Source organism: Vicia villosa, unplaced genomic scaffold (assembly GCF_029867415.1).
Source record: "Vicia villosa cultivar HV-30 ecotype Madison, WI unplaced genomic scaffold, Vvil1.0 ctg.000106F_1_1, whole genome shotgun sequence".
Lineage (NCBI taxonomy): Eukaryota > Viridiplantae > Streptophyta > Magnoliopsida > Fabales > Fabaceae > Vicia > Vicia villosa.
This window is the reverse complement of record NW_026705017.1, coordinates 331,161-403,249: the sequence shown is the minus strand read 5'-3', so window position 1 is coordinate 403,249 and position 72,089 is coordinate 331,161. Positions and strand designations below refer to the sequence as shown.

General features: G+C 35.2%; 3 protein-coding genes and 1 pseudogene across 3 annotated transcripts; 2 read left to right on the top strand and 2 right to left on the bottom strand.

The window, feature by feature from the left end:
• The first annotated feature begins 18,492 nt into the window (after positions 1–18,492).
• On the top strand, positions 18,493–21,373 carry LOC131624132 (putative pumilio homolog 7, chloroplastic). The gene is made up of 5 exons (XM_058895111.1): positions 18,493–19,706; positions 19,792–19,954; positions 20,284–20,447; positions 20,734–20,989; positions 21,099–21,373. Exons 1-5 carry the CDS (start codon positions 18,493–18,495, stop codon positions 21,201–21,203), a joined length of 1,902 nt encoding a protein of 633 aa, XP_058751094.1. The 3' UTR covers positions 21,204–21,373.
• A 7,458-nt stretch (positions 21,374–28,831) lies between these two features.
• LOC131624131 (uncharacterized) lies at positions 28,832–30,086 on the bottom strand. Its single transcript, XM_058895110.1, has 2 exons — positions 30,081–30,086; positions 28,832–29,359 (listed from the first exon to the last, which is right to left on the bottom strand). Exons 1-2 carry the CDS (start codon positions 30,084–30,086, stop codon positions 28,832–28,834), a joined length of 534 nt encoding a protein of 177 aa, XP_058751093.1.
• Positions 29,851–32,176, bottom strand: LOC131624113 (annexin Gh1-like). Its single transcript, XM_058895099.1, has 5 exons — positions 32,022–32,176; positions 31,548–31,693; positions 30,819–31,037; positions 30,476–30,688; positions 29,851–30,388 (listed from the first exon to the last, which is right to left on the bottom strand). Exons 1-5 carry the CDS (start codon positions 32,095–32,097, stop codon positions 30,092–30,094), a joined length of 951 nt encoding a protein of 316 aa, XP_058751082.1. The 5' UTR covers positions 32,098–32,176; the 3' UTR covers positions 29,851–30,091.
• A 1,536-nt stretch (positions 32,177–33,712) lies between these two features.
• Positions 33,713–36,348, top strand: LOC131624130 (AP-5 complex subunit mu-like; annotated as a pseudogene).
• The last annotated feature ends 35,741 nt before the right edge of the window (positions 36,349–72,089 follow it).

Below are 72,089 nucleotides of genomic sequence, written 5' to 3'. Positions count from 1 at the left end.
AGATTGGTGCTGATGGTGGAGTTGAAGATCCGAATCGATGATGAGAAGAGGAACTTTGTTGAAGTTTCGTTGCAGTTTGTTGGAGTTGTGATGATGATGATATTGATGTGGAATCACGTCTGAACGCTGATAACGTTGCGATGTTGAACAAGGATAGAGTCGTGACGGTGATTTTGTGATGTTGATGAAGTCATAGTGAAGATTAAGGCTGAGTTCTGAGATGGAGATGTGAAGGCTGAATCGGTATAGAAAGCAAGGTTGGTGAAGATGATCGAGAGGTTCGAAGAGTTTGTTCTTGTGCGATGAAGATGAAGAAGGTTCTTTGATTCTGAGTTTTTCGTATGTCTTCAAGATTGAAGAAGATGAAGGAGAATTGAAGGTTTATGGAGGTTTTCTGTTATGGCTGAAAGGTTTGTTACAGGTGAGAGTCTTGAATTCGGTTACAGGTTTCTCCCCTTGCGTTTTCCTCTCTTCATTTCTGTTCTAAGAACTTTTCTGAGTTTTTCTTGTAGTTTTCTGTTGAAGAATTCTGAGATTCAAGGTGGATGATGAGAGAAGTATCAAGATTATTCTGTTATGGTGATTTCGATGGAAAAGAGAAAGAGGATTGGGGAAGAAGATTGAGAGAGAGGTTCAAAGTTTGTTACAGGTATTTTCTTCTTTTTCCTGTTATGAACCCCCTTATTTTGTTAGGCCGTTTTCTGATATGTATATCTTTCTTCTGAAAATTCTGTTGTGTATCTTTCCCTTGCCCTGCCGTTGGTTAATTTTCGAACCGGTTTCGGTTTATTTGCAGGCTGCGAAGCGCAGTTGGTTTGAACCAGTTTTCCCCTTTTGCTCAACGCTTCGGTTCTCTTCTTTGCATTTACTGATGCGGTTTTGTTTTCTCAAGTGACCATGTTCGGTTTGTTTAAAAGTGTAGCTGCGGATTACGCTTTTCTGTTGGCTTCAAGTGGGCTGCAAGGAGTTTGGTTGCAAGTGAAGATGAATAGAACAAATGTTTTCGATAGACTTTGGTGAATGTAATGAACTTTTGAACTTTTGTAATGAATGATAATATTGTTTTTTTTCTGTATTGAATGGACTTGTATAGAATTTACTTTGTAATGTAACATGGATCATATTGTGATATGGACTTGAATGTTATAATGGACATGTATCTCGTAAACCATGCTTGAATCACTTTTCTTCCCACCCGTTCAATTCGTACCAAAACTTGTACCAAAGACAAACCAATGAACAAATGTTTTATGTCACTGTTCATTATGAAAGAATACGAACATAGCCAATATTCAATTAACTTGGTGAATCATTTGATCATGAAGCATAAGATAAGAGAGTGAGACATCCTTCAAATCAACCATAATTCAATAAAATCCTAACTTCTCAAATCATGTTAAGTTGTTCGAAAAGTAACGAGCAATTGAAAGAATAGTGCCTTGATTATCACTTCAAATAGCAATGCCTTGAAGAACTTTTGAAGATGAATTTGACTTGAAGCATAAAAAACAAACCCCAACACACAATCCCTGTTGGATCTCAACAAACTCAAATGCTTAGATGAGAAACACCTTTATTATTTTTTTGTTGACTTTTGAGCGACGAAATAAACGTCCTTGATAACTTATAGCTCAGAGAAGAGGGCAAATTTCGGGGTGCAACAACGAGGAAAAAGATGACCAATACACCCCCTTAACGCAAGAACCTCTTCTTTGTTACAAAAGGGATGGTCTTCCTTTGAGGTGGTGGAGAAAGAGGACCATGGAGAATGACAAACATCCTAAGAAGAATACCAAACACCACCCTTTGCAACTCAGAACACAGGTCACAACTATGTTCATAACTCAGATCACAAGTCACAAAAGCATTTCCTACCAGAACACACATTTGAGTTAATCCTTTATCCCCCTTTTTGGCCAAAAATTGACAAAGGAGGCCATCATAGAACCAGAACCAGACACATCTCACCCATACACAAACAAAGCCCATGTTTAAAGAGACAACGAGCACTCACAGGATGATAGAGGTAAGAAGGGACCTCAATAAATAGCTGAACCAGTTCTTCGAAGATAACACTCCTTAAATGTTTCAATGTTTTTGGTCAACCAGAAACGCTCTTCTAATGGAAACTCACAACTATTCAATGTACACTCATTCAAACGCATCTTTGAATACCTTTTCTGGATCTTGACTGTTTCCGCTGAAAAGGAAATAGTCCCAATGCATGCACATGGACAGTTACCACACCTCTCTGCACACTTTTGACACGTGTGTGAACACTCAAACCAATATATCCTTCTGATAGTCTTCTAGGTAACATGTCTTACATAATGTTCTGACATTCTGTCAGACATTGTCTTCTTTTTCTGACCAACATCAACGAGTTCTCCTAGATAGCCAAGGTTGTTCATCATGCTCTTCCTTGAAACCATGTGGTACTGGAATTCCAACAAGAAATCAGTAGCTCTGGAGTTACCTATTGCATGTTCTTGAACTTGGTTCTTCTGACTGTGCATACTTCAAAGTGTCTTTGACAGGACATACTGACCCCCTAACTGTTACAAGTAACATAAATAGTCCCACTTCAAGGTTCCTTAGCTAAACCAGCTTGACTGATCAGATAGCTCCTTAAACATTTGTAAAGATTCAACTCTGACAGACTTGTGAGATATCAAGGCTTTAAACCAGGTAGAAGTCTTTTTGAATAAGATAATCAACCTTCTTTTTCTTAATGGCAGCGACACCTCAAGAAAAATTCTAGAGATATTCATTAAGTATAGTTGGAGCACTAAACACCTTTTTTGTAGAGGATGACAAACTAATTAAATTTATCACCAGCTATTTCAAGGGCATGCATCTGTTCAGGTAGTTGCAATAGACAAGGGTTACTACTATTTGAAAGACAACTTGCTTTACTTTTCTTCAGATCATGATAACACGAAAGTTTCTTCCTTTGATGATATAGTTTAGCATAATTCGAACAGATTCCTCATCATAGGGTACTACCCTTCTTGATATCTTCAACTGAATTTGAACACAAATGGACATTCACAAGAAAACTTTAACAGTTACAAGAATGTTGCTTGTTTTCTCTTTAGTTTGGTCTTTAAATTTGTATCAGTTCATGTTGAGACAAACATCCTGGACATTTCTACATGATCTTCTAGCCATTCTTCTTGGAAACATGGAACCCATATAGATCCTGAGAAATTAACTCAAGAATATTATATAACTGAATGGAATTAACTCCCTTTCAATATTGTCATTAGACTTTTTAGCTCAATTAGGGATTAACTCCTTCTGCTTTCAAGATTACTATATTTTCTTTAGCCAACTTCAACTGAAATGTTATGTCATTATGAATGATACTTTGCATAAATACAACCGCCAGTAGTTGCACAGGCATTAGCAACCCAACCATCAGTGGTTCCAATCAGAGAGGGATAACCATCAGTAGTTATCGGGTATCATTATTATTACAACCATCAGTAGTTGTAGTTATTAATATAAACATTAAAAGCTATTTTATTTATGAAAACAACACATATGTAGTGGACTTGCAGCAAGTGGATAACCATCAGTAGTTATCATTTGATTCCAAGGGTACCAAAAAGGATAATACCTTTTCAAATCGAGTTCATACTTTACAGCTTCAGAGATCCTTCAAAACAACTATATTTTGACAGGTCTTTGACTGAGCATTTACCATCACGAGTTGATGATGTCGAGACATTAGTATTGACACTACAAACTTAGCTTCTCTCTTGATGAAACTTCCTCCAGTTAGAGAAATAGAAACATGTATCTTCACAAGAGAATTCATCTTCAGATATACCAGTACCACATTGGAACCCATAACCAGAAAGATTCTTTTAATTAGATCACCACACTTAAGCTTGAGAGATAACTTATCAAAATATTCACTCCCGCGTGAAGGTTTTAACAATGATACTCTTTTGCATCATCTCTACCCTCTTATCTTATCATCAAAAATATTGAGAATGAGGGAATAAGTGTCCTGGACATATTTATCTTCAAAACCTTTTGACAATCTTCTAACCTCCATCCTGTTTGAGAGATCCACCAGTCATACATATTGAGAGAAACAAATTCTCAATAAATAGATGTTAATACATTGTAGTTGACATCTCAAGAATCTCCATTTCTGGGTTTGGAATTCTTCATCATCAACTGCTATGAACTCCTTGAGCATCAGACATTGTTCTCCTTAATAGCACCATACCATGTGATTAGTGCACACCTACACAATGCTTATTTAACTGAATTTGTTCCATGGCCATAAACAAGATTTCAAAAATCTAGGTCCTTTAATCAGAAGGGTCTCCCAGATAATAGAGAGAATGTCCTTGACATACGAACTTGCCCTTTATATTCAAAGACCTGGCTGAGATGACAAATTTCTTTTGGACATTGAAGCTCAACCTCTGCACTTCCTTCTTACTTGAATATTGGACCAAGAAGTAGACAATTTGGTTGACCATCATTTAACCAACTAATCTAATACATGTATTCTGGACAAACATCTTAGATACACAACCCAAATGCCTCCTCTTCCAAATCAGGAGTAGGTTCCAAAAATATGTGATCACCGCACATTTGTTTAACACCCAGAGCATCTGTTATGCAGCAGGAATCCACACACTTACTGACATAATGTCCCAACACCTGGTAGGACATTTGTTCCCTTCTTATGGAACACAAAAGCCGAGCTTGGTTTTGAAGCCGTACCAGCTTACCAAAAAAAACCAACCCGGGATCACCATCAGGATTCACAAAAATACAAGCTCCAGTTACACCAACAACAGCAAGATTAAGAATTACCTTCCTAATTTGGTCAAATATTAGAAATAACCTTTTAGAAACCAAAATAAATGGATCTAATAATTATTTTTCATTCTTTCAAATACAGGTCAGGCTTCTTGAACAATATATCAACCACATACTAAAATGCCTTTTTGAGTGGACTTAAGAGATAAAACTCAAGTATCGTTGGCACTTTTACACGATTGGTTGAAGAAAATCTCCCACATATCCTATAACCATAGGATACCCCTACTGAAGGGACTAAACCCAAATGCTTTTCCAAGAGAATATTTTACTTGGAACAACCACGGTTACATCAGATACTATGCAGCGGAATACACAGACGCAACCTCCTTACAGCCTTCAGCAACAACATCCACAAACACAACACTCCAGATGCAACAGGCCAACATAGGTTTGAAAACAAATCAAACCATACAACATATTATCACCAAAGCACACCCCTGAAAAATAACAGATAGGTACAATTCTCACCCTGTCATGAACAGTTCATCCTCTACTTCTAGGGACTGTTCAATTCCAATATGAACTCATTAAGTTCAAAAAATCTTTTCAATACGAGTCTTCCTTGCCAAACCAGAAAGTGTCCTCCCAGGATCTCATCTAGAGACAAAACATGATGAATGCTCTGATACTAATTGAAATTCTGGTGCAGCAGACCCAAATGTCCTATCGGATGTAGAGACATCCGGTCTGTCATTAAATACACAGGAAAGGTAAAAACAATTTCACGCAGCACTGAAAAATAAAGAACACAAGTGATTGTTAACCCAGTTCGGTGACAAACACACCTACTCTGGGGGCTACCAAGCCAGGAAGAAGATTTCACTATTAGTAGTACTATTTTATGTTAACAACCTCTGGTTTACAGATAAACAACCTTCGGGTTACCTAGTCACTACCAAATGCAACCTTTATCTTACAACTTCATCCAAGACAAGAGAACTTCCGCTCACTCCCTAGTGATACCTAACTGTTACAACCCTATAACAACTATTTAAACAACAACTGGAAGACGCACTTCCATGACAATACCTAGCCAAGACTCTTGACTACGAACAATAACTTAGAGTTACTTCAAAGCTTCCTCCAAGAACAATATACGTATTACCTATGGGCTTCGAGGTAAACATAACATCTCTTGCTTCACAACTTCGAGACATACATGGTGTCCTTCCCACAACCCGGGAGGTTCACCTTCATAGACCCTAGATTTCTACATTTTGAATTCTTATCAAACTAGGTTACAAACCCTTATATTTATATCCTATACCCAACTAGATTTGGGCTTCTAAAAACAGCTAATTTGATGTTACAAATAAGCAGTAACTTCTGCTACAATCAAGGTCTTTAATAATTTGTTTCCTAAATAACTCTTTATTTAGAAACTGTATATTTTTCAATCTTTCTGACTTAATTCTTCTGACCTTTAAACCTTCAAATCCGTGCCACTAAGACTGCACAATATTCCTTTTAATATCTTGCCTCATATTGTAACACCCCATATTTTCTAATTTTAATTTAATCGGAAATTAAATTATTATTTAGAGTTAATTGGTATTTTGTTGAATTATTTGGAGAATTATGAGATGGGCTATTGGGCCAAGTGTGGTGTTAGTAAAGAGAGGGTGCTATGTTAGTAAGCCTTTTCTAAAATTATAATCTATTTTTAGAAAATAAGAAAAAGAAGGAAATTGGAAAATAGAAGAGGAAAACCTAAGAGGAAGAAGGAGAGAGCTCATGGACAAATATCCATTTTCGTATTCATGGTGCAGCCTTCACAAAACGAGTCATAAATTTCTACTCGTAGTTCCAAATCAGGTAGTTCTTGAAGATTCGGATTCTAAACAAAATTTCCTTTGATTTGATATATTAATTCGTTTCAGGGGAGTTCTTGATGAGGGAGATAAGCGAGTTTGAAGATTGGAGATTCTTGCTGAATTTGAGGAAAAAGGGCTTACGGGTTTGATGAAGAAGAATGAGAAAAGTCCAGATTCTTGGCTAAGGTAAGGGGGACTCTTCCGATTAATCTCTTTTATCGATTCATGAGTAGAAGGATTGATTGTATTTCGTTTGATTCGATTGAGATATGTTAGGTTTTGGAGTAATCTCATAACTTTTATGTGAATTTAATGAATTTGGATGATAATGTTCATGTCTGTTGTTGATTGATGTTTGAAGCATATTAGAATGGTGTTATAACATGTAATTTGGTGTTGTTTTTTGTGTACAATCGTAATGGTTCGATTGGGTGGTGTTTGGGGAGCTTAAGTTGTGGTAAAAATTGATTTTAGGGGTTGCAGGTACGCGGTAATCGGTTACTGGCCTTTGGGTAACCGATTACCACTGTGTGGAATGGTAAATATTGTTGTCTGGGAGGCAGTAATCGGTTACTGAAAGGGGGGTAACCGATTACCCATACTAAAAACAGCATTATGAGTTTTGTGAGATACGGTAACCGGTTACTGGCCTTTGGGTAACCGATTACCGTTGCGTGTTTTTGAAAAATGATTATTTTCTAAAATTCGTAACTTTCAAATCGTGTGTCCGTTTTGAACGCCGTTTTGTGCGTTGGAAAGATAATTTGATTTTCTATACAATGTAATTGTTTGGATTATGTTGAGGTGTGAAAACATTATCCATGACTGTTGTTCGGTGTTGAAATATGATAAATATTATTCATATTATTTTGTGTTGATGATTAGCATGCGATGGGTGATGCATGCATACATAATCATATTTGTGGCTGTATCCTGGTGTTGTTGGATCAGCGGTAGCTAATTCCCATTGTGTGGAATTGGTGAGCGGAGGTAGTCGTATCCTTGATGATGGTGGATCGGTGAGATGGGTTGATCCCATGTATTGGTACCACATGCATGTAGTTGTATTGCATTAGGTTGTATGTATGATTATAACATGAATGGAGGATGTCCAATGTTATAATGTGTTGTAATTGATTTAATTGCTGTGTTTAATGTAGCACTGTTGAATACCTGAATATGTTTGATTGGGTGAATAATATGCATGATGTCTTGTTATTTATGGATTTATAACATTGATTAATTATGAATGAGACTCACCCTTACTGTTGACATTTTTCAGATTAAGGAGTAGCGGTTTGTGCTTGGTGAGGATAACTCGTAGAGTTACTTCGTTTAGTTCGGTTGTGTCGGTGTCATGCTCTGGTCTTGTAACACTGGGGGAACGCTAGTTTAAAGTTTATGATGATACTTGTGAGATATTGGATCGAACTCTAGTATTGTCGAAGGGTAGCTTCTTGGTTCGACAGTTCGACAGAGTTAAGCATGAAGTCGAAGGATTGTTCACATGCTGGTGTCGAAGTGTGCATGCTGTAGTCGAAGATGGGTCTAGCATGCAGATGTCGAAGATGCTAGGGTTGTTAGCATGGTAAATTAGGTTTTAGTGTTTAAACCCTAATTTGTTAAGTTAGCTTGTTTATTAAGTTGGCTTGTGTAATGGGCCTTGCTGAAAAAGCCCATTAGTTAGTATGTTAGGTTTTATTATAAATAGCATACTAGTCTCTCATCATTGCTAAGCTGCAAATCCTAATTTAGGGTGAGAGAGGTTATTTGTTATTCTTGTAAACTTGTAATCTTGTTTTAAGAGAAAGTGAAAGAATAGCAGTTATAACCAATTCTTGTGTTCTTATTCTCTTCCCTAATTCCCTATTATACTTTGTTATTGGTATCGTTTTTCACAACAAATTGGTGCGGTGAGCGTGGAGAAGATGCCTTCAACAAAGTATGAGATTGAAAAGTTCACCGGAGTGAATGATTTCGGTCTGTGGCGCTTGAAGATGAAAGCCCTACTGGTTCAGCAGGGTTGTTTGGAAGCGTTGAAGGGAGAGGCAGCCATGAATGCAGAATTGACGGCAGCGGAGAAGACGAATATGATCGAGAAAGCACACAGCGCAATTTTGTTGAGCCTTGGTGATAAGGTTCTCCGGCAGGTATCAAAGGAGACGACGGCATCAGGGTTATGGGTGAAACTTGAAAGTTTGTATATGACCAAATCGCTGGTAAATCGACTCTACCTGAAGCAAGCCTTGTATTCATTCAAGATGATTGAAGACAAAGTATTGGCTGAGCAGTTGGATATGTTCAACAAGCTGATTCTTGATCTTGAAAATATTGATGTGAAGATCGATGATGAAGATCAAGCGCTGTTACTATTGTGTTCTTTGCCTCGATCACATGCTCACTTCAAAGAAACTCTCTTGTATGGAAGGGAGTCCCTGACGTTTGAAGAAGTTCAATCAACCTTGTACTCTAAGGACTTGAATGAACGAAAGGAGCATAAACCTTCGACTGTTGGCGAAGGTTTGGCCGTTAAAGGAAAACTCTTACGAAAGGATGGTAAGTTCGACAAGAAGAAAGGCAAAAGCCAGTCGAAGACTTACAGTGGCGAAGCATCTGGCATTCGATGCTACCATTGTAAAAGGGAGGGTCACACAAGAAAGGTGTGCCCTGAACGCCTGAAATATCATGGAGGTAAGGATAATGGCAACGCTGCCATTGTTCAAGATGATTTCGAATCATCGGATGTTCTTGTGGTTTCAAGCAGTGACTCTAAGAAGGAGTGGATTATGGATTCAGGTTGCACTTGGCACATGACTCCAAACAAAGACTTGTTCGAGGAATTATATGATCAAGATGGTGGATCAGTATTGCTGGGAAACAACAAGGCTTGCAAGATTGCAGGTGTTGGATCTGTAAGATTCAAGCTCCATGATGAGTCAATAAGGTTGTTGACTGAAGTCAGGTATGTTCCTGATTTGAAGAGAAATCTGCTTTCTCTTGGTGAATTCGACAAGAAAGGATATGTTTTCCAAGGAGAGAAAAGTATCCTAAGAGTCATGAAGGGTTCGAAGGAAGTCTTGAGAGGCGTGAAGAAACAAGGCTTATATACCCTTGAGGCTGAAGTTGTAAGTGGATCGACAAATGTTGCATCCACGAAACCTTTGTCGAAAACAGAAATCTGGCACATGAGATTGGGCCATGTCAGTGAAAGGGGTCTGGTCGAATTAGGGAAACAAAATCTGCTTGGTGGAGACAAAATCGAAAAGCTGAAGTTTTGTGAACCCTGTGTACTTGGAAAATCTTGCAGAGTGAAGTTCAACAAAGGCAAACAAAGAACACATGGATCCCTTGATTACATCCATGCTGATCTTTGGGGGCCTGCAAGGTGTCCATCACACTCAGGAGCAAGGTATTTTCTATCCATAGTAGATGATTATTCCAGAAAATTATGGGTATTCATCCAGAAGACTAAGGATGAAACTTTTGAGAATTTCAAAAGTTGGAAGACTCTGGTTGAAAATCAGACTGGCAGAAAGGTCAAGAGGTTGAGAACCGACAATGGCCTTGAATTTTGCAATGAGGCATTCGACAGTTTTTGTGCTGCCTCTGGTATTGCAAGGCATAGAACTACTGCAGGTACTCCACAGCAAAATGGTTTGGCTGAAAGGTTTAATCGAACTATTTTGGAGAGAGTCAGATGCATGTTGACTAGTGCGGGGTTAACAAAGGTGTTCTGGGCTGAGGCTGTTTCGACAGCAACATATCTGATAAACAGATGTCCTTCGACAGCGTTAGATATGAAGACACCTGAAGAAGTTTGGTCGGGACATCCACCAGATCTCGACAAACTGAGAGTATTTGGCTGCGTAGCCTATGCTCACATTAGGCAAGACAAGGTCGAACCTAGAGCTCTGAAATGCATGTTCATGGGATACCCTGAAGGAGTCAAAGCTTATAGGCTATGGTGCCTAGAGCCAGGTCACAGGAGGTGTATCACCAGTCGAGATGTAGTTTTCAATAAAGCTGAAATGGCTTTTAAGAAAACTGATGATGTTGGTCGAAGTACAGAAACATCTGACGAAGAGCTGGAACAGGTAGAGATTCCTGTTGAGGTGGAGCATGTTGATGCTGAATTGCATATCCCAGATGAAGTCGAAGAAGAAGCAGAAGATGCTGAAGTTGAGGAAACTGACGATGACTACCTATTGTCGAGAGATAGGTCGAGAAGAGTCATCAAGCCACCTCAGAGACTTGGATATGCAGATCTTATAGCTTATGCCTTAATCTCTGCAAGTGAGGTTCTAGACGAAGAACCTAGAGACTATAAGGAAGTTATGAGGAGTCGAAATAAGACTGAATGGCTGAAGGCCATGGATGATGAGATGAAATTTCTTCATGATAATCATACTTGGGAACTGATCAAGAAACCTGTTGGGGCAAGGTTAGTCAGCTGTAAATGGATTTTCAAAGTTAAGGAAGGAATTGAAGGAGTGACGTCGAAAAGATACAAGGCAAGGTTAGTTGCAAGGGGTTTCACTCAGAAAGAAGGTGTCGACTTCAATGATGTGTTTTCTCCTGTTGTGAAGCATAGGTCCATTCGAATGTTGCTTGCCATGGTGGCACAGTTCGATCTTGAACTGGAACAGATGGATGTGAAGACTGCGTTCTTGTATGGTGATCTAGATGAAACGATCCTGATGAGGCAACCTGAAGGGTATGTCGAAAAAGGGAAGGAAGATTATGTGTGCAAGTTAAAGAGATCTTTGTATGGGCTGAAACAATCTCCTCGACAGTGGAATAGGAGATTCGACAAGTTCATGGCACGCATAAGTTTCATTAGAAGTCAGTTCGACCACTGCGTTTACTTCAGATTTCGACCTGGTAATTCATTTGTTATTTTGTTGCTTTATGTGGATGATATTCTCATAGCAAGCAACAATGTTGAAGATGTGATGAGGGTGAAGGCTGAACTCAATAAGGAGTTCGATATGAAGGATCTGGGAGCAGCTTCCAGGATTCTTGGAATTGACATTCGAAGAGATAGAAAGAAGTCGAAGTTATGTCTATCTCAAGAGGCATATCTACGGAAGATTCTTGAAAAGTTTGGTATGTCGAATTCGAAGCCAGTTGTGACTCCAACAAACCCTCAATTCAAGCTGAGTATTGATCAGTGTCCCAGTACTGATGTCGAAAGAGCCTATATGAATAGCATTCCGTATGCTAATATAGTTGGTTCTTTGATGTATGCTATGGTTTGTACTAGACCCGACATAGCATACGCAGTAAGTCTTGTAAGCAGGTACATGGCGAATCCTGGAAAGGCTCACTGGCAAGCATTGAAGTGGATTTTAAGGTACATAAATGGGTCTCTGAATAGAGTCCTAATTTATGGTGGAGCCTTGGGTGAAGATAGTAAAGCAGTAATAGAAGGATATGTCGACTCTGATTATGCAGGTTGTATGGATTCCAGAAAATCTATTTCTGGATATGTTTTCACTATGTTTGGCACTGCAATTAGTTGGAAAGCAACACTTCAGAAGGTTGTTGCTCTATCAACCACTGAAGCGGAGTATATTGCCCTAACTGAAGCTGTAAAAGAAGCATTGTGGCTTGAAGGTTTTGCAAAGGAGCTGAAACTTCAAGGTCGAGGTATCACTGTTAAATGTGATAGTCAAAGTGCAATACACCTGTCGAAGAATTCAGCCTATCATGAGCGAACTAAGCACATTGATGTGAGGCTGCATTTCGTCAGAGGAGTAATCGAGCGTGGAGAAGTCCAAGTGCTGAAGGTTTCGACTGAAGACAATGCTGCTGATATGATCACCAAGACATTGCCGAGTTGCAAGTTTTTCCACTGTATGCAGTTGATAAAGCTGCATGAAGAAAGCTAGTCTATTCCTTGACGTTGTAGAGTTAGGTCCAAGGTGGAGATTTGTGAGATATTGGATCGAACTCTAGTATTGTCGAAGGGTAGCTTCTTGGTTCGACAGTTCGACAGAGTTAAGCATGAAGTCGAAGGATTGTTCACATGCTGGTGTCGAAGTGTGCATGCTGTAGTCGAAGATGGGTCTAGCATGCAGATGTCGAAGATGCTAGGGTTGTTAGCATGTTAAATTAGGTTTTAGTGTTTAAACCCTAATTTGTTAAGTTAGCTTGTTTATTAAGTTGGCTTGTGTAATGGGCCTTGCTGAAAAAGCCCATTAGTTAGTATGTTAGGTTTTATTATAAATAGCATACTAGTCTCTCATCATTGCTAAGCTGCAAATCCTAATTTAGGGTGAGAGAGGTTATTTGTTATTCTTGTAAACTTGTAATCTTGTTTTAAGAGAAAGTGAAAGAATAGCAGTTATAACCAATTCTTGTGTTCTTATTCTCTTCCCTAATTCCCTATTATACTTTGTTATTGGTATCGTTTTTCACAACAATACTCTATTTTGTTGTTATCAGATTAATTTATGAGATATTGCATAGATGATGTTATGCTTATCCGTTGATGAGTGTTCCGCTGTGTAGAAACATGATTTTGTTAAATTGATGATTCGTTCCTAAGTGAAGCATGACAAATGACTTATGATAAATTGGTTTAAATTGAATTGTGGCATCCTTGTTTTTATGTTTTACTCTGAATTTTTATATAAATGCCGCGGGGTTTAGAAGGGTGTTACACTTATCCCTGATTATTCTGTAACTGTTAAATCATAACAGATTTAGCTGATTCACTTTAGCTTAGGTACGATGTCGTGACATCTCATACGAAATGTTATTTCCGCATGTTGAAATAGTTCAACATAACATGTTTTAACATTCTGATAGGACTTCTTGTTGAACCTGTTCTTCTTAGCGAGTTTCTATATCATATTCTGTATTACATTATTGCTGCTATTATTTATTTTACAAAAATTAAGCCAATCCTAAAAATAGAGAACTTACACACGTTCTCACACCCAATTCAACATCACACGCAATCATGATTAAGCATACAACTCATAATAGAATGTGACTCAACTGTGAAACTCGATGCATATGCGTGTGGTACCAACTCAACAAATGTATCCTCGTTTGAACTAGGTCCCGCACCGAGCTCCAAGCCCTAATGCCGAGCCTGGATAAGTCACAAAATCCCGAAACAAACATGTGAACTCATCTCTTTCACAACAACAATGACATATGATGCATGTCATACAAGTCAATGCAACTTAATAACAACTACAACGTTTAAGGTCCATACCGACCGTAAACAACATGCATTAACAATAACACAATAATCACACACTGAATTATTATTCAACAACCACCAAACAATCAATAACAACAACATAGTTATACTCATACAGCGGCATGTATCCAACCGTACACGTAACAACTCACTGTAACGTCATTGATACATTCACACATATTCATCATTCGACACTTAATTTATTAAATAAATCAAAATTATTTTTAATCATTAATTCACATTAAAACAGAATTTAACACTATCTAAAAGTAGCCAACAATCAATAAAAATTGAAATAATCGAAAAACTACAACTTAATACAAGCAAACAATCAATTTATGCAACTTATAGGCGCATAACGGGTTACCCGTCACAGGCATGGCGTTCGCCACCAACATCAAAACTCTAAAACTCCACAACTGTTTTAGAGATTCAATTTATCAAGACCACCACGTTGAGATTCAATTAGTTTTTTAACATTTCTTTTTTTCTTCAATTTTTCATAACTAGATTCATACTTTCTATTTGACATTTTCTTTTGTAAATAATCAAAATAAAAAAATAAACTTTATATTAAAGAAATAAAAATAAACTAAACTCTAAAACAAATATAGAAAAGGATAATCGATGAACAGAACGATAGAACTTGGAATTGGAAACAACAAAGATGATTGAAAGGCTCTGTACGTGGGACGTCGGGATATACATGGTTTATAGGCGTTCAGAATCCAGACGATGTCAAATTCAGAGAGGTTGGGCCGCAAAGACAATGATCAATAGACATTAGGTTTAAAGGGAAGGAGAGGAAGAATTTATTTTTTTTTATGAATAAAAGATGACCAGATGAAAAAAACGTGAAGAATGGAGTCTGGAGAGTGAGAGACGTTAGTTAGGAAATTGGGATGAGTTAATAGGGATTTACTTTTTTTGGGATAAATAAAACACTTTAAATGACATTAATTATGATATTGATTAATTTTTTAAAAAAAATGATATTGATTGACTAATAGCCAGTTCAAAACTTTGCTTTGGTTCGAGATAAGTCTGTATGAAATCTCAGTTTAGAATGGTGACTAACCGCTCAAAACTTTGTTTATGTTTGGAAGAAAGACTAGCAGCTTCAGTTGTTTGATGTTTGGTTGTAAGTTAACTTCAAACTTTAATTTACTTGTATAAGGGAGGTTCGTAAGCTGAACATTCTAAAATCTTATAAGTATTACTAGATACTTTCAAGATCAAATCTTGGAGAGATGATTAGACCACTTCATTTAGACCGAACCACCATAAATTCTGGTGTCACCTCTTTTCTATTATCCTTTTATTTTTAGCATATTTTCTTTCCATTGATTTTCCGCTGCTATAATTAAACGTTTTCTTAAAAATGTTTTTAAGCTCTGAAATTGAAAACAATTTAGTTTTAAACTATTATTTTTCAAACCCCCACAATTCAACCCCCTCTTATGTGTGGAGTCACATGTCCAATATATTCGAAGAATCTTCATCATCTTCAAAAAGACTACTTGAAGAAGTTATTGAAAGATCAATACAAGATATTTCATTTATAAAAACTATTACAATGAATGAATTACGCTCTAAAGAATAAACCTCCGAAAGATTTTTTGAGGAAGTAACATATAGAAGAATCTTTAAAGAATTAACGTCTAAAAGAATTTTTGAGGGATCAAAATTCGAAAGAATCTTTGAAAAGGAACCAATGGGAGAGTGTAACGCCCCAGACTGCTTTCGGGGTGATCGACTGACCCCACAAACCAACACGGGTCTTTTCAGCATGTTTTGACCTCACTCACACGCTTTCCGGGAAACTTCCCAGAAGGTCACCCATCCCAATACTACTCCAAGTCAAGCACGCTTAATTGTGGAGTTCTTATGGAACGGACTCCCGAAAAGAAGATGCATCTTGTTGGTATAGGTAGTACCTATCAATCCTTATATGCTTCCCTTCAACCATGAAGTCCCATACCTGCACGGCTTTAGGATCCCTCTCATTCTGATGTGGCGACCACCCTAACCCTAATTGGCCCCAGGTGTTCCATGCGGTGCAACCACCCCTCGCCTTCTTGGGCCTCGGGTGTTACATGCCCACCAGCTTCCGCATGGTTCGTCCTCGAACCACATCGTACTGAGAGAGGTCTGGCTCTGATACCATTTGTAACGCCCCAGACTGCTTTCGGGATGATCGACTGACCCCACAAACCAACACGGGTCTTTTCAGCATGTTTTGACCTCACTCGCATGCTTTCCGGGAAACTTCCCAGAAGGTCACCCATCCTAATACTACTCCAAGTCAAGCACGCTTAACTGTGGAGTTCTTATGGAACGGACTCCCGAAAAGAAGATGCATCTTGTTGGTATAGGTAGTACCTATCAATCCTTATATGCTTTCCTTCAACCATGAAGTCCCATACCTGCACGGCTTTAGGATCCCTCTCATTCCGATGTGGCGACCACCCTAGCCCCAATTGGCCCCAGGTGTTCCATGCGGTGCAACCACCCCTCGCCTTCTTGGGCCTCGGGTGTTACAGAGAGACCTTAGGAAATTTATGCAAAGATGTATTCAAAGATATATTTGATAGCTCATATGAAATTCTCACAAAGTATCCTCTAGAAGAACGAAAAGGAAATATGATGAAGTAGAACACATTTGCTTCAAAGCCTTAAATGAAGAAGATAATGATAAGGTAGCATCTCTAACTTATAAGGAAATTTTTAATTTAAGTGTCAAGCTTAGTAAAGAGAACGAAAAATTTGAAAGAAAAAACATAAAGCTTAAAGGTTATGTTGAATTTCTTAATCCAACAAGGTCACAAAAACTTGGGGAGAATAAGTTGATGTTAGAAGTCAATCGTTAGAATCCAACAAATGTGAAACATGTATTTCATTAAAAAACGAAGTTAGTAATTTGCACAAAACCTCAAGTAAATTTACTAAGGGTAAAGAAAATTTGAATTTAATCTTGTCTAGTCAAAGAGCTTCATATAATAAAGTTGAATAAAGGTATCAACCTAATAACCCGTTCATTAGTATTTTCTATGATAAAAAGAAATCTAATTATTATGTGTTTAAGTGCAAGTATTTAATAATCTTGGGCATTTAGAAACTTTTTTTGTTTCTCTAAAATGAAACATTTAAGATGGTCTAAAGAGGATAGTTAAAAGACATTTTAAATCTCATAACTCAAAAGAACGCAAAAGCATTTGGTTACCAAAAACATTTTTTTTTGTTTTGTAGGTAAAGCTTTGCAACTTTGATGACTTCATTGTAAATTAAAAAAAAATATGTGCAAGGCATGAGTTTGAAAGTTCCACCATAAAATGGTTTTGACGATCTTGATGGTTGATGAACTCTTTAAAATTTTTTTACGGTCTCAATTTATCTCTCTTGAAGAGATATGAGCGAACTCCATTGTCAAGTAATTCAGAGATGACAAATTTTTATGTTATTTTCGCTCTCTTCAATGGTAAAGAATCAAAGTTTCTTAAAAATTTAAGGTAAAACACTGAATGGAGAATAACATTCGAAAAATTTCAATTAATCCTCTAATAAATGATTATTTATGTGATTGGTGAATTTAGTTTATTTTTACTAACATTTTTTATTTGAGAAAATAAATTTTTTAGCAAGCGGAGCAAAACTGATAAAAATGGATGAGATACAAGTTCTTAACTATGATTTAATCGATTAAAAAATTAATTTTAACAAATTTTGTAAATCATTCTTTTTTAAAACAAATCTCATTGACTGTCAATGATTTTTCACCCCGAAAATAGTATAATTTATTGTATTATAATTTTTTAAATTTATAAATAATAATTAACTATTTGAAATTATATTAGAATAGAAAGACTTAATCAAATGATGTTATTAGTGGCATCTTATTTTTAGGAGACCAAACTGAGTATACATATAGGAGACAAATAAATGAAATTATATAAGAAAAAGTAAAAAAGAAGTTAGAAGTGGTGTTCACTGTTCCGAGAATTGCATTCCTAATAACCGAATTGACTGCTCGGATTTGTTGGCTATTGATCCGCGCACCCACAAAAATGGTAGTCCGCGGCTCTTGATTCTATACTCCTGCTATTTTCTCGGATGAAAACCTGACAATTTCGTACTCACCACACACCATAACCAAAAACCCTCACTCACTCAGACATTCATATTCACTCACTCACACTTTCTTTTTTTCATCTCCTCTCTCTCTCTCTCACTCTCACTCTCCAAATAAAACAAATTTTCATCATCACAACACTCAAATACTGCGCTCACTACCCTCTTCTAACCGACCACTACCACTGTCTCACTTTCTATTCTCTCTCTTGTTTCTTACCTTTTTTTTTTCTTTTTGAATCATCAACACAATATTATTATAATATGAACAATACTACTGATCACTTGTTCAGGATGAATAACAACAACTCTGATCCTCCTGTTACTACTGTTCCATTGCTCCAACAACATCAATCTTCTCGAATGTTGAATGTTTTGCAGCATTCTTCTTCTTCTCCTTCAAATGGGTTTGTTTCATGGGGTACTACTGAGACCATGATCAACAATAATAACAACAACAACAGCTGGAATATGAATATGAATATGAATGATCGTCGTGATCATGAATATGATCATGATTATCATCGATTGTCTGTTGATCTTTCTGCTATGACCCTTTCAGATGAAGATCATCACCGTCAACATCAACCTAACAACATCAGCAACAGCAATGTTCCAAGAATCCGAGGTCGTAATGTTGTTGATTCAAACTCAAACAACAACATCAACAACATGCCTGATTTTTATGAAACTCATGCATACAACAACAATAACAACACTGTTGAAGATGAAACAGTGACAGCAACTTACCCACGTTATCAAAACAACATGGGTAGTCCAAAATCACTTTTTGGGGTTTCATCACTCTCTGATATTAAGTGGGGTATGCAAAAAGGTAACACCTTTGCTGGAGTTTCTCAAATGGGTTCTTCTCTTGATCTTGGAAACGGAAACACTGTTTCTTATGGTCATTATTATGGACATGGTAGAGGAAGGGTTGTTCCGGTTCAGCTTCAAAACTCATCTTATAATAACCCTTATGAACAACAACAACAGCAGCAGCGTATTGTGTATCCTTCACCACCAACAAGATCTTCTTTTGCTGCTATGGAAAACGATTTTCCTTCCAATCCTATTAATCCTATTATGTATGCTAGTCCAAATGTTAACAATGCTCCTTCATCAGCACTTTATTATCCTTCTAATAGCCATTTTCAGCTTCCTCAATCTCCTTATCCTACTAGACCTATTGAGGAACCCTTGGCTTTTAAATGTGATAATAGTTTCATTCTTCAAGAGAGGGACTGGAATTCATTCTTGGGTGGGGCTGGTGCTGGTGCTGCCTCAAAGTATTCATACTCACAGGGGGGAGTGATTCCTCAAACTTCTCATCATTTTCCTGTTAGAACTGAAAACACTCGGGCTACTATCGTAGCCGACGATGATAATGATGTACAACAGCCTTTGATGAACTTTGGTTATTTGCCTGCTCTACAAAGTTACATGATTCAGACTGCAAAGGATCAGAATGGTGGTCGTCAGCTGCAGAAATTGGTAGAGGAAGGGAGTGTCGATGATAAGGAAATGGTGTTTACTGGTGTTATTGAGAACATTGTTGAGCTTATGATGGATCCTTTTGGGAACTATCTTGTGCAGAAGTTGCTGGAGTTTTGTAGGGAAGATCAGAGGTTGCAGATTGTTCATATGTTGACTAAGGAGCCTGGTCAGCTAGTCAGGACATCCTTAAACACACATGGGTAATTTAGCAATGTTCTTTTTACCTAATATTTTTGAAATTCTATGATTTTGATACAGTGAACTAATGATGTTATAAATTTTCAGTACAAGAGTGGTCCAGGTGCTGATTTCTACCATCAAATCAAGGAGGCAAATTGCATTAGTGAGGGCTGCAATTCAACCTGCTTTTCTTGAGCTTGTCAAGGATCTCAATGGAAACCATGTCATACAACGTTGTTTGACCTGCTTTAGTGTTCAAGATAACGAGGTATACCACTTTTTCTTTTTTTGTTTATTTTCTAAAACATGTGTTACTTTTGGACCATAATTGGTAATTCATTATTGTCTTTGGTATCTAATAGGCTCATATTTCAACTGTTTTCATTCACCCTGCACTACTTTATCAGAGTACCTAATAGTGTTATATTTCACTCTTTCATTCTATCAAATATGATCCATTCTGCTTTTGGAATTTGCATATGTATTTTAAAGCATATGTCGTGTGGCATTCACTTGATAGATTGAAGAACACATGTATCTGATTGAAATTAATTTGAAAGTTTGTTGATTTTCATTTTTCGGTATGATATATGGCAGTTTATCTTTGATGCTGCAACAAAATTCTGTCTTGATGTTGCTACACATCAACATGGCTGCTGTGTGCTTCAAAGGTGCATTGATTATTCAAAGGGAAAGAGTCAAGAAAGGCTTGTCAAAGAAATCTGCAAACATGGCTTTCATCTTGCTCAAGATCCATATGGGTAAACTCTTCATTACAAACTAATCTTAATGTATTTCAAACAAAAATTGTAAGATGTTTTCAAAAGTAATATTAGAGAGTTAGTTGAAGAGAGATCATATAAATGTCTTAGCTTTCTCTAACAATTTTACAATAATTGTGTCCATAGATAAGTTCAAATAAGCTATAAGCCAAACATAACTTAATAGTGATTTATTGTATATCTCAAATTGATACTTATGCTTATTCATTACTCTGAATTTGTATGCTAGCTCATCAAGATAACACATTCAATCATTGTCTTGCAGAAACTATGTTGTTCAGTACATCATCCAGATGCAGATTCCAAGTGCTATAGCCAAGTTTACTGCTCAGTTCAGGGGAAACTATGTCACCCTCTCCACTCAAAAGTTCAGCAGCCATGTGGTTGAGAAGTGCCTCAAATATATTCCTGAGACTAGAGCCAGAATTGTCCAAGAATTGTTGTCTATTCCCCGCTTCGAGTGTCTTCTCCAAGACCCGTTTGGAAACTATGTCCTTCAATGCGCCCTTGACAATACCAAGGTATAAATTTTACGCGATCGCACATGCACAATTAGTCATTTGTTTTAGTCATTTGTAATTTGTTTTAGTTATTTTTAAATTATCGTGTTTGTTTTGAATCTTGATGCAGGGGTCGTTGCTTACATCTTTGGTTGACGCGGTCAGAGCGCACAAGAACTTGCGCACGAGCCCATATTGCAAGAGGACCTTCTCAAAAATCCAGCTGAAGAAGTGATGTCAGTTCTCAAGACATGTTTGTTGTTGTTGTTCCTTATCCGTCCGTATCTCCTAGTTGTTGCATCCAATTAGTTTTCTATGTGTATCTTAGCTAGTAAGTCTAGCATGAAAAAAAAACTTAACTATTAGCCTACTACTAGTATTTGTTGTTGTGTATGTGTCCTCAAAATCCGAGCTTCCATTACAAAAAAACGGAGAAATTGCAGCGATCATACTGGAGAACATTGTGATGTTCATCAGTTGAATCCAAGTTTGCGATTTTTCCGTTGAAGCCAGAGTCTGAAAAAATGTGTTTAGTTTTTTTTAGTACTTATGGAGTTGTTACCTTATGGATGTGTTATGTGTGATGCATCCATGATGGTGTTGTTATGAAACTTTGTAGAATGTGTACATTTTCCTGGATGTTGTGTTAGGGAAAACATTTTGTTCCAGAACTGGGATAATGTACTATTTGAATTCAGTTAATAAAATTAGGAGATTTTATGACTTTTTTGTGCAGTATAATGATGCTTGTTGATTTATTTTAAAGTGATTACTCTAAATTCATAGAATTGATAGTAGAAGTTGTGAAGAATAAAATAATGGAATTGAAACATGAGTTAAAAAGTAGCATGACAAATGGATATGTACCAAGAAGCCTTTGTTTGATGGTTAGAGAAAAATGTATATAAAGTTAGCAAGAATGATAAATCAATAAAGTAGGAGAAGAGAGCATTTTGTAGGTATGTTAGTGAATGAAACTCCTTCCGTCTTATGATAAGAGACTTAATTGATTAATTAGTGACTCAATTGATCATTGATTATTGGGTTAAATAAGTTTTTGGTCCCTATAAATATCTCAATTTTGGTTTTTAGTCCCTATATAAAAAAAGTTGACTTTTAGTCCTTAGAAAATTGTTTTTGCACTCACTTTTAGTCCCTGTAAAAGGACTAAAAATGAGTTCAAAAATAATTAAGTCGATTTTTTTTATAGGGACTAAAAGTAATTTTTTGTAATTTTATAGGGACTAAAAACATATTTAACCCTTGATTATTTAACGCATAAAAAAATATAAATAATATTTGAGAGAGAATTAGTAAAGTATTATTGATTAAGTATTAATAATGATAAAAGTGGTATTTATTAGAGAATAGAAATGAAAAACTAATTAATATTGCATTGAAAACTGAAAATAGTCATTCATTTTAGAACAATTTATTTTACAAATGAGTCAATTATTGTATAATGAAGTATATAAGAATACTCACTTACATAAGAATTACACTCTGAACCATTTCTAATAGATGTGACACCGTGACACCCGGTTCGTTATTTGAATTGGACTTGAGTGTTGGATCAATCTTATTGAATCATTTAACAACTTAAAATAAAAGAGCATTACTTTTCCCACCTTTAGTGGTACTCACACACCCTTGTGAAAAACCAAAAACGCTTGTAAATTTTGGAAATGCACTTTTGGACGCACCATATTCCACACCTATCCATCCCTAAGTGACTCGTACCCTCATTTTTGACAAAATAATATGGAAATGCATCTCGGTAACAACTTACAAAAATATGCCTCTGAGTAGGGTTTTATCAAATACGCGTCAAACCTTCCATCTTTCTCATTTCCACCAAAAACATTCTAAATCACTTCTCAAGCTTCTTTATTCAAGTGCATTATCCACTTCATTCAATTCAAGTGATTTTTCTACTCCATTCAATTGAAGTGTTATCAACATTCATTCAATCCAAACCATTTAACTTCAACTACACATTTGGTAAGTTTTTCTATTCAAGTTCTTTTTTTTTCTTTTTAATTTTCTCTTCATGCATTAAGAAATAGGAGCGTTAGGCTGTCTAATCCACATTACTATATAGTTAGTTAGACTCTATTAGGTGAGAATATGGACATAAAGAGAGGTCTAGAAGGGCGGGGGGAGTTGAATAAACACTTCCCTTTTTGACAATTTGTAAAATATTTTAGGTGCCATAAATGAAATCAGTGATTTAAGAAGTGCGGAAACAAAAAAAAAACAGAAGAGCTTGGAAGCATCTCGATGAATAAAACCAAATGAGATTATACACGAAGTTACTAAGTACTTGATTGCTTCTAATGCAACTCAATCACTAGACGACCAACGTCATTTTAAACGAAGTGATCTCAAAACTCTTTACATAGATATTCTATCATTACATAATTGGATTTATGATATTTCAATAAGATTGATACACCACAAAACTTAGCTTATACAATAAATCTCTATAAGTACGGTCTAACCAATATGACATACAATCAATACAATAATGCACTAATGCAATAGCACCATTAATAAATAATAGAAATTAAAAAGGAGATAAAGGAAGAAGAAAGGATACGCAGAGATATATAGTGGTTCATCGTTCGAGATATATAGTGGTTAATCATTCGTCCTCACTTTGCCTACTCCACACTTTAATGGTGTTAAAAATCATTGAGAAATAATCACGATCTTCCACTATTTTGATAAGTTTGATACAAGCATTTTGGTTACAACGAATTATTAAACGATAATCCCTTATATTGATGCAGACACTTAACTGCTAACAAAAACAAGATCTCTAAACGATATTAATCTAATAAACTTTTTATACAAAATAACCCGCTCCAAGTATTCATATGTGGAAATCCACCTAATCCCATCGATTTCTTGTCTGAGCGATTGCCATTAGCTAAACATTGATTGGATAACTCCCAACTTTGTCTGTGAGCAATCTTTCTCCAACTCCACCAAGATGATACTTGATCTCTCCAAAGTCTTCCTTCGAGTATATTGAAACTCTCTTCTTGATGGATAACAACAAATACCAAATTGAATTCAATAAATTATCTCTGCACCTTGAACAAACAACAAACATGACACACAAATATTAGATAACCTAATGTACCACTAGTCTCCCTCAACATTCAATCTTTAGAGATGAAGATCCTCAACAATGAAAAAAGACTAAGGATGAAGATGATGAACAATGCCAAAATATTTCACAAACACTCTAAATGCATAAGATGTTAGTCAAGAGATTAGATGAATGTGAATGAAGAACACACACACACACACACACACACAAGGTTCTCTCAAATTTATGGGTAAATGGGTCTTGGTTCTTGGTTGTTATCATGAGCTTGATTAATCATGAACAACACAACAAGATTAATCAACTCACTATCTCTAATTCACTCAAAACAAAAAAAATTGCACAAGAACAAGATACAACAAAGAGAGGTGAATCAAACATTGATTACACTCAATAGGTTGTTCTAGAAAAGAAGAGAAAGATTCATGGTGATGGGTAAAGACACAATAAGAAGAGAAGAAAAATTGACTCTTTGTCTCTATGAGTTTCACCCTTAAGTTTCACACAATTGTTGCTTTCACCAAAGAAATAAATATTTAAATCAAGGATGGAAAATGGATCTTGTGAAGCTTTGATTCGGATCAAGAAGAAACTATAATTCAAATTAATTTAAGCAAAGCCCAAATATGGATTGATAGAGACAGTTGGTTCGGATCACATGAGATTATGATTCAAATCAAACGGTCTAGAGGTAATTCCCAATTTTCACAAGGCTTCTGATTCAAATCATGTTTTATACTTGATTCGAATCAAATAATTCAGCATCCATATTTAAGAGTTCTAACTTGTGATTCAAGCTACGCTTGATGAAACGACAAAGTGGAAACTTTCTAGGCTAAAAAAGAAACAATATCATGGATCAAACACTCTTATTTCATTGAGCAAAAAGGGTTCTTAGTGGTACAAAAATACAATAGCCGAAGTGATTACAATATAATTGAAATACGAATAAAGCACAAGCACACAAATATTAAATGAGAAGCAAATTACAAATATGCAAATATACTAAAACATCTACATTCAAATTGACAAAAAGATCAAAAAAAATAAATGATACCATATAATACCATGACTGCACTTTCAGACTCATTGTTAGGTAGTTTACATTCACGAGTACAACTGAGGGCCACTTGTTTGGTTTACCTATACTCGAAGTTAGCTTAAGGTTGTCTTTAGAAGACCAAATGGAAAATAGCTAGTTGCCTGTTGTTTATGATAATATATTTGCATTATTGCTATGATTGTACCATTTTCATAACACTTCTGCCATGCCATTACTAATGATTCATCTGTACCATTTTAAGACATAGATCATCTAGCATTTTTCACGCATCTCCGACTGATCATACGTTGATGACTACATTGAGGATTAGCTAAGTGCTTGTGTATTCTTCCCGCTCAAATGGAATCCGGAGACCGAGTCCTTCATTGTGTTTCTTGACCGCATTGCAGTAGATGATATATGTTATACACCGTTTGACGATCACCGTCAAACACGTCTCTTGGATGACATAACCTTCTACTCTAGATGGTTGACTTGTGGGTCACATTTGATGTATCCACGTCTTCTAGAGTGAGTCATGTGCTAGTTCAGGTATCTTCAGATTGTTCCAAGAGAATCCTTCGTGTCTGCTCTCCCACCATGGTCCGCAGATATGTAGATGCAATGTATGAGGATTTCTATAATCATATGTTACAAGATGAATCACGAAGTCTATTAGTTCTTCGTGAATGGAGTAGTGCATTTGGCTACATGCAATGGTATTTTAGAGTGTCACATCCTTACATGACACCAAATATTCACGGAGATCCGCCTAGGTCAGCTCATAAGAGATATTAAAGGAGAAACAAGCTAGGGCAGATCATGTCGTTAATTTGTTACATGTAGACACATACATCATTACAATATTAAAGGAGGAACAAGCTAGGGCCACTATAGATGTCATTCTATCTGAGACACGGACGTCAATACAATATAGGAGGTAGAGAAGGAACATGTGGGTCTTATCCTAATAGTAATAGTATTGTGGATTATGGATACTATTATAGTTTTGTAATTTGTCATTTTGATAGTATTATGGTTGGATTGATTTAATATATGGGATTTTAATCTTATTACATCAGTGTCTGGTTTAATTGATAATAAATTTATTACGATAGTATATTTATTAGGGTTAAGTATGTTTTTGGTCCCTATAAATATCTCAAATTCTATTTTTAGTCCCTATTAAAAAAATTATATATTTTGGTCCCTACAAAATTATTATGCATGTAGTTTTAGTCCTTACTGTTAAGCTGATGTGTATTTTTGAATGATTATTTTACAAACATGTTTCGAACGTTATAAAAAGTTCCTCGAAAAAAAAAGGAACTCAAAATTTGATTTCTAAGTCGAGATTTGCATTGCTTTTATCATTATTGTTTAAAATTTTAAAAATTCATATTTAATTCTTCTCATTTAAAAAATTATATAATTTGGTAAAGAAATATTTTATAATATTCTAAATACGTATGAAAAATTATTCAAAAATTTAAAATTTTAAGGGTAATTAAACAGTTTTTTAAAATTTTAAAAACTAACAGGGACTAAAATTGCATGCATAAAAATTTATAAGGGCTAAAATATGTCAATTTTTTAAAAGGGACTAAAAATGAAATTTGAGATATTTATAGGGACTAAAAACATACTTAACCCTATTTATTATACATGATCTATTATATCAGTGTATTTTTTAAAAATATCAAATTTTACTGTCCAAAGGATGATTACGAAAGTATACTTTGGTAACCTTTACGTAGATGCATCTCCAGACTAAATCTTGGCAAAAAAATGATGTGACTAAGTTACGAAGGGATGTGCATATGGAGTTATTATGGAGAAATATCTCCGAACTCATTTCTGATAAAATTAGGGTGTAACTCACTTACGAATAAATTTGATGTATGAGTACGTCTAGAAATATACTTTCGAATTAATGAAGGATAATTTTGAGTTTATATAGAGGGTCTGTTTGGTAAAAATAGTGGTTGACTGATAAGCTAGCTGATAGCTTATAGTTTATAGCTTATAGCTAATGACTGATGACTGATAGCTTATAGCTTATGACTGATAACTGATAAGCTAATTGAGATGTTTGATAAAATTAGCGGTTCAAGTAACTTATAAATGTAAAATGACATAAAAAATATTTAATACATAATTATTTAATTTGAAATTAAAATAAATTATAAAAGATAAAAATGAGTTTATGCTAAAATAATAAGGATAAAAAAGGAAGAAAAAATGATAAGCTATAAATTATAAGCTAAAATGCTATTTGAAATAATGTCTGGAAAATAAGCTATAAGTTAGTAAAATAAACTATAAGCTAGTGATGAAAAGACTTTTATCAAACAGGTCAAAATTATCATATGAGCTTATAAACTATAAACTATAAGACGTAAGCTCAAAATTATGCCTTACCATACAAAGCCAGAGTGTTTTTACACTTCTAAGCATGAGAAAAGTAATGTCCAAATAAAATCAGTTATATATTGAGATACAAGTACAAAATAAATATCATATAAATATAAATTGGTCAAAGTAATCTTTTTGGTTATGTTCAATTTAATTTTAACCAAAATAAATTTGTTGAGTTTAATTCATATGTACCGTGTAACATAATTTTACATTATAATCGAATAAATAACTAATTTTTACATTATAATCCAATAACTAATTAACTAACTAGCTGTTTTACAATTATTAAAATTTATGTCTGATTTAGCAGAAAATACATCGGTAATTAATTGACATTTTATTAAAATCAAATTCCGTCACATTTAATAAATTATAATGATTATTTATTATCAAATCATATGTCAAAGTTTTAAATTGGTTTCTAAATAAATGTTGTTTTAACAAATAAAATTTGTTTTAAAATAAATATCATTTTTTTTACAAAATATCACTTTTATTTTTAAATATAATAATGATTATAATTTTTTCAATTATATTCTTTAATTATTACTTTTTAATTGTTAAATTTATTTGTTAAAACTATACTCATCTTGGGAACGAATTTCTCCATCCGTCCCCGCCTTTGGAACCCACAACTTTTTCATTAAAATCTAACATTACACGTTTTGAATATTCATATTTCATTTTTTCCATATCATCAAGAACTAATAGTTAAATAAAATTGCAGCATTAATAAAATATTAATCATAAATGTGTAATATTAAAAATAAGTATCTTCCTTCCTCTTCATTTTGGAATTTGAAACTTCTATAATAACCAAAGTTGTAAAGACAGTAAAGTGAAATAAGCTATTAAATATACTAATACTAATAATATTTATTTCTAAAATGTTACTCCCTCCGTTTTTTATTATAAGTCGTTTTAGACTTTTCACACAGTTTAAGAAAAATAATAATTGTTGTATGAAAATGAGAAATTATGAAGGTTTTTACAAAATTATCCTTCATTAATGACATATGAAACATAAATTTATATAATTGAAAGGAGAGAGAATAATAAATATTTAAGGATATAATAGGAAAAGTAGCATTAATTATTCATTGGAATTGTAAAGCGACTTATATTTAAATACAATTTTTTTATCCAAAACGACTTATAATAAAAAACGGAGGGAGTAATTAACTACTCCTTTTTTTTTTGACGATAATTAACTACTCCTTTAATAAGTATCTTATTTGTATTTTTTCTATGTCTCAAAATAAATGTTTTTTTTTTGACGGTAACAAATTCAACTGCTTTCATTAATCAAATGGAAAGTAATACAAGGAGGAATTACATCAAACAAACAGCGTCGAGACCAAAAATTGGCCGCCTTGGCTAAATTATGGGCAACCATATTCGCTTGACGCTTTATGAACTTAACCTCAAAGTTGGGAAAATCTAGAAGTAACGACTTAATAGAATTAATAATAGTGATAAACTCCGAACTACCCTTCGAATTGGAACCAAGAGCTTTAACCACCTGTTGGGAATCACTCTCAAAAATCATTGGAGCATTGTGAAACGTAGAACTAGCTTGGATTGCTTCCTTAAGAGCTAAGGCCTCCGCCTCTAGCACCGAGAAATTACACATATCCCACGCAGTACCTGCGGCAATAAAGTTACCATGATCGTTGCGAATACACCAACCACGATCCGTAGATCCGACACGCTGATTAAACGCGGCATCGACATTACATTTAAAACAACCAGAAGAATGCGGATTCCACTGAACCAAATCTCTTTTAAATATCAATATAACATAGGTTTTTCTAACCTATATGCAATATTGCATAAGATAAGAGATAATTAATACACCACTTTTTTAAATATAAATTACCATATTAGTTATTATTTATGTTGATCCACTAATTAGGTGGGAGAGAGAAAATAAAAAAGAAATAATTTTCAAAAGAATAATAGTTAATATGATAATTTATATTGAAGAAAATAGTGCATTAATTGTCCTTATCCTATGCAATATTGCATAGGTTAGAAAAACACTTAAAACATTTATTATTTTTTTCTATACTCTATTTATTAACTTTCACGCTTTTTAACTACTCCACTATCTATATAATAAATAATAATACTTTAATAAATGATATTAATTTTATTATTAAAACCAACACATATAATATTTTTTTTAACAATCACACGAGCACACTTATTGTTAGACGGTGGAAGTAATAGTCGGGAATCAAATCCTTCTTTCAAAACCAAAACCCATTCACAACCTTAATGTCAGGTAACATATAACAGAAACAATTGCACACACAACACAACCATTTATTGTCTATCTATAAATATATTAAACTTGGAAAAAGTAACCATAAGGTCACTATAGTGAATTACAAAAGATACATTATTGCATGACAATTCAAATTATACTTCCAAAATCACAAAAACACAAAGGAAAAACAACCATGCTGAAGACACAGCTTATAAAACCACATAGTACCTCTCTCAAAAGGAAAAAAACACAGACACACACATACCAACATGTATCTCAAGCATCATCATGTCCTAAGAGTGCCAAAAGCATTTTCTCATAGTCACCAGTGGTGTCCTTAACAATGGCACGATCAAGAGGGACACTGTCCCTCCTTTGATACTCATCAGCCACAATTTTCAAGTCAATTTCAGCTCTTGTTGCCACAACTCTTGTAAGAGCCCCTTCATCCGTTCCTCGCTTATTGATCGACAGACGAACTATCTTCGCAAAGTACTTCTCAGGACGAGTCAAGCACTTGACAGTTGATCTCAGCAATGACAGAAACTCGTCTTTTGGATCTTCTTTCAGGTCCTACCAAATTGTCTCGAAGATTAATACAGTTATTCTTAATCAGTGTTTAAAAAACAAGAAAAGTGTGAGAACTAGTACTCTACTAACCTTGTTTATGTCTTTTCCAAATGCATCCTTGTAGTGATTCAAAGTAGCATTAACTTGTGCTTTGCTCCTTGTGGCCAGAATCCTAATGAGATCGTCGTCGTTATAAGCCTTTTTCGAAATCTTTTCGTGAAGTATCTTTGCCTCGGATTTTGCTATAGTCAAGTTGACTTCATCTCCTTCATAGCGGTGAGCACTAACCAGAGGTAATAGAAGCTATACCAACAAAAATAAATCTTAAATCACACATATAAAATAAAGTTTTAGTTCAAGAACGGACACACGCGATAGTAGTCATCAATGTTTGTTTCAGCTCATCAAGTTTATGATCGAGAATCAGTAGTACCTTACGGTAGTCTCCGGTTGTGTGATGAGCAACATCTTCCTCAAGAGACTTCTTATAAAGAACATGATAAGCCTTCTTTGCAGAAAACAACTGATCAGAAGATCTGGTGCAAGCTATTTCCACCAGAACTTGATTGCTTGATGTCCATTTTTTCGTTGCTTCGTTCGCCAAAAAAGCATCACGTTCCGCAGATTCAAGCGCCCAAAGATGGACCAGCCTCTGCAAGGAGAAAATTCAATGGGCATATTATTCTCATTATAAAACAGTTTTCTTATAAGCTTTCATTACCGAACACGTTGACATCATGCTTCCCCCTTAATTACAGTGACATCTTCCTTGTCCTATAGCCAGGTTTCAACTAAATAATCAATGTGTTTCACAATCGCTTATATGAGCTCATCTAACTATATATATAGATCAAATGAGATAGTAATATCTTAATCTATGAAGCACAGACACAAACGCTAACACCGGACACAGACACTTACATGTCAACACTAGTAGTAATTTGATAAATAAATAAATTGAACGTAATCACACAGTGTCAGTGTTGGTGTCTGACAGACACCGACCAAAGATCTTGATCGATCATAAAGTCTAAATCAATCCATTTAAATTTAAAAATTTCTTATCTAACCTTTTCCTATCAATCTTGAGACTAACAACCCATGAGAGAAAAAAATATTGGAGGATCAAAGACCAAAACAAAATCTCTATCCCTTAACTAACCTCAAAGTCACTAGTAAGTTCTTTGTCCAAGGCCTTAAGGAGATCTTCTCCAAAAGTCTGAGCATAAGTTTCTCTGATAACCTTCCTCTGACTAGCATTCCTATGTCCCAAGATCGATATAATCAAATCTTCATTAGTCCCCCAACCTATAAATAAAAAAAAAATCAAAATCCATCCATTAGAAATTCAATTCACATCAAACCAGAAAAACATAATAACACCCGATCCTCAAACACAAATGAAAAAACAGTACACCAACCAAACCACTTTGTCGCACTGCACGAAATCCAATTCCGTGCAGTGCAACAAATTCACCGATCTAGACGATCGGATAAAAATAAACGATCAAGACAGTAAGATCTAAATCGACATAAGATGGTTAAGATTAATACAATTCTGCAGTAATAATATTAATATACATGGATCGAACCATCATGATATGAAGAAGAGGACTGTGATAAAAGGTGGAATAACCTGAAAAGGCTTTGCGGAGCTGCTCAACGTCATCGGAGACAGATGGAGGAGAATGAGGAACTTTCAGTGTCGACATTGTTAATGCTATCTATTTCAGAGACTCTTTGTTCTGTTTTATGATGTGAGAAAAATGGGACAGCGCGAAATTATCGTGGATGTAGTAAAGTCAAATTTGTGGGTCCCGTTCTTTCAATTTTTGTAATCATACATATGGCTTTATTGTTGAGTCGCCACGTAATATGTTATCCTGATTTTCCGGCTATTTAACAAAGAGAAACACACTCTAAAAAGAAAAATGTGTATTTTTAGTTGTTAGGAAAAACTTACATAAAACTTTAGTAAAATATTAAAATGATTTTATAAGACTTAATTTAAACCATTAATGCTATGCTTGTGGGATAGATGAAGGGACGTTGATGAAGAGCGTTGAATGTTGATAGTCTATTAGTGGATAAGAGTGTCGGCAAATATATTGAGTAATAAGACAAATGAGTGTATTTGATTATTATTATGGGAAATGTTATTTGTACACTACTAGTGACATTTACACCGTAGTATTATACGGTTTTACTCTCTTTCAAATATTTAATTATTAATTTTTTTTGTTCTGACACAACAATTCAATTACCTATGCTATGTTTGATACGGTGTAAATGAGTGGTGTATGTTTTTTGGTGTACATATAGCAAGGCTCTATTATTATTTTTAAAAAGTATATTATTGATTAAAAATAGTTAGAGCTAATTTATTGACATGACAATTTTTTTAAAAATAAACGAAAAAAATAAATATTAATATGATAAAATGTCATCCATTCAATTGTAAAGTGTAAAAAAGGGTTTAATCTCATGGTAGAAAAAAAGCGTGAAGAAGGGGCTATTCGAGAGATTGGAGTTTGGAAGCGGAAAAGTTAGAGTCTCTCATATCCAATATATAGACGATACAATCGTTGTGGAAAAGAAAAGATGGAGCAATATTTGGGCAATTAAAACAACATTACAACTATTTGAACTAGTGTCGGGGAAGTTTACTTTCACAAGAGCTCCTTAATTGGAACAAATATTAATGAAGATTGGTTGGAGGAGGCGGCCTCTGTTTTACACTGCAGAGTTGGGGGAACTCCATTCAAAATTTTAATGAACTTGAAGATGAATGTGTGCCAACTCACGTGGCCACGCGTATGACCAAATGCCACGTTAGATTCTGATGCAATTGGGGATAAATGAAATTGCATTATCGCAGTAAACTAATCTCATCTTAGATTCTGATGTAGTTGGAAAATTCTGTTGAAAAATATATTAATTAAACAACATCCGCTGATTTTGTAACTTCAATTCAAATGCCGAATTGATCGGTGCATCGAATGAACAAGTGAATTTAATTGTTTTCTGAATTTAGAAAAATGGTAGTTCCAAAGAAATCACCACAAACAAGAGTCTAAGTATTGAAAGTGAAGCTGAGAAGATGGGGGAGAGCCAGATCTCCGTTAAATGCGGTGGTGAACAATGCCACTATCAGTAACATAGAGGAAACGAAATCTAACACAATTGAATTCACAGAAGAGGAAGAAAAAGGGGATTACTCCCCTTGATTGTAAGGTTTTGTTCATCTTAATTTTCTAATCATATAAAATTGTTTTTTTATGGACCTTCAATATACAAATATGTTTTTAAGCCTGATTCTCAATTACTATGGCTATGGTTTCAGTAGTGATTTGTAAACTACAAGAGAAAGATCAACAAGTGCTCAAAATAAGGTATATTGTTTGCTTTAGTGTCTCTTTTTCGTGCTAGATTTCTTCCTTTTTGAATACACCAAATAAATTTAAAGGATAATAAAAAACCATTTAAAATATAAAAACTAATTTTGTTTTTTTTACCGTTCCCAACTTTCTTTTGTTATTGTCAGCAAGCTGGCGGTGTGGTATTATCATGGTTGCTGATGCTACATCAGTGTTACACAACAGAAGCATTGCTCCGACATATGGGATTGCTACGACTATTTTGAACTTTATTTTCATTGTTTACTATATCCAATTTTTACAATTTAACTCTCTATGCAGGTCTGGGAAATAGAGTTCTGTTTGGTTGATTTTAAGTTAGGGTCTCATTGAAACTATAATATTTTTGTATGTCTCAGATGTTTCCAGTTGTTGAATTGTCATATGCTACTGCAAATTGCATGACATTGAAATTGTGTACAACATGGCTGGAGCTTGCAAGTTATTGTGTACTTGTGTTCCATATTTTTGTCAATTGATGTTAAATAAATACAAGCTATTAGGAAAAATGAATCGTCTCGCCGAACTTTATGATAACATGGTTTTTCTTCTTCATTCAGGTTTGCGATATATCTGCTATTGGTGACATAATTACCAGTGATATAGTAGAACCTGAAGTAATCATAGCTGCAGCTCTCTCTGTTGGTGGACTGTTTGATTTATTAACTAGTAGTAAGGGCATATCATCCCGGGCCAAACCTGTATCCCCGCTAGTTGCTTCTTCCTCTCCTATGGGAACAGTTGGACAAGGATCTATCACAACTGATACTCCGAAAATGGGATCTAGGCCTTTAGACAAAGATGCACTCAAAACATTTATCAGTAGTTTAATGCCCTTTGCTCGGTACCTTTTATTATGGTATTCCCTATCTCATATTTTTGTTGTTGTTTTACAATTTAAGCTTGAAATTACCTGTTGCTTGCAAATTTATTCCATCGGTGTATATTTTATATACATGCATACCCTTGGACCTTAATTATTCCAATATTTTTACCATTAAGGAAAATGAATTTTCTGCTTCAGATTTGGCCCCAACAGACCACAAACAACCAGCATGGAAGCCATATCTATTCAAAGGAAAGCAAAGAATGTTGTTTACGACTCATGAGATTCTTCATGCAGCTCTGTATGACAGAGATGAGATTCTGGACAATATATCAGTTTCTAGTCAAATTAACTGGAGAGCTGATCTGGAAGGGTTGCCAGATGTATCATTTCCCTTAATAGGATTAAACACCGCAAATATTGAGGTTTCATTATACCATCCTTGTGCCCAAGTTTCAAACCAAGGTCCAGATAAGCAGGGGTGGTGTTTTCTCCGCCGTTAGGTAATTTTGTGTTGGTGTGTTATCAAGAAACTTGTGCTCTTGGACCTCTTGTAAAGGGATTCTTATCAGTTGTCAATGGTTTCTGAGGACAAATGTGCATTTCTATTCAAGTTACAACTAATGAAAGGTTACAAGTGTCCTTTGACAATGGAGTTATGTACTGTGACTATGCCATTTCCTAGGAGGAAGATTATTTCCTTAGATGACACTCCTTCCATGGGAACCGTTTCAACTTCATACCACTCTATTGAATGGAAAATCGTGACAAGTGGACGGGGTCTGAGTGGAAAAAGTATTGAACTAACATTCCCAGGAACAGTCAAGTTTGCACCATAAAAACACCAAGTGGTGCCTTCCTCTAGACCACCTTTTGGAACGATTGTTAACGAGGATAGTGATAACGAGGCAGAAAATGCTAGCAACATGGTCAATGAAGAAATTTTGATGGATAAAATGAACAAGGATCTTCATCTTGTTTATTTAGAGGAGCTATTTTGCTGGCTAGCATACAATTATGCTAAAGTACATGCCTCCCCGTTTTTATAATATATTATGAAATTTTACATTTCTTTGTTAACCGAAATCTGTTTGATTATTTTCTTTTCGTTTTTCATTAGTTTATTATGTCATTATAATCTGTTACTTTCTTGTGTTAGCTGCTTGATGCTTAGAGTATTAACTGTTATCTTTCCGCGTGTAGTAATTATATATGTTGAATGCACGTTAAAGTCCCGATTCCGTGACAAATTGGATTTCTTATATAGATTTATACTTATCATACAGGTATCATTCAAGATTGTCGGGGCATCAGTATATGGAATTTCCATTGATTCGAAATCTGCGAGTCTCTTTCACTTTTGGCTGAAACTCTTATTTTAGACAGAATTAAAATCCATATAATTTTGTTAAAGTAATCACAAATTCATAATTATAGGAGTCATCATCCTTTTGCTGTCTGTCTGATTATATGTGTGCTTTGCAGTTAAGCATCTATCCAGCTGTAAAAGAACCGGTCGAGTTTTTAACTCAAGTATTTGTTTGTTTTTTGTCTCTGTAAGATCGGTGATTCATATTTTAAGGATACCCAAAATTTTCTAATTCTTCTTGTGTCAATGATATATATTCATTGTCTTGTACTATTTCTTTGCCCATGTTACTTTTGGGGACTATATTTTATGGAATACTCTTGGTAAGCGCCCACATGTTGCTACAGTGTGAAAATTGGAATATGGTCGTGGATCTGAATCTAAATGGAGGTGGCATCATCAGATATTTATAGAAACTCTGGTGATGTTTTTTAATTATTTATGTTACTAATATTTTTAATTTGAAATTATTTTTAATTTAATATATAATATTTTTTAAGATAGTATATGAAAGAAATGAACTATATATTATTGATCATATATAAATCAAAATAAGTCCATACAATACTCTTGCAAACACACGTAACACACCAGTACCCTTGCGAACGCACGGATATCCCACTAGTTAAATTAAATAAGTCCATACAATATACTCAAAATTTAATAAATCCATTAAACATACTAAAAGTGATGATACTTAACCATCAAGTACAAATATATTCATTGTGAAATTAAATAAGTTCATACAACATATTCAAAATATTGATATTTTACATCTAATAAATATATATTTCTACTACATATTTAACATTATGATAGTTTGTCATCAATTACAAATATTACCATTTTGAAATTAAATTCATCATAAAATTAAAAATACAATCAAAATAAAATTCTAATTCATTTTCAAAGATGAAAAAAAGAGAAAAAATATGGATAGACATAAAAAGAGAGAAAAAATTAACCAATAAAATATAAAATACAAAATACAAAAATGATAACTATAAGAGAGATTATCTGAATGGTGGTGGTGAATGGAACGATGGAGGCGACTAGAATAGAGACGGTGAATGGTGAAACTTAGGGTTTATGGTTAGCAACAAATCTTATCTTAGGGTTTGTTATAATTTATTAAGGGAGGAAGTGAAGGGAATTAACACACACATGTTGTGTTGTGTTTGGCTAAATATTCATGGGCTCTAAACACGAGATGATTATAACTAGTTCAGTTTAATGAGTTTGCGGTTGTTAAAAATAAAAATCGAGAATCGAACCAAACACGTTCAATTTTTATTGGTTCATTTTAGTTTTTGAACCAAAAAGAAATATACCCGTTTGATTTTTTTGGTTTAATTTTGTTTGGATTTTTCAGTTTGATCAGTATTGTCTGATTCGCTTACACCCATAGTCCTACAACAAATCCAAGTATATCTTGTTAGAACAAGATTGAGAATCTATGTTCAGAATCTAGTTTTGATGATAACAAACGTATATTTTGTGAGTATAATTTTTATTACTAATGATTTCATTGAGTGTGCAGATACAGTGTCAAAGTCCTTTACAACATACACAACAACTCAATCAGAAAGTACATCAAAAGCTTCAAAGAAAATGAACAACAAAAATCAGCTACAAGAAGTCTTGCAACATCAGAAGTTCTGAAGTTACAACGCAGAAACTCAACAAGTGAAGACAGAAGATCAAGTCATCACACAAAATAATAAGTTATGTCAAGAGCACAAGCAACATCATCGTCTACAGCAACATCTACAAAAGACACTCATAACTCAGTAGTCAAAAGATTCAAAGCTTCAAGGACAACTAGCTTTGATCAAAAGAAGAGACAAATGCATGACATCTATTATTGGTCCATAAAGTACAAAAAGACAAGCTACCATATAGAAACAGTCTTGAAAAGAGAAAAACAAAGTCTCAGAATTTAAGGGAGAACCGTTACAAACATCATCATTAGCAAAATGGTTACAACAATAAAATGGAACAACTCCCAAGGTTGATTGAAAAAGCAAGCCACATGCAGCGCATTGGAGAAGCAACCTAAACCAAGAAAAACACGCTACCAAGTATCATCACTCTAGCGATAAGGCTCTGTAGTAAACAACACTTGTCATTCATGATTCAACTGAGACAAAGCATTCTAATCCGCTGTCGCACGCAGATCAAAAACGAGTTATTTTGAATAAAACTGTAGATAGCGACAAGTGACTCGAATATCGTCTCACAAGGATTCTTAGTTGTTACTAACCGAATGGAATTCGAATTAAGGGGGGGTTGTTTCGTGTTCAATTATAAAAATGCAGAAAATAAGTTATTATAAAAAAGTGATTATCTGAATAAGCTGAAACGAATCAACCCACTGTATCAACTTCCGACTTATCATTGATCCCTATAAAATTCCAATTCCCTAAACGGGTCTGATCCTATTCGACTACAAAAACTACTGACAAGCGCAATAGCAATTATACGAAGTCTGTCCCTGAATTCCGGATAAAGCAAACGGATTATAAGCTATTGTGAATTAAGCAAACACAATATGATCGAACGCGACAATGCAAAAGCTACACTAATCACGAAATTGATTCAAGAACAGACAACAATCAAATTAAAGAATTCTATCATATAAAAACAATTAAATTAAGCAAGCAATTGTAATTATAGATTGAATTCAAAGGAACAGATTAATGGAAAATTATAAAAGAACCTCAAAGCGGCATCTGATTACAGTGAATTGATCCTCGAGGTTTAGTTCTCCATTACCGTACAGAGCAAAAGAGTGGAAACAAAATTGTGAATAGTAAAACGTGATAAACAGTAACACGGCTGCTAGACCTATTAGGAATCAGCCAAAAAACGTTTATGACCCAACTGGGTCAAATGACAAAACCAGGCCCACTACTAAACGACCCAAAAACTGAAAATTAAATAGTGCTGCAGCTTTAAACGCAATTCTGGGAAATATAGGTTCCGATTCTGACTTTGACTCCAACATAAAAGTTGTAGCTCTTTTTCTTAGCTTTCCGGCGATTATTAGAACGCCTCAATCGGACTCCCGGAACTCCAGTTATGATTGTTTCCGTGCAGACTACTAAAGCTGAAAAATAAATACGAAAATCAAATAACAATAAAAATAATTTAAAATATAAAAACATTATAAAATACAAAAATAAGACAAGAAAACCATGGAAATGTATAAGTACAACCGTAGAGGAATGTGCATCAAAATGCACTGATCAAATTCCCCCACACTTGAACTTTTGCACTCCGAGCAAAATGAAAAACAAAACAAAGAAAGCAGAAATACATCAACAGTTACTCATCCTAGGCTACCAATCTTCTTCGGGTAAGTTTGCATCGACAGGTACTAATCTTGCACACTAAGGACATCGTAAGAACACTAACCACAGATATGCAGACATAAGCCTCCTAAATACACAAACCAATTCAATTCATATTATTATACCATAGCCTAACTTACTCATCATTTTTGCTCTTTTTCATTCAGGCGCAATCACATTAAGCCCGTTATCTCCACACACTTATAGCAGGACGACCGGTTAGTGACTCTGATCCTTTTTTGAACGGGGTTCCGGTACTTACGTGGCATAACCCTTTTCTTACTCAGATGTAGTTGCGGGGGATCGGACCGTAATCCTCCCTACCAAGTTCAGCACCAGAAACCGCTGAACCAACTAACAAAGAGTTTTGAAAACTTTATTTTTGAAGATTACACAACCGTTGGGTTAAGTGACCGGGTGAGGGTCACCAAACTTAGAAGGTGTATTACCTTTTTCTTTTCTCTCTTTTTTTTTCGGAACACTCACTTATATTCATCGGCTTCCCTGCGTAAAGTGTGTGAGAGATGGTGCCGACTGCTGAAATAAACTACTTAAGAGCTGTCAAAGAATGAGAAATTAAGGCTAAAACATAATAACAAATTCAAATCAATTTCCATATGCAGGAGACTTACGGTGTTAGAACGATACCGATCTTGTGAATTTTTCCTAAGTCTCCGCAAACCCGACTCAAATCAGTCTATAGCCTAAAACTTTCAAAATGATGCATATTTATTTATTTTTTTAAACTGAAAACAAAACAAGAAAACAAAAGAAAATAAAACAAAGAACAAAAGCAAAGAAAATAAATGATTCTCTCCCCCACACTTAAAATAAGCATTGTCCTCAATGAAAAGAACTCAAATATAAAGTAAGAGTGAGAGAAAGGAAAGAACACACCCGAGTATTCAAGGAGGATATGTGATTGCATAAACAGCCTTTGCTAGTGAAACCTCTTTTACAATCTCTCCTTCCAAAGTAGGGCTCTCGTGGAATAGCCTAATACGGTGTACATTGACCTTGAAATTTATTTTAGTGCCTTCGCCTTTTATTCCAGGATCAAAGAACAATCTCCGAAAAGTAAAAGTGTCGAATGCGCACGTGAAAGTGATGTCATTTATCACAACATCAAAGATCAATGGTTGTAAGGGCTGCCTCACTAATTTTTCTTCATCTGAAAGTGAGATCTTATGCTTATTACATGATGGAATAATATCAAGAATGTCAATCAAAGTCCATCCAATTCCATTTCTATGTTTCTTCAATGATTTCTCTTCATTCTCAAATTTAGTCTTTGATGAATAACTTAAATCTTCAGGAAGTAGTGCAGACTCTAAAGAAGGTGGTTGTTCAACGGATGGTGTGTTTTGGGCAGCCGAGATTTCAAGTTCACCTGCATAAACAACTTCATCGACAACTTCACCTGTAGGAAAAATGTCACCCTGCAAGGCATCATTAATCTCAGCACAAACAACACACACATTAGTGTCAGTACAATCAGAACATGAGTAAACATCATCAAAATCAGACAGTGATGGAAAATCAGATGAAAGCAAATCATTACGAGTATCATCAACATTTTCAGAAAGCGACTCAATTTGAAAAACAGAATGCTCTTCCAAGGGTTGTTGGTTTGATCCTTGAGCTTGCTGCATGGCATTCATCAAAGTGGCAAGCTGTCCAATCTGTGTTTGCAAAGTCTGGAGAGTAGAATCTATTTGCTGTTGATACTGAAGATTATTTGCAGCCATTTGTTTGACAATATCCTCTAGTGAAGGTTCGGAAGGTGCAGAGCACACAACCTGGAATTCCTTCAGATGCTTATGCGAATCCTCTCCTGCAAAACCACTAAAGCTAGGCAACAAATGTGTTAAACCATATTCCAATTCAAAAGGTGTATCAGTCGCAGGATAGTCAATACATAAACCATTGTAGTTCACATTAGGGACAAGCAACTGCGTCAAAGTTCTTTGTTCAGCCATGGTTCAACAAACACAGAAATATCAATTATGTCCCATATAGGCAGAAAGAAATAGAAAGAAGGAAAATGATTAAAATAAATTTAGAAAAATATAAAAACATAAAATTTAATCTAATTAAGACAAATAAGAATTTTGGGATTTTTTTTGGATTTTTTCGACTCTATGAAAACAGTAAAAAATTCATTAAAAATAGAAAAACGATGAATTTGTCGATTTTGGGTCGAATTCCCTTACTCTTCTAGAGTAAGGGAGTATTGATCGCACGATTTTTCTACTTCCAGTAGGCAAAAACGTTTTACAAACAAATACAATTTTTGCAAAAACTGACTTTTTCGACTCTAAACGCGGACTGACCTAAACCGTGAGGAAACTACGGCCTAAACGCACGAACACTAAACCTAAGACTCTAAAATCAATTAATAATAACAAGAATCCCCGGCAACGGCGCCAATTTAATCCGCTGTCGCACGCAGATCAAAAACGAGTTATTTTGAATAAAACTGTAGATAGCGACAAGTGACTCGAATATCGTCTCACAAGGATTCTTAGTTGTTGCTAACCGAATGGAATTCGAATTAAGGGGGGGTTGTTTCGTGTTCAATTATAAAAATGCAGAAAATAAGTTATTATAAAAAAAGTGATTATCTGAATAAGCTGAAACGAATCAACCCACTGTATCAACTTCCGACTTATCATTGATCCCTATAAAATTCCAATTCCCTAAACGGGTCTGATCCTATTCGACTACAAAAACTACTGACAAGCGCAATAGCAATTATACGAAGTCTGTCCCTGAATTCCGGATAAAGCAAACGGATTATAAGCTATTGTGAATTAAGCAAACACAATATGATCGAACGCGACAATGCAAAAGCTACACTAATCACGAAATTGATTCAAGAACAGACAACAATCAAATTAAAGAATTCTATCATATAAAAACAATTAAATTAAGCAAGCAATTGTAATTATAGATTGAATTCAAAGGAACAGATTAATGGAAAATTATAAAAGAACCTCAAAGCGGCATCTGATTACAGTGAATTGATCCTCGAGGTTTAGTTCTCCATTACCGTACAGAGCAAAAGAGTGGAAACAAAATTGTGAATAGTAAAACGTGATAAACAGTAACACGGCTGCTAGACCTATTAGGAATCAGCCAAAAAACGTTTATGACCCAACTGGGTCAAATGACAAAACCAGGCCCACTACTAAACGACCCAAAAACTGAAAATTAAATAGTGCTGCAGCTTTAAACGCAATTCTGGGAAATATAGGTTCCGATTCTGACTTTGACTCCAACATAAAAGTTGTAGCTCTTTTTCTTAGCTTTCCGGCGATTATTAGAACGCCTCAATCGGACTCCCGGAACTCCAGTTATGATCGTTTCCGTGCAGACTACTAAAGCTGAAAAATAAATACGAAAATCAAATAACAATAAAAATAATTTAAAATATAAAAACATTATAAAATACAAAAATAAGACAAGAAAACCATGGAAATGTATAAGTACAACCGTAGAGGAATGTGCATCAAAATGCACTGATCACATTCAAAGCAATTTTCAAACAAATCTCAACGGGTAGATTCCAACGGTAACTCATCAAACTATATATATATATATATATATATATATATATATATATATATATATATATATATAGAGAGAGAGAGAGAGAGAGAGAGAGAGAGAGAGAGAGAGAGAGAGATCAAACTTCGAATTTAAGTGTGTCCATTTGTACACCCAAAGTGCATCAAGTGTGTATCCATGGTGCAACTACAGAGTGCTGAAAAAGAAAAACCTTTAGAGAAAATCTGTAGAGAGAAGCTGAGCATGAAAGCAGAAAAGAAACTACAAGAAACCATGCTTCAGAAGTTACACAAGAGGCAACATACACTCAATATGTGATGAATCAATCCATAGTGTTGTCATACACTAATCATAAGCCTATGTGAAGAAATCATAAAAGAATTGAAGAAGAAATCTCCGCTGTTTAGCAGTATTTTCTGCTGGAGTTATCAAAAGTTCACTAATACTTGATCAATTCATCCATTGTTTACATAGAATGACTTGAGAAACTGAATACACTGAGTTGTTGCTCGAAGAAGTGTTTCATGTTTGCTTATGATCATTAAATATGTTATCAGCTGTAACAAGCTTCATGATCAGTATTCAAGAAGGAGACAAGCATTGGAAGAAGCAATTCAATATAGAGCTGGTGCTTTAAATCTGCTTAAAGAGGGAATGAAAATGGTATTACAAGAAGGAATTAATTTCAAGAGCTGAAGCTCTAATCTCCTTACTCTGATTAGAAAAGACCAAACTGAAAGAAACAATTAATACAAGAGCTGCTGCTCTTAATCTGCTTTCAGAAGAAGATGAAGATAACCTGAAGAAGCATCTCAAAATAGAGCTGTCATTCTAAATCTGCTTTCAGAAGATGAAGATCTAATCAAAATCAATCAACAATAGAGCTGTTGCTCTAAATCAGCTTAAGAAGATTTGAAGACAAAGATCAGCATGAAGAAGCACTTAACATTTGGAGCTGATGCTCATATTCTGCTTACCAACAGACATGCAAAGATCTCATCCAGAAGTTGAAGAAAAGAAGACTGCAAGATATTTAATTCTTGTATTTAACTGTAAAACACATATAGTTGTTGCTCGGAGTGTGTAATATCTTAGGAAACTTCTGAAAGATTGTTTAGGCACTAGAAGTGACTTCTAGTCAGCGTGTCTTTTTGAATAAGAAGCACATCTGTAATCTCCAGTAGAACAATTCTGAAAAGAATTGGTGATGATGCCTTAAGTGACCGAGTGAAGGTCTGATGCTTAAGAAGACAGTGGTTGTGGTCATTGTGGAAATTCTCTTGGATACCAAGTGATGGTCTGAAGTACAGGAGTCAATGAATGTTATATCTCGTGGAGATTACTGAATAGTTCATTGGAGTTAGTCACAGCAGGTAGCTGTGAAGGTTACTAGATTGATGAACGTTATATCCAGATGGGATCACTGAACGATTCAGTCATCTAGGGGTTAGTCACTCGTGGGTAGCTTGTGGAAGGTTAGTCACCGCAGTTGGCTGTGCAGGTTGTTAGTCACGATGGAGGATCGTGCAGATGTAATCAAGTTTGGTTATAGTGGATTAAGACCTCTGTTGAGAGGCAAATCACCTGAAGAAGGTGGACTAGAGGTAGTCTTATTCAGAAGGTGAACCAGGATAAAAATAAACGTGTTCTTTACTTTCTGTACAATTCATTTAACTCCATTCAAGTCGTGTAAACATATTCAGAACTGTACTGAGCAAGTCAGAAGTTCTGATAAAACATCAGAAGTTTAAATGAACATCTCATTGGTTATGCAACTCCATTCCAAGCATGCTTCCGCAACACAAAAGCATATCCAGAAGAAGAGATACAAAGAAGAGAGGAAAGAATTTAAAGAAAGGGAATTTTAATCTGATAAAGAACACAATTCAATCCCCCGTTTCTTGTGTTTTTCTCCACCTTCAATTGGTATCAGAGCTTGGCTCTGTATTGATCTCAAGATCAAACACTTAACCGTGTAGAGAGATCCAGAAGGAGAAAAACTACACTGAGCAGAAGATCAACGCCATATTCCAACACTCAGTATAATTAGAAGATGTCAAGGCCAAGATCTCAAAACTATGTGCACATCAGCTACATATCCGAAGGAGTTTTTGTGGATCAACATCAAAAGTTTCACAAGATGCTCAAGACATCAGAGAGAAGAATGTGTGCTTAATGGAAATATTTTTAAATGAAGACATTCAAGATCAAAAGCTTAGCTAATCTGTTCCAAGATTGTCAACTTCAACTCATCAGAATCTAATCAGAGAAAGAAGACAAGGTAGAACAAGATTGTAAAGCTAAGTCTCTAAAGCACGGAAAGGCATAACTTCTACTCAAGAAGATACTTTCTCATGAAATACAGAAGAAAAGTTATCTTCAATACGGTCAGATCTTTCTAAAACTCTCTCTTTTATAATTCTACTGACTTCAAAATGAGTTTATTAACTATGTACATAAATCTCTTCTGCATGTTTAGCATTAGTTATTGCCTACTCTACTACCTGTCATACTCTCCATGCATGCGTAGCATCCTTGAGTTAACTTTACTTATTGCATTAATTTTCGCATTTATTGGCTAAATCTAAACTCAGTATCTAACACTAATGTATGTCAGTATCTCTTGTCTGTTCTTGCATGCTCATAATCTCCCACCTTCCCTCGATAACATAGCTTAACCACCTTATTTACTTATCTGTCTCACCTTTAATAACTCAACTCCTTTTGTGATATTAGTACCTACATAGATAAAAGTTATCTCAGAAAATCACTCCCTCCTAAGTATGCCTCCACTAACTTATCTAGGAAACCAAAACCTTCCTGAAGTTATCTCAGAAAACCAAGTAGAAGTCTTAGTTGTTGAAACACCTTTTGCATACAGTCTCACAAGAGTTGTCAACATTCAAGGATGATCAAGATATCTCTCGATGCTGAACAAACCTATCTATGACAATCTAGTTAAAGACGTCTGGAAACATGCATCTCTCAACCCCGAAGATAACTCCATCAAATCCTTCATATTTGATATTCCAATCTCCATTAACTATTTCTCTTTTGTCTCTGCAACGGGATGTGAAAACATGGGTATAACCATTAACTCTCATAAGACTGAGTTCATAACACCTGATATGCTGCAACTCCTTCATAATGGATCAACAGAATATAAGCCAACTAATCCAAATGATCTTCTGACCATTCCTAGGACTTGGTTTAAGCTTGTTTTGACAAATTTCCTTCCCATAAGGGACAACCAAGATATTCTAACATATGGTGATCATACATTCATTTATATTCTGATGAATGACCTGCACATAAATCTACCACAAACCCTGTTCTCTCATCTCTGGAACTCCATCTCTGAATCCAGAAACTGTCTTAAGTCCTACATTCCCTACGAAAGGATTCTGTCTGAAATCTTCCTTCAGGAAGGAATCTTGGATCTCATCAAAACAAGAATTTCTGAAGATGGATTAGAGAACTGTCCTAAGAATATGATTTTAAGGTCTGAGGGGGATATGTTTAGAGGATAGATAGTGTTTTGATTCTATGTTTTCTTCATCTGTGCATTTCCTTTAGTCTAATTAAATCGTTATCTATTTAAGTTGCTTACCTACTTTTCTTAGTTCGAATAATTTGTTAAACTCTCTGACCTTTCTAATCTCTTAAGAATTAACCTTAATGGACTATGTGTAAAATCTGAATCAACTGAGCCAAGAAAACAATGGACCAGAAGTTCAAAGGAAATCTAAGATGTAACTCTGAGTTCATTCTGCAACAGAAGATCATCTAGAAAAACATGTGATTAATGAACATATGTCATAAATCTTCTGAAAAGACGCATGCCGTCAAGCTACTAAGTCTAAAAACCTAGGAGTCTGTTTCAAATCTCTTCGTATCACGCAATCTCCTCCCAACCATCAGTATCAATAAATACGGATAATGATTAAATTAATTCTAAACTTCCTTTTTCAAAATATTCCTTACAATTATTTATACCCCCTTTAAGTCGTTCTTTCCTTAACACTTCCATACATTGCTCCTCGAAACAAACTCTTTTCCTAAAACTAAATTCATGAGCCATCACAACCATATCTTTTCTCTCTAATGGATGTCCAACCATGTCTCACCATTCTCAAAGAAAAGTTCATAGGGCTGGCTGAGATAAACCAGCATCTGGCAAAGCTACTGGTTGCCCAAGGATGTTACAAATATGTCATCCTTCTCAACGGACCAATCTTCACAAATCTTGTAAAAACCTTCTGGGTAAATGCATCCATCAGTAATGACAACCTGAGTGTCACAGCCAACATTCACGAAATTTCTTTTGTCATAACATAAGAAACCATTGTTGAAACAATTGGATTTGTCCCAAACCCCTCTGCCGTTGACCTAGAAGAATTTGATCGTTGGAATACTTCCTTCAGACAGGCTCTATTCAGGTTTGACTAGAGGTAGCCTTATTCAGAAGGTGAACCAGGATAAAAATAAACGTGTTCTTTACTTTCTGTACAATTCATTTAACTCTGTTCAAGTCGTGTAAACATATTCAGAACTGTATTGAGCAAGTCAGAAGTTCTGATAAAACATAAGAAGTTTAAATGAACATCTCATTGATTATGCAACTCCATTTCAAGCATGCTTCCGCAACACAAAAGCATATCTAGAAGAAGAGATACAAAGAAGAAAGGAAAGAATTTAAGGAAAGGGAATTTTAATCTGATAAAGAACACAATTCAATCCCCCCTTCTTGTGTTGTTTTCCACCTTCATATTTCCAATGTGGCTTAACTAGTGCCAGAACTAGCTCCACCATGAAGTTTGCACTTGTTGGGACTTATGTGCCTACTTGAATTATGATACTATTCTTGAATGGGGTGGTTAATGACTTGATAATTTTTCCTCGTAGATTTGCAACATATCATGAGGTCATCAACAAAAAAATGACTAGGAATAACTGTCTTTACAAATGATATGCATGTCGACTTATCCTGATACACCAATATAGATAACTCTTTACTTAGTGCCTATTCAACTATGGATAACAACAAGTGAAACAAGTAATTTCCTTGCATCTCTCCCCTAGAACAAGAAAAAATTCAATAATTTTTTAATGACCATGATTGAAAATTTGGGTGAGGGAAGAATGGTGAAATCCAATCACAAAACTCTTGATCAAAGCCAATAAGGAAATGACTTTAATAAAGTAATTCCAAATAAGGAAATAACTATAATCTAGTAATCTCTATGCACTCACAGGCATGTATACCCTTTATATTTTCCTTGGAGAAGTACTTAGCTCATTTCTCTGACAATGGCTAATAAATACACGTGTATGGGCGTGACTGGATCAGGGCATGTTAGAATGAGAGATATCTCCAAGAAGGCATTCCATGATGCGAACACCTATTCCCATTTGTTAGCCCACTTAAACGTCTTCTTCTTCTTCTTCTTCGTCTTTAGAGTGGCGATGAAGTAGAATGCTTGACCACTTGCACAAGAAAGAAAATGTGATATGGAGGCCAAGCGCCCAGTTAGCTGCCAAACGTCATTGACACTGGAAGGACTTATCATGTCTTTGATCGACTAACACTTGTCAGGATCTGCCTTGATCTGTCTCCTTGTTAGCATTAATCCCTTAAATTTTCTCGCATGAACCTTAAATAAGCACTTGGCAGGTTCATACAAATGTTGTATATTCCGACTGGCTTCAAGATGTCTTCCAAGTATTTTCAATGGCTTACTTCTATAGGTGTTTTCACAATCATATCATCAATGTAGACCCCTAGTTTGAATTCTATTTGGTATGAGAACACCACATCCATTAGCCTTTGATAGGCGGTGCCAGAGTTTTTCAATCCAAAAGGCATGACATTGTAGTAGTAATTGCCATGGTTGGACATGAACACTGTATTGGACGCGTCCAAAAGTTCCATATTTATTTGGTTATTACCAAAGTATACATCCATGAAGCTTACAGTCATGTATTTGGAGGATCCATTGACAATTTGATCAATGCTGGGCAACAAATATAGATATGTAAAACATGTTGCATTCAAATTGTTGAAATTGACACACATCTGCCATTTATTTGATGCCATTCGAACCAGTACCATGTTATCTAGATAAGTTGGATATTTGATCTTAGTTATGAGTCATGCATTTTTAACATCTCAACCTCCTCAGCGATCACCTTTCTCTTCTCATTCCTAACTTTGCGCTTTCTTTGTACCACATGCTTCACGACAAAATCTATAGTGAGAAGGTGGCAGACCATCATGGCATCTATACCAAGCATGTTTAAAGGGGCGCACAAGATTAAATCAGTGTTCCTTCTGAATAGGGTCATCAATTCTTCCATTTAAATTTTAGTCATGGAGGTACCTAACTTGATAGTTTGGAAATATTGGGGCCCGACTTGGACCTCCTTTAGATTCGATGTGGGCACCAATTTTTCTTTCTCGAGGTCCATCATGGGATCCAAGTTCAGAGAATCCTCTTCTTGCACATCTGGCGGCAGAACATCGGTTGCCACCTTTACGCTCGGTTTTTTGAGGCGAACTGACTCCTTGCTCTTTTTATTTTATTTTATTTTTATTTTGCAAGAGTCGCCACCGACTTTTATTTTATCCAATTATATTAGGAAAGGCATAAAAGAACAGAAAAAGACCTTTTGACAGATTTTGAGTTCGGGGGGTTGATTATACAAAGGGAAGGTTTTAAGCACCCTTTGTATCCATGGTTATCCATGGGCTCTTAATTGCTTAGCTCAATTTTGTTTAAATGCTTTATTGATTTGAAAATAGAAGAAGTGAAGATGGACAATAGGTCACATAGGTCTCTGAAGAGTTTCACCGGGAATAATGCCCTTCAAATACCAGATGAAAGTTTTGAAAATAGATGAGAAGTTTTGAAAATACGTTGTTTGAAAATGAAAGGTGTTTGAGCAAGCAATTAGGAGTTACCTACTCTCAATTTATAAGATCTTTCCTGTGCGTTAGCAAAATGGACAAAGAGAAAATAGCAGAAACATAAATAATACGTCCAAATGGACAAAGAGAAAATAGCGGAAACATAAATAATATGTCCAAATGGACAAAGGGAAAATAGCGGAAACATAAATAATATGTCCGAATGGACAAAGGGAAAATAACGGAAACATAAATAATATGTCCGAATGGACAAAGAGAAAATAACATAAACATAAATAATACGTCCAAATGGACAAAGAGAAAATAACATAAACATAAATAATACGTCCAAATGGACAAAGAGAAAATAACATAAATATAAATAATACGTCCAAATGGACAAAGAGAAAATAACAGAAACATAAATAATACGTCCAAATGGACAAAGAGAAAATGACATAAACATAAATAATACGTCCAAATGGACAAAGAGAAAATGACAGAAACATAAATAATACGTCCAAATGGACAAAGAGAAAATAACAGAAACATAAATAATACGTCCAAATGGACAAAGAGAAAATAACAGAAACATAAATATGATAAATAATAAAATAAAGCATAAAGCAAGAAATATAAAGAACAATATAATAAAATGCGGAAATTAAAGTCAATTGTTAGTATGTTAGCACGCGAATCATCTTGAAGCTAGTCAAGTATATTCACGATGTTAGTGAAGATCGATGGTGAGTGAATGATGACCTCAGATTTAAAGTTAATGAAAATTTATCAGAAGCTTGATAGAATCATAGCGACTACACGATAAATTTCCAAAAGTCTTAAATCAACTGCATACAATCTCTGCCATATTTGATCTTTTATTCCGATTCGGGACAAAGAAAAGATAAGAAAATAATATCAAATAATATAAAAAAAATAAATATAAAACAAATTAAACTTAATTTATTTTTTTGTGATCTTTTGGAATTGATTTTAAGTTAATTAATAAGCTAAATAAACAAATAATTATACAAATAATAAAAATTAAAAAGAAAAATATTCTTTTTTTATGTCAAAAATTAGATTATAAAAATATAAACCTAAATCTAAAAGGAAAATATTTTTGGAGTTTTTAGATTGGTTAAAAATAATTAAAAAGCAATATTTACATAATTACTAATTAATTAAGCAAAATAAATTAATTATGAAAAAAATAAAATATTTTTATGTTATAAATTAAATAAAAATTTTATAAACTTAAAAATAAAATTAAAACATTTTTTTGGATTTTTTAAGTATTTTTAATTAATTTTAAAAAGAAAATAGATTATATAAGAAAATATAAAGAAAATTAAATAAACTGGATCCTGTGTGGTGATCCACTAAAGGACCATGGTGGTCTGCTCATGTTTGAATCGTTGGATGAAAGTGCTGGAAGATCTGATGGTTCAGATGGAGGGTGTATGATGTACACATGTAAAGAAAAAGCACCAGACTTTGAGTTAAGTGCAATCAGCATGGGCCCACGTGGGAGAGAGAAGACCTTGGAAGGTTGACTGCCCAATGGGATTGCAAGAAACTACCACACAGCTTGGTCAAAGAGTCTTGGTTACTATTCATCTTCTTCTCCAAATTACCTGCGGATTCTGTTGCAGATTTTCCTGCGGAATTACCTACGGAGTTTTCCTTCCAATTTTCAAGCTTTTGAACGACCTACAAAATGAAGATGGAAAATAACAAGGGCCACCCAGATCACCTAATTTGACCCTTCTAAACATGATAGCGGTGTTAGTTTTTCCATTTGAGTAACGTAGCTATGAGTTTCGAGTTTGGCCATGGTTATGTTCATACATGGTGTTTTAACATGGTTCTCTTGGTTTTGGCCATTAAAGCTTCATGCTAACGTTCAAAATTACTCTGAATATTCCCAGGAACATGTTAGTGTCAATAAATTTCAACAAAATATAACAATAATAAAAATATGATAAAATTTGAAATATGCATAAATATGGAGTTTTTGATTCATGAACTCCTAACACTACTACATGTTATAGGCTACATGATGCTTACTCTATGATGTCCCAAGAGTGGAATAGAGTGATTGAATTGATTGAAGGTGGCTATTTGAATGAGCCTTGATTTTTTACAAGTTTATTGAAACTTTTGGAAAATATAAAACTTATGCTATGGCTTTGGTGTTTGTTGTTGTGCTCTCCTCTTGTTCCTCCTCCTCTTGAATGAAGAAAATGAAGCTCTATTTATAGGCAAAGAGTTTGATCTTGGAGGCCAAGCAAGTTGGAATTGTCATGATTAATTTTGTGGAAAAAGAATGGAATATTCTTTTATGCTAGGCTAGAAACTTAACCATGGTTTAATCACTCAAGTATTATTCTCTTCAATCTTGCAATATTGTCTTTAAGAATCTTGAATGGTCATTGCTTGCATCACATGAAGCTTCCTTGCATTATCCTTGAATTATCTCACTTTAATTAAACTTTAAATGAATAAAATTCAATTAAAAATGAAATAAAAATATCATGAATCATGGATATGTTGTGAATACCTTTAATCATATGAGAATCAAGATTGAATCACAAAATAATTGGCCTTTTTGAAAAAGAATCAAATTTTGGTCATTACTTGTTTCATGCATTTTTCCAAAAAAGGTGAACTTCATCAAGGCATATCTCCCTCAATTTTGATCCTATGAAAGTGTTCTTTTACTTTTTGGAAAGCCCAAGATGTCCTCTACAAGCCACTTTGGAAGCTCTTTTGCATTTGGAGAAGTTATCTTAATGATATGGGCTTTGACAAAAAACAGCTTTTTGTTGACTTTCAAAATGACCTGTAATGTTTTGGCTTATATCTCTTAGGCGGAAGCATTTCTTGACCTCGGGCCCAACATCGAAGTTGTAGAGAATTTAATTTCCTTGAGAATGAGCTTTGGTTGGAATTTTTATGATAAATTATGAGTGAGTTATGGTCGGTCAAAGTTCAGTTGACTTTTAGGTAAAAAACTCTAATTTTGAAACTTGGAGTTTTGTCGATTTCTGAACTTTTCTTGATGAATTATGATCAACCATTGATCACATGATGAATCTTTTGACAAAATATGGATGTTGACAAAAAATTGCATTTTTGACTGTCTGTTGACTTTTTGGTCAAACTGGTCGTCTGTTGACTGTTTGAGCTATTGACTGTGCGTCCGAGCGAATCGAAGTTTGAAAATTTGTCTGGTGGTACTTTGAGACATATGGAGATCCATGAAATCCATGTTAGGTCTCAAAAACTCATTCTCCTGAAAAAAAAACAAAAACCCTAGTTAGGGACTGTTTGTGTAGGAGATAGTTAGGCGTACCTGATTTTTGTGCAGTGTTGAGTCTCTGTTGATCACGTGATTATCAGAAGACTTCTAGAACAAAAATCTTAGAAATTTGAAGTGCGAAAGATTGATTTGACTAATGGTACAAACACGGAGAATTGCGCTGATAGCGGGTTTGACTGGTAACTTGCTGTCCGGGTATTAACGTAACAGTTAAAGTGAAAACTTAACAGTTAAAGTTAATTTTTCTCTTTGTTTTTTGTTGTGTTAATGGTGAAAAATTATTTACATGGTTTGTTAGAAAAACAAAAACATAAAAATATATACTGTACGCGAATGAAATTATCGATAATAACATTGAAAAGGATTTAATGCATAGAAATAAAAATTTAACTAGCAATAAACACGCATAATATCATCTCAATAATTAAACGACGGTACAACAGATAATACAATATTTAATACTGACAGTACAAATATTACATAACAAAAAATATAACAAACAGTACGGCAAATATTATGAACGGTACATTATTTGAAAGCGACAGATACGACAAACTTTAAGTATGACGATTAAAGATCCATGCTATAAACAACAGTATATAGATGTACGGGAGTGTAAACATCCCAGGTCCGCATTTTTCAGGACTATGCAGACAGAAAAAGGACATGATCACCACAAAAACAGTGATGACCACAAGAAGAAACGTATCCACCCATTTTGCCATTTTTTGCCGGGGAAGAAGAGAAAATGATTAGGAGATAGTATGATAGAAATTTGGGAGATGATTGAAATTTGATGTGAGCAATTACGAAAAAAATTAGGAGTATCTATAGAGTGAAAAGAGAGAGATAGAGACGTTGGGGAATGTAGTGGTACCGAAAAAAGGGAAAATTTGAATAGTAGTAGGATTTGAAAAAAAGTATGGTAGGTTTTGAAAAGAAAGGGGTATAGAATAAAGCTTAGGATTTGATTTGAAAGAAAGAGATTTGAAAAGAAAGGAAGATATTTGAAAAGAAAGAAAGAGATTTTGAAAAAATAATATAGTATAAAAATAAAAATTAGTGGGAAATAAAACCAATAATAATTTAATTGTTACCAGTATAATCTGAAACCCGGACTCCGCGCCTGTAAATTTTAATTCTGTACCAACTGCGTCAGCATTATTTATCTGAAAATAAATCTCAAATAAACAGTGTATGAAGTGATAAACAGTATTTGGCGTTTGTGTAAGAATAAATTTAACAGCGAACCAAAATACTATATAAAAAATTCTAAAAATTGAGTATTCATAAAATCAGGATATTTATGAAATAAAAATCCAAGATTGTATAAAACTCCAAATTTTTAGACAAAAGTCTGTTGACTTCTCTTTGAAAAAAAAGACGCGGGCAAATTTTGGGGTATAACAATAATGATCATAACACTTAGAAAATGATGGGATCTTAGAGGTCAAAAATTGGGGTGCAACAGATGCCCCTATTTAAGTTTCTTCTATCTGGAGATGTGAAGATTGGAAATCTTCGTTTCGACGTGATTGAAGAGACTTAAATATATATAAAAACACAATTTTTGAACCTGAGATGCAATGTAATGCTTATGATTATGAATGCATATGATTTCCACGAGATGGAAACAGGACACCACAGGGGAGAAGTAAACAGGCTCCATTGGGGAAAAGGTATGCGTCATCCAGGAATAGAATCGGACTTCACAAAAGAAAGAAATAGTCGACAGAAGCTTTCAGGAGTAAAACGTGAAAGGAACTCTGGACAGGAAATCAACAGAGACGTTCAGAAAGAAAAATCTCTGGAACCCACATCAGAAATAATTCAAGAGTAAAACATGAATGAATTTGGAAAGGAATATAAATTGACAGAGGCATTCAAGAGTAAAACCATGATTGAACATCATCATAGGCAATCAAGACTAAAACATGATTGAATAGTATCAAAAGCAATCAAGAGTAAACTATGATTGGATAACATCATAGGCAATCAAGACTAAAACATGATTGAATATTATCAAAAGCAATCAAGAGTAAACCATGATTGGATAACATCATAGGCAATCAAGACTAAAACATGATTGAACATCATCAAAGACAATCAAGAGTAAAACATGATTGGACAATATCAAAGGTCATCAAGAGTAAAACATGATTGAACAACATCAAGGGTAAAACATGATTGAGACACCAACCGAGAGTAAAGCACGATCAAACAACATCAAGAGTAAAACATGATTGAATATAAATAAAGATCAATCAAGAGTAAAGCGTGATTGAATAATATTAAAGGCCAATGCCAAGTAAGTTGGACTTTGATCTCAAGGTAAGATGTTGATAACAACAGGACTTGGAAAAATGTAAATGAGCATGAATTTGTTTCTATGCATGATGTTAAATTTTTCTATGCATGATGAATGCTCAATGTAATGTAGTTATTTATGACAACTGGGATTGACTCTTTTGTGAGGCAAGATTGGAGCTTTGATTCCTCAACACGAAAATTCTACCAACTCTGCTTCGGAAGATGCTTGAACAAACTTCTTGTCACACTGATAACTGTATTAAACAAATGATCCTTTGAGAAGGACTGATAAACTATGCTTGGGGATTGCTGAAGAAGATTTCCCCTGATTGAATAATTGTTGCAAGTTAACTGATCATGGCTTCAGTTGAACTATGTTGGGGATGAACTGATCATGGATTCAACTCTTGAAATGAATGTTGGGAAGACTTGCCATAGTATACATCTTGAAGAGGATATTCTGATCAACAAATCTTGATTAATCATATGAACAACAGGATCTTGAAGTAACGTGCCCCTGATAGGATCACTGACCAAGTTTCTCAACTGTTTGAACTTCCTATAAGATGAGTGCTTACTTGCAAATAAAATGTTCATTCAAGAATGGTAATTTTAATGCAATGCTCAAAACATATTTTTGAAATCAAAGTCACTTTGTAAAGAAAATGGAATCACTGGTCAAAACATAAAGGTTAAGACAATCAACGGGAAAGATAAATCAAAGATATGGTATCAACATAAATGATTGGTAAATCTCTTGGGAGTCAGCTTACGCAACCTTGTTCTCGGACATTATAAAACCTGAGATAATATGTTACATATTTTTAATTAAAAATTAAAATAAAATAAAGGGTCTTTATTTTATTTTACGGGTGTTTGCGGACCAGTTTGGTTCAATTTCGAGAGAATCTGGTGTTCAAATCGATCAAAAATATATAGATTGATTTGGATTGAATTTGCACATTTGCACAACGAGTTGGTTTGAGTTAGATTGCGGATACATTAAAAAAAAAGTGCAAAATAGTTGTCAATTTCACACTGATTAAGAAAATGTCATAAATGAAAGAGAGAATAGTATTTTTTACCAAAATATTTTTATTTATTATTGGTGTATTCGAATTATCATTAATGCAGAGTGAGAGAATAATAAACCGAGAGTATTAATTAGAGGATTAAATTGGAAGATAAAAATTAGAATTGCATCGGAAACTGAAAGCGACAATTATTTTGAGATAAATAACTTTATCAGATGTGACAATTATTTTGGAACAGAGGTAGTATCTAATTTACATCAACTAATTTTCCATAATAATATAAAATTCTTAATTTTTTTCCCCATTTTTTCATATAAGTTGTGAATGTCATAAATGACATTTTATTTTTTTTCTTGAAATTGAAATCTTATACTAGTTTCCATGATAATGATCGTATAAATTATATGAATTAATATGGTTGATTCGGATAGACGGACTCACGGAAAGAATTTTAGAAATCCGTTATTAGAATCAATTCATATCAGATCCCATTGATTTGGTTCAGTCTTTGTTCAAACTAAAAAATACCCAATCCAAATATCATAATTTAGTTTGAATTCTGATTTATTTCGAATTTGTCCGAACCAATAAACACTCATAATTAATGCTCATAATTAATACGCTTTATGAATATATCTTATCTCTCTTGGTTAAAAAACCGAATTAGAAAATATATTATCTATTGTAGTGTTAACAGACTTAAAAAACAATGTTTGTTAAATTAAGGGACAAGGTATCTACTTAAGTAAAAAATAATTCTCCCAGTCTCTAATTCAAAAGATAGCTACAACCATTACATATATAACAAATCTGTTGAAATTCACATAAATTTGTTGTTGATATACAAAGCCTATAAAGCCATATTACTTATCGTATCCACCAATCATCACGATCTCTATCACTACGGATCGCACAAAAATTAAATGATAGAACTTCAGCTCCAAACTCAGTAATGACCCTTCTTGGTCCCAATGATTCTCTACAAAGAGGACAGGTATGGTTTTTGAAACCAATCCATTTGTCCAAACAGTGTTTATGATACATATGGTCACACCTCAATACTCTAATCTCATCTCCTTGTTCTATTTTGCATAGACACACTGAACATTCTACATCTTCTTCCGACTCATGAGTGTGTTCATAATAACATATATTGTTCGTCTCTCCCATTATTGGAAAGTGATCAGAATGACGGAGGTTATAGAAGGGATGGTATGTAAGGAAATCTAATATCCATTTGAGATGAGTATATACTATAGCTATGTACTTCATGATCATACTGTGAAGGTTACTTTGGAGTATAGAGAAATTGGTTTCTTTGCTATACTCAGCTTTTGCAATTTGAAGAACTGAGAACTTTTGGTACTGTTTATAAAGGAAAGAGTAGACAAGATATATAGATAAAATAATGATGAGTAAGGTCAACTAGTGGCAGCTTATTTCGAAAATGAAAGTACGTGGTTAGTTCTATATTTCTTGATATTCTTAACTAGTTTTTGAGATTTTTAATTTAATTTGTACCTTATGAGAATCTTATATAATAATGATTTAATATATTGAAAAGCTAAACCAATATTTCATTAAACAAATAATAACACCATGTGATATAAAAGGCCAATTAGAGTGTCTTTGACTCCCGAGAAACATCTTCTCGCTTTCATTTTAAAGACCACCAATATTCTAAAAATATAATAGAAGTTGTTAGAAAACAATTTTTTTTGTTGGTTTGCCAAATATAAAAATTGTGTATAGATATTACATAGTGTCTCACCTCTCGTGAGTAAGTCCTCTAAACAACCGCAAAACAATATCATATAAAATATTTCGTTGTCGTAGATAAGTTCTAACCACCATCCAGCATAATATAACTATTAAGGCCTCTGAGTACTCCTGCTTTTGCAGGGGTAACATGCACACTTGTAATTTTTGAAAAGTACAGTGGCACCTATTGTGGGGCTCCGGTAAAATTATAACTTGGGTCACACCTTTATCCTTCTAACTCCTTCCATCTTTCCTCCAAAGATGACTGGCAAAACTCTACTTTCTAACACAAACACTATAGGCAGAGGTTTCGCTGGTGGGGCTAGCTTTAGCTTCTTTGAAGGAAATACGTAAGGCAGATGCTTGCAGCAAAAGTAATATCTTATGATTTTCTGAAGGGCGTGCGAGAATTGGTGTTAACATCACATTTTTAGAGGAGGATGCAATCAAAGTCAATCTTCACGATAATGACCCCTTGGTCATAACCGGGTAACATACAAACTGAGATATCAAGCGAGTCTTAATAGACCCGAGTATCCTTATTGACGTCCTGTTCTGGGATGCCTTCCAAAAACTTTTGCTTAATCATAACGTCACCAAAATGTCCAATGGCTCATTAATAAGGTTGTCAAACAAATAGGTACGAGTAAAGGGCCATGTGACCCTGAAGACAACATGTGACGAGAGCACAAACACCAAGGCAATTGATGTTAGCTTTCTTATTGTGGACGCCTATTCGCCATATAACATCAACCTTGGGCGACCCTCCATCAACGCATTAGGAGCGGTCATTTCTACCCTATACCTAGTGATGAAGGCAAGTGGGTACAATTCGAGGAGACAAACCGATTGTTTAAGAGTGTTACCAAAGCACCCTGAAGACAGAGATGGAAGAGGTCTCCCTTGTTGATGGCCCCTTTTTGAAGTTCCAAATACTAAGCTCGAGTGATGGGATCCCAATTTGGGTGCAGAAGCTGAAAGACTCACACCCACAGAGGACTTAAAGCACATCCAAATAGGTTTTTTTGCCCATCAAGTCACCAAGACAGGCACTTCAATTTTTAAGGAGGAAGAACGCGAGCTAGTCAACCAACTCATTAAGAGTGTCGATCTATTCATGGGCTCCTCTAATATGTCCGGGATAGACACTGAAGTGGTGAGCCATTGCCCCACCATCCACCCTTCTGCCAAGTTAGTGGCATAAAGGAAGCGACAAGTTGACAAGGAGAAGAGGGCTTTCATTGATGAAGAGCTGGGGAAAATATTTGACGCGAGGTTAATCATAGAAACAAAATACCCCACATGGATAAACAACGTGCTTCTAGTACAGAAAGCTAACAACATATGGCACATGAGTGTATACTTCAGTGATATGAAGTTCGTATATCCTAAGGAGTCGTACCTAGTGCAAGACATCGATTGCCTTATCGAGGATCTTCAAGCTACCATATATTGTGTTTCATGGAAGCATAATTAGGGTATAACAAGATTTGGATGAACCCCCTGGATGCTCCAAAAATAACCTTTATGTCAAATTATGGAAACTACTACTACTACTACAATGTCATGCCTTTTGACCTTAAGAATGATGGCACCACCTACCAGCGACTCATGGACGTTGTGTTCGCCCGTCAGATAAGGAGAAACCTGGAGGTCTACATCATTTACATGATAGTAAAAACGATCAAAGGGCTTAACTTTACATAATATTTGGAGGATTTCATGCAGCCAGTCAGGAAATACGATATGCACCTGAATCTCGCAAATTGCTCTTTCGGTGTTTAGGTTGGGAAATTCCTAGGGTTCATGTTGACAAGAAGAGGCACTGAGGCTAATATGAATAAATGCCACGTAGTCCTAACCAAGAGAAGCCCCCCACCAATGTTAAGTAGGTACAACAACTTTCAAGTTACATTGTCGCCTTGTCTCACACACTCTCTCTCTGGTGCGCATGCAACAAGTGTTTTCTCTCGTGGCCTAACAAGTCTCCGAGCAATACCAAGCAAGAGAATCCCATCTAATAAAATATATGCAAAAGGTACGAAGTCTATCCCCTTGTTTTACTTCTTTTGAAATAGAACATGCTCCCCACTAATAGAACTTTAGAGAAAATCTTATGTTCTAGCTTGCCACATTGAAGGCAATGGGGGTTTTAAAGAACAATTATCTAGAAGACTCTCACCTCCCCCAGAATTGAACCGAGTGAAGTATAATCCCTTGAAGTTGTCTCCAAGTCTAGCTGAAAGTCGCCCATACTACGGTTCCTACAAATGGGCGAACTTCCAATAAACGAGGGGGAAGCAAGGAGGATTTAAAATCAGGCTTCCAAGTACACTTTCCTCTCTAGAAAAATTTATAAAATGGGGAGGGCTTGTCCCAGGTTGCGGTGCCTAGGAGAGCATGAAACCTTCCTAGCACTAGAAGAAGTACAAAAGGGAGCCTACAACAATCACATTGGTGGAAAATTTGTCACCCACAAGCTGTTAAGGGTAGGATATTATTGGCCTACGTTGATGAAGGATAACATCGCCTTTTTCAAGAAGTGGGATCAATGCCCGAAAAATATTTAACTTCTCCACTCCCCAACTGAACTTCTTTAGTCGATGACTTCGCTCTGCCCTTTTTACCAGTGAGGCACTAACATCATGGGTTGGTTCCCCCTGACGTCGGGCCAACTTAAATTTTTGATAATGGGAGTTGATTATTTCACCAAATAGATAGAGGCGAAAGCTATTACTAAAATCACAGTTGAGAGAGTTCTTCGTTTGCGTTGGCAGAAAATTATGTGCAGGTATGGACTTCCCGGAGCTATTGTCTCCAACAATGGAACTCAGGTCCCCATTGCTATGGTCATTGACTTCTGTAGAGATTTGTGAGTGAAAATAAAGATTGTATTCTTTGTACACCCGTAGGCCAATGGGCAGGCGAAATCAACAAACAAAGTAATCTTGAAGGGACTTAAGAAGAATCTTGATGATGCCAAGGGTTTGTAGGAAGAACTACTTCGTGAGATATTATGGTCATATCATACCACCCCACTCTCCACCACCAAAGAGACCTTTTTTACCATGGTTGTTAGATCCATGATTTTAGGATTGGAAGAATTTTGCTAAAACATGATGCTTGAAAGATGTTAGGCAAGATGTCATAACATCTTGATCTTCTGAGAGTATTAGCTTACATTAAAAACCATATATCCTGACAAATGTCGTGACATTCTGTACCAAAACATCAGTACAGACTGGTTTATATCTTAACTTATTTGATTTGATTTTGTGATATTTCCTTTGGATATACTACAAATATTTATGCAGGTTAAGAGGAGTTAAATCTGCAACAAGTATAACAAATCTCCAACGGAATCAAAGGTTCTAAAATTGGGGGTTACGGCAATTTAAGAAACATGAAGATTTGCTCCAAGATTTAAAAAGATATTCTAGATATTTGTTGCTACTATCAGCATGTGGATCAAGTAAAGTCTTTCGAAGCCCATGGACTACTGCAGGCTATTTGAAGAGAACCTTAGACCTAATGTAACTAAGTCTTTCACAATTGTAAAATTTATGGGAAGGTTAGAAGTCTTATTTTTTTAGAGTCTCTAGTGTTTTAAGTCCCATGTATCTTTTGATACAATGTGTTAGAGTGTTTATTACTTGACTGTTTGTTACTTGACTGTTTGTCAAGTTATTGTTCTCATTCTTAAAGCTTTTAAGCAATGAGTTAAGTATTGTTCTTGGTGTAAGCTTTTAAGAAAAACTAAGTATTTTATATTTGAAGTGTAATATTCTAAATTGCATTGTTCTTGATATAATCACTGGGATTGATACTTTTAGATATCACTGAGGTGATTTAGGAAGTGGGATGGTGATTTCTCATGTCTAGATGTCGATTTCTAGGTAGAAGTCTCACTGGGTAGTGATTAAGTGAGAAGTTGTAAACTGGGATTGTTTATCTTTGAATTGATACTATTAATAGTGGATTTCCTTCCTTTCTTGGTAGCCCCCATGTTAGGTGTTGTTGCACTGAATTGGGTTAACAATTCTCTGTGTTGTTTATCATTCTGCAATTTTACTTCACTATCAATTTCAGTCTGATGAGTCTGGTCTGTTTCCAGATGTCATAACATCTATCTTGATATCATATGTTGCTGAGACACCATGTTACCTGTAGAGACTGACATGACTTTTTGGCGATGATCCTAGTTTATTGAAAACTAGAACAAAGCCAGATTGGAATGTGTGATAGACCTGATCAACGAATTAAGAGAAGTCACCCATTTCAATATATATAAATTTACTTGAAGCACTACATCTCGGGCCATTGTCTTAACATTTAAACCTTGAAGACATTTACCTTCATATCTTCCATCACGACGATACTTGGAAATTTCTATAGAATCTGCTTATGAGAAATAGTTTGAAAAAAGTCTCTGTGATGATTTTTTTATATACCCTTTAAATATCTTCACGTATCGCTCTACCAGTTACATTCACCTTAAATAAACTAGGCCATAAAATTTAATCTCCCTGACTAGATGAACAATTAATTGAACCATAATGTCAAAAAATAATGGCAGGAAATACATCTTCAAGTGACCCAAGATAACTGTAGTATCAAGTTTCAACTCATCTAAGTTTCTTAGATCAATGATTTATTACAAATAGCATTGAAGAATTAGCACAATCTATTTATAATTTCCTTTACTTCTTTTTTGTGTGGCCAAATTCCATGAATAGTCATGGGTAGAATTTATTGCATCAAGACATGACAATCATGAGATTTTGTTAGAACAAGATTTGTTCTGATCAATATTCTTGTTTTGATGATAACAATATATATGAATTTTGCATAAGACAATGTGGTACTCTAATCCTTTACATTTTCCATTTCAGGAAATATATAAAGAGTATGCACAATTCAGCGCTCAGAAGCAATGACTCAGAAGGTTCTGGATGGCTGCATAAGAACATGCTATGGCAAGACATCAGAAGATGGTCAAGCAGAATCAGAACATGGACTATGAAGCATCAGAAGAACATGAAGTCAGAAGCAGAAGCACTGAAGTTCTGAACGGTATCAGGCTCAAGCACTTCAAAGTCAGAAGACAAGAAGATGCTTTACACCAAGCTGATTGACTCTGATATTCAAACGTTGTATTCACAAATCTGAGTTCAGAAGCAAGTACAAGATGACAAGCTATTAAGTCTAATCTCTGACTGACAAAAGGAACGTTAGAAGCTACAAAAGGTAAAGTCAATAAAAGCAGCAAAAGCATGGCTCGAGGTAGTTGACAAAAGTGTGAAACATTAAATGCAAAGCTGTACTATTCACGCAATGCATTAAATGCAACCCAACGATCATCTTCTCAAACGCCTATATATATGGAAGTTCTGATCAGAAGCAGCTAACCAACTCTTGCAAATATACTGAAACGCTGTCAAAATCAAAGATCACGAACTTCATCTTCAACCTCACAAACTCTTGTAATATTTAGTGAGTGTTAAGCTTAAAACTTAAGAGAAATATCACTGTTGTGATTATAGCTTTATAAGAAGCAATTCATACTCTTGTAAACTTTATTTTACATTGATTGTAAAAGGTTCCTAGAGTGATCAGTGTGATCAGTAGACTCTAGAAGACTTAGAGGTTATCTAAATGGTGATTTCCTAGAGTGATCAAGTTGTGATCTGCATACTCTAGAAGACTTAGAGGTTATCTAAGTGGAAAACCATTGTAATCAGTTGGATTAGTGGATTAAATCCTCAGTTGAGGTAAATCACTCTAAGGGGGTGGACTGGAGTAGTTTCGTTAACAACGAACCAGGATAAAAATAATTGTGTTCATTGTTTTTATCTTATAAGTTTTTAATGTCACACTTATTCAAACCCCCCATTTCTAAGTGTTTTTCTATCCTTCAGATTTCAATTTAATTAATTTTAGATCTTTCATTTATACAATTTTTTTTGACATTGGAAGAGTAGCCTTAAGGAACTTTGATACGTTGCAAAAACTTTTTTTCTTTTCTGCACAGAGTGTGACATGCTGGGGGGCAAATGTGTTCTTTACTTATTTCTTTGAGGACTAAAACTCTTGTCATATATCCATCTCCACCAAATCTAGACAAGCATTCTTACCATCTTTTTTCTTGCTTTAAATGTTGAGAAGTGTTCTAATCAAACTATCACACACGTTTTTCTCCATATGTATAACATCAAGACAATGTCTTACATCAAGACTAGACCAATATGGAAGATCAAAGAACACCGACTTCTTTTTTCATATATTTTTCTCCACAACCCTTTTTTCTTCTTTCGAAAGACAACATTGAAATGTTGTTTTCGTTTATAAACTTCCTACCCGATTAAGGTCTTTGGAGTGATATTAGACTTCTACTCACATTAAAGACCTTATGTAATCTATGCTATGGATGGTTGAGTCTTAGAAAATTTTTAGGCCCAACGTAAATGATCTTTTTTCCTTCTTTAGTTTGTAGAAGCATGTATCTACTTCACATATATGACACACTTTATTTCCCTTAACGTTGTACCCAGACAAATTAATGTATGTAGAAAAATCATTGATTATGCAAAACAACACGACACACATCTTAAAATTTTATCGTGCATCGTACTCTTTTCTTATGAAATAAAATCATACAAAGTCTCTAGGGTGTAAGGTGTGTTTCTTATGCTAGTCTTGGCCCTCCCTAATTGGTAGCAAGTTTTCCATCTCTAACATTCTTCCCTCCAACGTCAGAACGTCTTGAAATGAGATCTATAGGATAGAACTTCCGAGGTGGAATTCGTTTGTTGTATTTAAACGTGTTTGCTTATATGCCCTTTTCTATTTAGTGGCTCTGACCCCAAAGGTACATTTTTTCGGATTGAGCCTCATGTCGTATTGTCTAACTCTTATGAATACACTAGTGAGATGCTTCTCATATAGTTCTTCTTCGCTTGACTTGACGATAATGTCATCCATACAAGCTTCTAAAGTTTCATCTAGTTCTTACTTAAAGACTTTGGTCATCATCGTTTTATATGTTTCCCCCGTATTTTTCAGGCCGAAAGGCATCACGATGTATTGATAATTGGCTTGCTCAGTCATGAAGGTTATTTTCTCGCGATATGACTAATACATGGGTATCTGGTTATAACCAGAGTACACATACATAAACGAAAAAGAGTTTGTAACCGATTGAACTATCTACCATCTTGTTTTTGGTTGGAAGTTGATAGAATTTTTGGGGCACGTCCGGTTGAGGTGGGTGCAATCAAAATGCATTTTCCACTTTCCTGAGGCCTTTTGGACTAATCTAAAATTAGGATTTCGTCCTCTCTTACGTTTAGGTTGACCATGCCAACTACTTCACACACACTTTTTTCTCCTCTTAGCGGCGGGGGGTTTCTTCAATCTTGTTTTGTGTATAAGGCGAGCTTTACCTAAATAAACCACAACAACGACCAACTCACCCGAATTTTGTGATATTTCATCTTCAAATAGACCTTGGAGGCCACTGCTTCTAACACCGCCATAAATGATATTCTTATTCTTAAGATGATGTGATATTCCTTAGGCTGATGTATTGGTATGTGACTGGTGCAGAATAATAACTTTAGGAAGTAAAACAATTTTTTCCATCATTTAATTTTTCAACAGTGTCGGACAATGAAATTATATGCGTGTTTTGAGCTTTCATCTTTCTTATTCCTTGCCTTCAATCAGCCCATAGAAAGGTTCCAACCGTTCTTCTAACTTTTATGTCTAGTAAGTTGCTGAAAAATTATATTTAAATATAACTATGTAAATTATTTAAGGATCTATTGTTTAGATAATCATATTTTTTTAATAGGCAAGATATCTATTAAAAACTAAGCCAAAAAGGCTACTCAACCGAAGGTACAACACGACAAACCTCTACCTCCCGAAACAACGGAAAGGAAGAGTATTCCAAGTATAAATATTACAACCAGATAACAAATGATCGCACGAGGATAACCATATCCAAGATCTAAAAATAATAGCTGACATAACATCATCATAAGAGGGATTTATGTTCTTAAAGATGTAGTCATTTCTAGACATCCAAATACACCAAATTGTCTCTAACCAAACCACATCAGCTATTCTCCTCTTTATTACGGTCTTAACTTTCTCAACATGGAAGAAGAAAGAATTGAACTCTTCCAAGTCCATTTCCTCCAAAGATTCTAACCAAATCAACACTCTTCATCAAATAAGATCCGCAAAAGAACAAGATTAAAAAATATTGGTAACGGATTCTACTTGTGACATACAAAACACACAATAAGGATCATTACTCACCGAAGGTATGTTTCGCTTGATGAGTTGGTCTTTAGTAGGTATTCTATTGAGTAAAACTTTCCATCCGAAAAAGAGAAAATTAGGTGGAGCTTTAACCTTCCACATTGATACCAGCGCCTTAGCAATGTTTTCAGGACAAACAGGAGCTTCAGCATCCGCCGATGATAGGAGCGCATAGCAGGAATGAAAAGAAAAAACTCCTTCGCTCGATAATCTCCAAATATTCTTATCTTTGTCTTCACTGCCCAAAGAAAACTGAGTTAACAGTTCCATAAACTCGTCTCTAACCATCAGGAAGGAAGGATCATAGATATCCAAACAATCCTCCCAATTCCAAGAAAAATCCCTCCCGTTCCAAACTATAACATCAGCTACACTGCAGAATTTATTAAAGGCAGCAGAAAAAACTTCAGGATATGCATCCATGAGAGATTGATTTCCCAGCTAGTTTGACTGCCAAAAAGCTGTCCCTCTGCCGCTATTTACCGTAGTCGTAATCGAGCCTGTGAAGAAATTAATACGGTTATGAGCAGAATTGCCGGACAGGATCATGTCATGCCACCATATGGAATCCGTATGGTGCAAAACAACAACATCCTCAACTAGCACTTTAATCACCGGATCGCCGTATCTACTTCGAAGCAAACTACTCCAAAGCGCATCTGACTCGTTTATAATCCTCCATTTCCACTTTTGTAACAGAGCCCAATTTACAAGTTTGACATTATTTACTCCCAAACCACCTCTATCCTTTGGTTTACAAACAGATTTCCAGCTTACCCAGTGAATTAAGCGGTCATCTTCCCTCTTATGCCATAAAAAATTTCTTTGTAACTTACAGATCTCATTAATCACTTTTGAAGGAGCCCTATAAAAAGATAGAGAATAGATCGCTATTGCATTCAACACCGATTTAATCAGTATCACTCGACCCACCTTGTTCAAGTATCTACCTTTCCAAATAGCCAATCTTGATTTAAGTTGAGACAATAACTCCTTCCACATTGAGAATTTCCTCGGGCTATCACCGACTTTAACCCCAATATTTGAACGGAAACACGTCAATGTCGCAATTCAAAAAACTAGAATCCGTTTCCATAAGTCAATCACTAACATTTATTCCATAAAACTTGCTCTTTAGAAAATTTATCTTCAGCCCCGACATCAACTCAAAACCTCTAAGGATAGACTTCATCATCCAAAAATTATCACTACAACCATCCGCCACAATAATCGTATCATCCGCGAATTGCACAAGGTTGACTTGCTCAAATCCGTTAATCTTAAAACCCCCAAAAGCGTCTATCTCCACGGCCTTCCTTATTAGACCCGCCAATGCCTCCGTGACCAATACGAAAAAGAAAATGGGATATAGGGTCCCCTTGACGGAGCCCCTTTTCCACCTTGAAATCCTTTGTAGGGCTGTCAGTTATTAAGATTGAAGTGTAACTCGTAAAGATACAACTATCCATCCAACTTAACCATTTGCTACCAAACCCCATATTGTTTAACAAAAAGTGGAGAAAATCCCAATTAACACAGTCATAGGCTTTCTCAAAGTCTACCTTTAAAGCTACACAACTTCTATTCTTTCTTCTTGCCATATCCAACACCTCATTAATCAAAAGAACACCGTCAAAGATATTTCTACCGGGAACGAACGCTGATTGATTTATCGAAACAAGTTTACCTATCACAACTTTGATTCTAGCAGCCATCAATTTGGACATGATCTTATGTAAACTTCCCACAAGACATATAGGTCGGAAATCACTAAGAGATTGAGGTTGGAGATCTTAGGGATAAGCATTAAGAAAGATGAAGTAGCTGCTTTCAACAGTCTAGCATCCTTGTAAAAATCCTCTACAAATTTGTACACGCCCCATTTGACAAACTCCCAGCAACGTTTAAAAAATTCAAACGAAAACCCATCAGGCCCAAAACTTTTGTTCCTGTCGCCCTCCCAAACAGCATCTTTAATTTCAGACTCAGAGAATGGACTATCTAACCAACTGCTATCCTCCTCACTATGGCGGTTAAATCTTAATTCTAAAGGAACAGATCTGTTACCACTTTTATCACTGAAAAACTCTTCATAATGCCTTTTCACCTCACCTTTCACTTCTGTCACCCCATCAATGAGACTGTTCCGCCCTCTAATGGCCGTGATTTCATTCCTCGTCCGCCTATTCTTCAAAGAATTATGGAAATAACTAGAATTTTGTCCACTTCATTTAACCACAGTTGCGTCGATTTTTGTCTTAGCATACTTTCCTTGAATTCTAAAGATTTCCAAAATTCAGCAGTGATTTTGTATCTATCATCCACCATGGATGAAATATCCTCCCCATGATGATCAAAGATCATCCTATCTAAGGCATTCAACTTATCTACATTGTCACTAACCTGAAGGTCTATCCAACCGAAAATGTCTCGATTCCACTTCCTAAGGAATGGCCTCATTCTCTTCAACTTCTCATGTAGAATGAAATCCCCTCTCCCTTCTACAACTAGCTTTCGTCATTCTTCTTTTATGAAAGGTAGGAAGCCCTCATGACTAAACCAAGTATTGTTGAACCTAAAGGGCTTAGGTCCCCAATCTAGCTTCCCCACGTTGAGCCAAATATGACAGCGGTCTGAAATATCTCTTTCTCCCACTCTTTGATCAATTATGCTCCAATCTTCAATTGTTAGAAATTCGGTATGATAATCCTGGATATCTTCGAAGAATCGTGTTCGTTCACTTTCCGAAAAAAGTATTTCGACCCTATTCTTGTCTGGGTTCACGAAATCTTTGCGGGGATAATTCTCGAAGAGCAATCTGTTTTCTGACAATAGAGAACAGATTAGTATGTAGAAAGGAAGTATATCTCGTATACCAAAATCGAGGCCAAATGACTCCTTATATAGGAGACCAATAGCAGAAAACGAACAGGGCGCTGCCCCGCACCCTGCCAGGGGCTCTGCCCCTCGGACCCGATGGGGCGCTGCCCCACACCCCGCCAGGGGCTACGCCCCTTGGAACCCCGTTTCTAATATTCATATTCAGTTACACGTTTGGCTCGACGAGCGTGCACTCCGCACTACCCTAACTCGTTTCAAACTTAACGCATAATTGTATTGGCCTATAGTAAATCACATTACTACCAAAATACATTGATGATACTAAAATTACCAACAAACTCCCCCCATTTTAGTATAATCCTTGATTTACTTACAGGTATAACGATCAAACAAATGCATAGACGATAATGTCTTGCGATTGAATTATCATCTTAGTACAAATACACATTCCAAATACTCGAAAACCGGGGCGTCACAATGATTGAACCCGTCAATCCATTTGAATATCTGAAGATATAGTACACATATGTTTCTTACAATACTTTACTATTCATACTTGACACTTTACAAGCCATGTGTCCTTATCCATTAATAAGAGCATATAGGAAGCCAAGTCCAAGCTTCTTGAAGCGGCAAAACTTCATGCTCACATAGGTGATTCTTTTAATCTTGCACCTGCATTTGCAATTTTTCAAAAGAACCATTAAGAAGATATACTTCAACCTAGCCATCACTTGCAGGTCTGAGCACATACCTTGGGAAGATAAACACAATTGCTCCAATCTTTAATTATGATCTTTCCACATTGAATTATGCTTCTAACGTTGTATTAGAAGGGAATTAGGTATACCATAGTTAATAGATTTAAATGGACTTTAATCCCATCCTAATTACCGACTTCTTCACTAAGTGTCTAGCTAACCCCTTCGTTAAGTGGTCAGCTAAGTTTTGTTGCGACCAAACAAACTCAATAGATATCACCCCATTCATGATTAATTCCCTAATCATACTATGTTTAATACCCAAATGTCTAGACTTTCCATTGTATATTTGACTATATGCTTTAGCTAGTGTGGCACTACTATCACAACGGATAGAAATTGGTGATATCGATTTAGGCCATATCGGAATCTCATATACCAAGTTCCTTAGCCATTCTGCTTCTTTACCAGCAGCAGCTAATGCTACAAACTCAGATTCCATTGTGGAACTAGTTATACATGTTTGCTTCTTGGAAGCCCGTGAGATGGCACCTCCCCCAAGCAAGAACACTCATCCGCTTGTAGAGGATGAATCTTCAACATTATTTATCCAACTAGCATCCGAATAACCCTCTAACACCGAAGGAAATCCCATATATGATAATCCATAATTCATAGTACCCTTTAAGTACTTGAATACCCTAGTTATCGTATGCCAATGATGTCTACTAGGATTACTAGTAAATCTGCTCAACTTTCCAACCGCATAACCAATATCCGGTCTAGTGCTAATCATAGCATACATCAAAGAGCCTATAGCTCTTGAGTATTCGAGTTGATCCACAGGTTTACCTGTATTTGGCATAAGCTTTTCTCCTGGATCCATGGGAGTACTTACTGGAGAACAATTTTCATAATTGAACTTCTTGAGTATTTTATCAATGTAGTGAGATTGCGTAATTACGATCCCCTTATTCTCCCGTTTAATCTTAATACCAAGAATAATGTCCGCTTCTCTCATATCCTTCATGGAGAACTTTGATGACAAGAAATTCTTTGTTTTATCAACTTGATTTTGGTCGGTGCCAAAAATCAACATGTCATCAACATATAGACAAATGAAAACTCCTTTACCGGATGTATCAAATTTGATATATACACATTTGTCAACCTGGTTTAGAATGAAACCATTAGACAAAACAACCTCATCAAACTTTTGATGCCACTGCTTTGGAGCTTGTTTCACCCCATACAACGACTTAACTAGCTTACACACTTTATGCTCATTACCAGGCATTACAAATCCTTCAGGTTGCTTCATATACACTTCTTCTTCCAAATCACCATTCAGAAATGCTGTTTTGACATCCATTTGATGAATCACTAGATTATGAATAGCCGCCAAGGCAATCAACAATCTAATGGTAGTGATACGAGCAACTGGAGCATAGGTATCGAAATAATCAATCCCTTCTTTTTGTCTGAAGCCTTGGATAACTAATCTAGCTTTAAACTTGTCAATTGTACCATCGACTTTCATCTTCTTTTTGAAGATCCATTTGCAACCCAATGGTTTGCAGCTTGGTGGTAAATCAGATAATACCCAAGTATTATTTTCCATGATAGAGCCAATCTCTTCATCAATGGCTTCTTTCCAAAAAATAGAATCTCGAGATTTCACAGCTTCATCATACGTTCTTGGATCTTCCTCTATACTATAGCAATAATAGTATTGAGTTTCAATCTGATCCTTTGATCCTTCAACTAAATATAGTTGAAAATCAGATCAATAAGATCTAGATTTTCTAGCTCTTTTGCTCCTACGGGGTTCAAGTGTCTCACTTGGCACACCATATGAATGATCATCCCTTAGAGATTCGTCTGAATTAGGTATAGATATCTTTGGTCTAGGTATAGAAAAGAAACAATTCTCATCAAATATGGCATCTCTTGATTCTATAAT

Excerpts from the sequence above, each read along its gene's own strand:
- LOC131624132 (XM_058895111.1), top strand. The coding sequence starts at position 18,493 with ATGAATGATCGTCGTGATCATGAATATGATCATGATTATCATCGATTG. Across the intron at positions 20,448-20,733 it reads CTTGCTCAAGATCCATATGG|AAACTATGTTGTTCAGTACA; the intron begins GTAAACTCTTCA and ends ATTGTCTTGCAG. Across the intron at positions 20,990-21,098 it reads GCGCCCTTGACAATACCAAG|GGGTCGTTGCTTACATCTTT; the intron begins GTATAAATTTTA and ends ATCTTGATGCAG.
- LOC131624113 (XM_058895099.1), bottom strand. The coding sequence starts at position 32,097 with ATGTCGACACTGAAAGTTCCTCATTCTCCTCCATCTGTCTCCGATGAC. Across the intron at positions 30,689-30,818 it reads CAACCGGAGACTACCGTAAG|CTTCTATTACCTCTGGTTAG; the intron begins GTACTACTGATT and ends TTGTTGGTATAG. Across the intron at positions 30,389-30,475 it reads TTGGAAAAGACATAAACAAG|GACCTGAAAGAAGATCCAAA; the intron begins GTTAGTAGAGTA and ends ACAATTTGGTAG.